General features: G+C 38.9%; 1 protein-coding gene across 10 annotated transcripts; it reads right to left on the bottom strand.

Annotated features, from left to right (window-relative positions):
* Positions 1–13,069: 13,069 nt before the first annotated feature.
* On the bottom strand, positions 13,070–69,554 carry ralgapb (Ral GTPase activating protein non-catalytic subunit beta). 10 transcript variants are annotated; one of them, XM_088937238.1, is made up of 33 exons: positions 69,410–69,552; positions 62,341–62,558; positions 60,523–60,725; positions 59,542–59,708; positions 58,936–59,122; positions 58,437–58,568; positions 55,888–56,066; positions 55,442–55,489; positions 53,992–54,039; positions 52,811–52,858; positions 51,009–51,160; positions 49,921–50,137; positions 43,824–44,025; positions 42,800–42,967; positions 41,562–41,676; positions 40,379–40,526; positions 40,112–40,176; positions 39,560–39,698; positions 30,530–30,663; positions 28,876–29,058; positions 26,733–26,884; positions 23,934–24,121; positions 23,143–23,246; positions 22,693–22,845; positions 21,365–21,574; positions 20,762–20,920; positions 20,290–20,455; positions 19,047–19,169; positions 18,482–18,618; positions 17,873–17,981; positions 17,454–17,532; positions 17,116–17,264; positions 13,070–16,312 (listed from the first exon to the last, which is right to left on the bottom strand). In XM_088937238.1, exons 2-33 carry the CDS (start codon positions 62,524–62,526, stop codon positions 16,119–16,121), a joined length of 4,644 nt encoding a protein of 1,547 aa, XP_088793364.1. In that variant the 5' UTR covers positions 62,527–62,558; positions 69,410–69,552; the 3' UTR covers positions 13,070–16,118. The 10 variants fall into 10 exon arrangements, with proteins under 10 accessions (XP_088793364.1, XP_088793355.1, XP_088793357.1 ...); XM_088937229.1 differs by lacking the exons at positions 52,811–52,858; positions 53,992–54,039 and adding an exon at positions 22,127–22,177 and having other exon boundaries at positions 23,143–23,249; XM_088937231.1 differs by lacking the exons at positions 52,811–52,858; positions 53,992–54,039 and adding an exon at positions 22,127–22,177.
* Positions 69,555–72,089: the final 2,535 nt, after the last annotated feature.

The raw sequence follows: 72,089 nt of genomic DNA, 5'->3' as shown, positions 1-72,089 counted from the left end.
GACAATTTCTGCACACTGGGGTTAAGGGCTGACTCAGTGTGCTCTTCTGAGCCAGGCAGTTACACTGCGATTCTAAGGGCTGAGAAAACGCGTTTATTTCGGGCTGAAAAACACGGTTTGAAAACTCTGTTGTTCCTGCCCTATAAGTTACATGGTGGTGACCAAAGTTGCCAAAACGTGTTTATTTCTGTTGAAAAACACGTTTTGACAATTTCTGCACACTGGGGTTAAGGGCTGACTCAGTGGGCTCTTCTGAGCCAGGAAGTTACAGTGCGATTTTAAAGGCATAGAAAACGCGTTTATTTCGGGCTGAAAAACACGTTTTGAAAACTGTGCTGTTCCTGCCCTACAAGTTACATGGTGGTGACCAAAGTTGCCAAAACGTGTTTATTTCTGCTGAAAAACACGTTTTGACAACTTCTGCACACTGGGGTTAAGGGCTGACTCAGTGTGTTCTTCTGAGCCAGGCAGTTACACTACGATTCCAAGGGCTGAGAAAACGCGTTTATTTCGGGCTGAAAAACACGTTTTGAAAACTGATCTGTTCCAGCCCTATAAGTTACATGGGGGTGACCAAAGTTGCCAAAACATGTTTATTTCTGCTGAAAAACACGTTTTGACAATTTCTGCACACTGGGGTTAAGGGCTGACTCAGTGGGCTCTTCTGAGCCAGGCAGTTACACTGCGATTCCAAGGGCTGAGAAAACGCGTTTATTTCGGGCTGAAAAACACGTTTTGAAAACTGTGCTGTTCCTGCCCTATAAGTTACATGGTGATGACCAAAGTTGCCAAAACGTGTTCATTTCTGCTGAAAAACACGTTTTGACAATTTCTGCACACTGGGGTTAAGGGCTGACTCAGTGGGCTCTTCTGAGCCAGGCAGTTACACTGCGATTCCAAGTGCTGAGAAAACGCGTTTATTTCGGGCTGAAAAACACGTTTTGAAAACTGTGCTGTTCCTGCCCTATAAGTTACATGGTGGTGACCAAAGTTGCCAAAACATGTTTATTTCTGCTGAAAAACACGTTTTGACCATTTCTGCACACTGGGGTTAACGGCTGACTCAGTGTTTTCTTCTGAGCCAAGCAGTTACACTGCGATTCTAAGGGCTGAGAAAACGCGTTTCTTTCGGGCTGAAAAACACGTTTTGAAAACTGTGCTGTTCCTGCCCTATAAGTTACATGGTGGTGACCAAAGTTGCCAAAACGTGTTTATTTCTGCTGAAAAACACGTTTTTACAATTGCTGCACACTGGGGTTAAGGGCTGACTCAGTGTGCTCTTCTGAGACAGGCAGTTACACTGCGATTCTAAGGCCTGTGAAAACGCGTTTATTTCGGGCTGAAAAACACGTTTTGAAAACTCTGCTGTTCCTGCCCTTCAAGTTACATGGTGGTGACCAAAGTTGCCAAAACGTGTTTATTTCTGCTGAAAAACACGTTTTGACAAATTCTGCACACTGGGGTTAAGGGCTGACTCAGTGTGCTCTTCTGAGCCAGGCAGTTACACTGCGATTCTAAGGGCTGAGAAAACGCGTTTATTTCGTGCTGAAAAACATGGTTTGAAAACTGTGCTGTTCCTGCCCTATAAGTTACATGGGGGTGACCAAAGTTGCCAAAACGTGTTTATTTCTGCTGAAAAACACGTTTTGACAATTTCTGCACACTGGGGTTAAGGGCTGACTCAGTGGGCTATTCTGAGCCAGGCAGTTACACTGCGATTCCAAGTGCTGAGAAAACGCGTTTATTACGGGCTGAAAAACACGTTTTGAAAACTGTGCTGTTCCTGCCGTAGAAGTTACATGGTGGTGACCAAAGTTGCCAAAACGTGTTTATTTCTGCTGAAAAACACGTTGTGACAATTTCTGATCACTGGGGTTAAGGGCTGACTCAGTGGGCTCTTCTGAGCCAGGCAGTTACACTGCGATTCCAAGGGCTGAGAAAACGCGTTTATTTCGGGCTGAAAAACACGTTTTGAAAACTGTGCTGTTCCTGCCGTATAAGTTACATGGTGGTGACCAAAGTTGCCAAAACGTGTTAATTTCTGCTGAAAAACACGTTTTTTCAATTTCTGCACACTGGGGTTAAGGGCTGACTCAGTGGGCTCTTCTGAGCCAGGCAGTTACACTGCGATTCTAAGGGCTGAGAAAACGCGTTTATTTCGGGCTGAAAAACAAGTTTTGAAAACTGTGCTGTTCCTGCCCTATAAGTTACATGGTGGTGACCAAAGTTGCCAAAACGTGTTTATTTCTGCTGAAAAATACGTTGTGACAATTTCTGCACACTGGGGTTAACGGCTGACTCAGTGTTTTCTTCTGAGCCAAGCAGTTACACTGCGATTCTAAGGGCTGAGAAAACGCGTTTCTTTCGGGCTGAAAAACACGTTTTGAAAACTGTGCTGTTCCTGCCCTATAAGTTACATGGTGGTGACCAAAGTTGCCAAAACGTGTTTGTTTCTGCTGAAAAACACGTTTTGACCATTTCTGCACACTGGGGTTAACGGCTGACTCAGTGTGCTCTTCTGAGACAGGCAGTTACACTGCGATTCTAAGGGCTGAGAAAACGCGTTTCTTTCGGGCTGAAAAACACGTTTTGAAAACTGTGCTGTTCCTGCCCTATAAGTTACATGGTGGTGACCAAAGTTGCCAAAACGTGTTTGTTTCTGCTGAAAAACACGTTTTTACAATTGCTGCACACTGGGGTTAAGGGCTGACTCAGTGTGCTCTTCTGAGACAGGCAGTTACACTGCGATTCTAAGGGCTGAGAAAACGCGTTTATTTCGGGCTGAAAAACACGTTTTGAAAACTCTGCTGTTCCTGCCCTACAAGTTACATGGTGGTGACCAAAGTTGCCAAAACGTGTTTATTTCTGCTGAAAAACACGTTTTGACAATTTCTGCACACTGGGGTTAAGGGCTGACTCAGTGTGCTCTTCTGAGCCAGGCAGTTACACTGCGATTCTAAGGCCTGTGAAAACGCGTTTATTTCGGGCTGAAAAACACGTTTTGAAAACTCTGCTGTTCCTGCCCTACAAGTTACATGGTGGTGACCAAAGTTGCCAAAACGTGTTTATTTCTGCTGAAAAACACGTTTTGACAATTTCTGCACACTGGGGTTAAGGGCTGACTCAGTGTGCTCTTCTGAGCCAGGCAGTTACACTGCGATTCTAAGGGCTGAGAAAACGCGTTTATTTCGTGCTGAAAAACATGGTTTGAAAACTGTGCTGTTCCTGCCCTATAAGTTACATGGGGGTGACCAAAGTTGCCAAAACGTGTTTATTTCTGCTGAAAAACACGTTTTGACAATTTCTGCACACTGGGGTTAAGGGCTGACTCAGTGGGCTATTCTGAGCCAGGCAGTTACACTGCGATTCCAAGTGCTGAGAAAACGCGTTTATTACGGGCTGAAAAACACGTTTTGAAAACTGTGCTGTTCCTGCCGTAGAAGTTACATGGTGGTGACCAAAGTTGCCAAAACGTGTTTATTTCTGCTGAAAAACACGTTGTGACAATTTCTGATCACTGGGGTTAAGGGCTGACTCAGTGGGCTCTTCTGAGCCAGGCAGTTACACTGCGATTCCAAGGGCTGAGAAAACGCGTTTATTTCGGGCTGAAAAACACGTTTTGAAAACTGTGCTGTTCCTGCCGTATAAGTTACATGGTGGTGACCAAAGTTGCCAAAACGTGTTAATTTCTGCTGAAAAACACGTTTTTTCAATTTCTGCACACTGGGGTTAAAGGCTGACTCAGTGGGCTCTTCTGAGCCAGGCAGTTACACTGCGATTCTAAGGGCTGAGAAAACGCGTTTATTTCGGGCTGAAAAACAAGTTTTGAAAACTGTGCTGTTCCTGCCCTATAAGTTACATGGTGGTGACCAAAGTTGCCAAAACGTGTTTATTTCTGCTGAAAAATACGTTGTGACAATTTCTGCACACTGGGGTTAACGGCTGACTCAGTGTTTTCTTCTGAGCCAAGCAGTTACACTGCGATTCTAAGGGCTGAGAAAACGCGTTTCTTTCGGGCTGAAAAACACGTTTTGAAAACTGTGCTGTTCCTGCCCTATAAGTTACATGGTGGTGACCAAAGTTGCCAAAACGTGTTTGTTTCTGCTGAAAAACACGTTTTTACAATTGCTGCACACTGGGGTTAAGGGCTGACTCAGTGTGCTCTTCTGAGACAGGCAGTTACACTGCGATTCTAAGGGCTGAGAAAACGCGTTTATTTCGGGCTGAAAAACACGTTTTGAAAACTGTGCTGTTCCTGCCCTATAAGTTACATGGTGGTGACCAAAGTTGCCAAAACATGTTTATTTCTGCTGAAAAACACGTTTTGACCATTTCTGCACACTGGGGTTAACGGCTGACTCAGTGTTTTCTTCTGAGCCAAGCAGTTACACTGCGATTCTAAGGGCTGAGAAAACGCGTTTCTTTCGGGCTGAAAAACACGTTTTGAAAACTGTGCTGTTCCTGCCCTATAAGTTACATGGTGGTGACCAAAGTTGCCAAAACGTGTTTGTTTCTGCTGAAAAACACGTTTTTACAATTGCTGCACACTGGGGTTAAGGGCTGACTCAGTGTGCTCTTCTGAGACAGGCAGTTACACTGCGATTCTAAGGGCTGAGAAAACGCGTTTATTTCGGGCTGAAAAACACGTTTTGAAAACTCTGCTGTTCCTGCCCTACAAGTTACATGGTGGTGACCAAAGTTGCCAAAACGTGTTTATTTCTGCTGAAAAACACGTTTTGACAATTTCTGCACACTGGGGTTAAGGGCTGACTCAGTGTGCTCTTCTGAGCCAGGCAGTTACACTGCGATTCTAAGGCCTGTGAAAACGCGTTTATTTCGGGCTGAAAAACACGTTTTGAAAACTCTGCTGTTCCTGCCCTACAAGTTACATGGTGGTGACCAAAGTTGCCAAAACGTGTTTATTTCTGCTGAAAAACACGTTTTTACAATTGCTGCACACTGGGGTTAAGGGCTGACTCAGTGTGCTCTTCTGAGACAGGCAGTTACACTGCGATTCTAAGGGCTGAGAAAACGCGTTTATTTCGGGCTGAAAAACACGTTTTGAAAACTCTGCTGTTCCTGCCCTACAAGTTACATGGTGGTGACCAAAGTTGCCAAAACGTGTTTATTTCTGCTGAAAAACACGTTTTGACAATTTCTGCACACTGGGGTTAAGGGCTGACTCAGTGTGCTCTTCTGAGCCAGGCAGTTACACTGCGATTCTAAGGCCTGTGAAAACGCGTTTATTTCGGGCTGAAAAACACGTTTTGAAAACTCTGCTGTTCCTGCCCTACAAGTTACATGGTGGTGACCAAAGTTTCCAAAACGTGTTTATTTCTGCTGAAAAACACGTTTTGACAATTTCTGCACACTGGGGTTAAGGGCTGACTCAGTGTGCTCTTCTGAGCCAGGCAGTTACACTGCGATTCTAAGGGCTGAGAAAACGCGTTTATTTCGGGCTGAAAAACACGGTTTGAAAACTCTGTTGTTCCTGCCCTATAAGTTACATGGTGGTGACCAAAGTTGCCAAAACGTGTTTATTTCTGTTGAAAAACACGTTTTGACAATTTCTGCACACTGGGGTTAAGGGCTGACTTAGTGTGTTCTTCTGAGCCAGGCAGTTACACTGCGATTCCAAGGGCTGAGAAAACGCGTTTTTTTCGGGCTGAAAAACACGTTTTGAAAACTGTGCTGTTCCTGCCCTATAAGTTACATGGGGGTGACCAAAGTTGCCAAAACGTGTTTATTTCTGCTGAAAAACACGTTTTGACAATTTCTGCACACTGGGGTTAAGGGCTGACTCAGTGGGCTATTCTGAGCCAGGCAGTTACACTGCGATTCCAAGTGCTGAGAAAACGCGTTTATTACAGGCTGAAAAACACGTTTTGAAAACTGTGCTGTTCCTGCCCTACAAGTTACATGGTGGTGACCAAAGTTGCCAAAACGTGTTTATTTCTGCTGAAAAACACGTTTGACAATTTCTGATCACTGGGGTTAAGGGCTGACTCAGTGGGCTCTTCTGAGCCAGGCAGTTACACTGCGATTCTAAGGGCTGAGAAAACGCGTTTATTTCGGGCTGAAAAACACGTTTTGAAAACTCTGCTGTTCCTGCCCTACAAGTTACATGGTGGTGACCAAAGTTGCCAAAACGTGTTTATTTCTGCTGAAAAACACGTTTTTTCAATTTCTGCACACTGGGGTTAAGGGCTGACTCAGTGGGCTCTTCTGAGCCAGGCAGTTACACTGCGATTCTAAGGGCTGAGAAAACGCGTTTATTTCGGGCTGAAAAACACGTTTTGAAAACTGTGCTGTTCCTGCCCTATAAGTTACATGGTGGTGACCAAAGTTGCCAAAACATGTTTATTTCTGCTGAAAAACGTTTTTACAATTTCTGCACACTGGGGTTAAGGGCTGACTCAGTGTGCTCTTCTGAGCCAGGTAGTTACACTGCGATTTTAAGGGCTGAGAAAACGCGTTTATTTCCGGCTGAAAAACACGTTTTGAAAACTCTGCTGTTCCTGCCCTACAAGTTACATGGTGGTGACCAAAGTTGCCAAAACGTGTTTATTTCTGCTGAAAAGCACGTTGTGACAATTTCTGATCACTGGGGTTAAGGTCTGACTCAGTGGGCTCTTCTGAGCCAGGCAGTTACACTGCGATTCCAAGGGCTGAGAAAACGCGTTTATTTCGGGCTTAAAAACACGTTTTGAAAACTGTGCTGTTCCTGCCCTATAAGTTACATGGTGGTGACCAAAGTTGCCAAAACGTGTTTATTTCTGCTGAAAAACACGTTTTGACAATTTCTGCACACTGGGGTTAAGGGCTGACTCAGTGTGCTCTTCTGAGCCAGGTAGTTACACTGCGATTCCAAGGGCTGAGAAAACGCATTTATTTCGGGCTGAAAAACACGTTTTGAAAACTGTGCTGTTCCTGCCCTATAAGTTACATGGGGGTGACCAAAGTTGCCAAAACGTGTTTATTTCTGCTTAAAAACACGTTTTGACAATTTCTGCACACTGGGGTTAAGGGCTGACTCAGTGTGCTCTTCTGAGCCAGGTAGTTACACTGCGATTTTAAGGGCTGAGAAAACGCGTTTATTTCTGCTGAAAAACACGTTGTGACAATTTCTGATCACTGGGGTTAAGGGCTGACTCAGTGGGCTCTTCTGAGCCAGGCAGTTACACTGCGATTCTAAAGGCATAGAAAACGCGTTTATTTCGGGCTGAAAAACACGTTTTGAAAACTGTGCTGTTCCTGCCCTATAACTTACATGGGGGTAACCAAAGTTGCCAAAACGTGTTTATTTCTGCTGAAAAACACATTATGACAACTTCTGCACACTGGGGTTAAGGGCTGACTCAGTGTGCTCTTCTGAGCCAGGTAGTTACACTGCGATTTTAAGGGCTGAGAAAACGCGTTTATTTCGGGCTGAAAAACACATTTTGAAAACTGTGCTGTTCCTGCCCTATAAGTTACATGGTGGTGACTAAAGTTGCCAAAACGTGTTTATTTCTGCTGAAAAACACGTTTTGACAATTTCTGCACACTGGGGTTAAGGGCTGACTCAGTGGGCTGAGCCATGCAGTTACACTGCGATTCCAAGGGCTGAGAAAACGCGTTTATTTCGGGCTGAAAAACACGTTTTGAAAACTGTGCTGTTCCTGCCCTATAAGTTACATGGGGGTGACCAAAGTTGCCAAAACGTGTTTATTTCTGCTGAAAAACACGTTGTGACAATTTCTGATCACTGGGGTTAAGGGCTGACTCAGTGGGCTCTTCTGAGCCAGGCAGTTACACTGCGATTCTAAAGGCATAGAAAACGCATTAATTTCGGGCTGAAAAACACGTTTTGAAAACTGTGCTGTTCCTGCCCTATAAGTTACATGGTGGTGACCAAAGTTGCCAAAACGTGTTTATTTCTGCTGAAAAACACGTTTTGACAATTTCTGCACACTGGGGTTAAGGGCTGACTCAGTGTGCTCTTCTGAGCCAGGCAGTTACACTGCGATTCCAAGGGCTGAGAAAACGCGTTTATTTCGGGCTGAATAACACGTTTTGAAAACTCTGCTGTTCCTGCCCTACAAGTTACATGGTGGTGACCAAAGTTGCCAAAACGTGTTTATTTCTGCTGAAAAACACGTTGTGACAATTTCTGATCACTGGGGTTAAGGGCTGACTCAGTGGGCTCTTCTGAGCCGGGCAGTTACACTGCGATTCCAAGGGCTGAGAAAACGCGTTTATTTCGGGCTGAAAAACACGTTTTGAAAACTGTGCTGTTCCTGCCCTATAAGTTACATGGTGGTGACCAAAGTTGCCAAAACGTGTTTATTTCTGCTGAAAAACACGTTTTGACAATTTCTGCACACTGGGGTTAAGGGCTGACTCAGTGTGCTCTTCTGAGCCAGGTAGTTACACTGCGATTCTAAGGGCTTAGAAAACGCGTTTATTTCGGGCTGAAAAACACGTTTTGAAAACTCTGCTGTTCCTGCCCTACAAGTTACATGGTGGTGACCAAAGTTGCCAAAACGTGTTTATTTCTGCTGAAAAACACGTTGTGACAATTTCTGATCACTGGGGTTAAGGGCTGACTCAGTGGGCTCTTCTGAGCCAGGCAGTTACACTGCGATTCTAAAGGCATAGAAAACGCGTTTATTTCGGGCTGAAAAACACGTTTTGAAAACTGTGCTGTTCCTGCCCTATAACTTACATGGGGGTAACCAAAGTTGCCAAAACGTGTTTATTTCTGCTGAAAAACACGTTTTGACAACTTCTGCACACTGGGGTTAAGGGCTGACTCAGTGGGCTCTACTGAGCCAGGCAGTTACACTGGGATTCCCAAGGCTGAAAAAACGCGTTTAATTCGGGCTGAAAAACACGTTTTGAAAAGTGTGCTGTTCCTGCCCCATAAGTTACATGGAGGTGACCAAATTTGCCAGAACTTGTTTATTTCTGCTGAAAAACACGTTTTGACAACTTCTGCACAGTGGGGTTAAGAGTTGACTCAAATGCACTTCTGTCCAAAGCTGTAACAGTGGGATGCCCAAATTTACCAAAACACGTTTGTTTGAGCTGAAAAATAACATTTTGAAAAAATCTCAACACTGCTGTTAAGAGCTGTATCAAATGCACTTCTGGCCACAGCAACTACAGTGGGATGCCAAAGGTTGCCAAAACGCTTTTTTTTTTAGCTGAAAACAACGTTTTGACATAATCTCAACACTGCTAGTTGCGGCACACACGATGTATACAGTAAAAAGCCTCAGGCACTGTGTTAGATGTGTTTTCGACGTTATATATGTTTATTAATGTCGTTGATTTTACGGTTGCAATTTGATGTTGATTATACGTCACGGGGACGGATATATACGTATAGCCGTATTTTCGCCATGATATATACGTATATTCGAAGAATCACTGCCCACTGGGACAGCTTTGCATACAATGGTTTTGCGGAGGGGGTCTTGCCACCTGCCTGAAAAAAAACAGTAAAATGTTTGAGTGCCTATAGATTTTCTATTTTTATTTTCTTGAGAAAAGTTGATACCATTTCCTGGACACCCCGTCCCCCATCAGTGCGCGGTGCCCGGGGAAAAATCTGTAGGGGGGGTGTCTGAAATTCTGAGGGGGGGTGATATTCGGTTGAAACGGAGCTGTACGGTGCAGCTACCCAAATGAAATCTCGCGGCTATGCCATTGATTAGTGCTTCATGATAGAAGATAACGACTAGCAATCTGGTATTAGCGATGAAGTTCAGTTTCACATTTTTCGTCACTCTTGCGGTTTGTATTGCCTGGCGCAAAAAGTACCACAAGCGTTCATTTTTGCAGCTACATCGACGGAGGTTCTGAATCGTTAAGAACAAATAGTTGTAAAACCAACAGAAAGCACAGACTGCTATAACTAGTCCTAGTTATATAACGATTTTAAGTATAAGGATAAACTACTGCAAGGAATCGGTCCACCTGAGCAAACAGGATCGTAATGTTGACACTCAATAACGACACTGATGTGTGCCGTTCCTGGACGGATAGCCCTCCTGCACATCAAACAGTCCGAGTGACTGTTAGTGTCAATTAGTGTTGTCTGACCATTGACAAAGTACAACTGTTTTTTTGGGCGCAAGTTAAGTAAATCCTTTTGCCCAAAACTGAAGGGGAGACACTCCTCCCTCCCCCCATGACGCCAGGCCTGTCCCCATCCTATTCCATAATGTCATTATATATAATACCATACAACAGTGACCGATCCTTACTAACTGCATGCGTTAAAATTGCAAATCAGCACATAGCAGGGGGCACATAGCCGCGATGTATTATCAATGTTAAATTTCAACCATAATATCGACAACATTAATAAACGCATACAGTATGTTGAGAAAATATCTAACCCAGCATATTTTCAGGTTATATACCACAATGCATTGCTAGTATTCATTGGTCACCATTTTGGCCACGTTTTTCAATCATAGAAGAAATCCGCAAATATCTCAGCAATTCTCTTTTGACGAGTAAGTATAAATAATAATAATACTATCTGAATACAAACAGATCTTACTTAATATTATTTTGATTACAATAGTATGTTAATAAGGAAAAAATGACACATAAAAATAGTGTGAAGGGGAAGATTACACAAATCGTTTTGTTGTTTCTCTAATTATTCTTATTCTATGTTGTACTTTCAAACTTTGGGTACTCTTTAATTAGGACAGACTTTATTGCTCAACTGCTATGATGCAAGCCAAATTGTATACGTTTATTTCAGCTTTGAGCTTATTAAACCTTAATGGTTCATTTTTGAGATTATACTAAATAAGATATTAATCATCATTTATTTGGGTAGTAATATATAATTTTCTCCTAGCTGCGGTGCTTTAGTCCAACCCTACATCGACAGAAAAAGAAATAAAGGAGCACGCAATACGTTACTTGAAGAATCCATATGCAAGGCAGGGGGCCAGGAGATCTGGACACTGAAAATAATAGGTTTCTGGTTTAACTGTTAGGACAATTAGACAGGGTTTGCAAATGGTGGACAAAAATCGTCTTAACTTCCATTGTAATATTTTTTTTCTTGGAAATATAGAAGTTGTACATTTTAAAATTTATATTTGAATCAAAATGTGGTTTTGATTTAGTGTGTTAATGTAATTAGTTTGTGTTTGTCATTACTATACTGTATATTGCCATGTTACCAGAATTTGTAGCTGAAGTTTAAAACTAGTTGTGTTTTTTATGATTATTGCCCATATGTTGATTGTTGATTGATTGTATACAATGTATAATTTGAAATACATATTTTTCAGGTGTGAATGTGTATTTTCAGAATAAATTTCTAAACCAAATCATTGGCTTGATTTACTAGTTTCTACACCTGTAAAACCAATCTTTGATGTATAATAGACCTCTAACCATATACGTATAATAGTCCTCTAAAGTTATCCAGAACTCCAACCATTTATGTATAATGAACATCTAATCATAGACGTATATTAGAATTTAATTCTAGACAAATTGCTGACTACATTTATACGTCTAAGGTATGCGTTTAATAGACGTATATTATACGTCTTTTGCACACTGGGGACGTTTTGTTTGAGCTGAAAATGACATTTTGACAAAATCTCAACACTGCTGATAAGAGCTGTCAAATGCACTTCTGGCCACAGCAGTAACAGTGGGATGCCAAAGGTTGCCAAAACGCGTTTGTTTGAGGTGAAAACAACGTTTTGACAAAATCTCAACACTGGTGCGAAAGTTTATTATAATATTTATTATATGTGTATGTGAGTGTGTGCGTGCACGCACGCTCATGTTGGTCATTGAGAATTTCTGGGGTTCCTATGAGAAAAGTACTTGCAGGTGGTACTTGGATGCTTTGGTTTGATCAGGGGCGGTACTTGGTCCAAAAAGTTTGAGATCCACTGTCCTAGATGGACCAATTTTTCAGTTTTTAGATCCTAACTAGTGCAGATTCTAACAGGCTGAACAAGCTCACCAGGAGAGCAAGCTCTGTCATTGGGTCTGGCCTGGACCCCCTGGAGGTAGTGGCTGAGAGGAGAATGGTGTCCAAACTAGAGGCCATCATGGACAACGTTTCCCATCCCCTCTATGACATACTTGTAGAAATGAAGAGTACGTTCAGCAATAGACTGATTCAGTCTATCCACGGTGCAACAGGGAGCGCTCCAGGAGGTCATTCTTGCCTTCTGCCATAAGACTGTACAACTCATCCACCTCGCGTCTGTGCAGAGGCAACATTGACAGTGACCTGTTTCTGGACTGAACAGTAAACTGATACATCTGTTCTTTTTCTTTTCCCGTTTAAAACCATTTTTGTGCAATATATGCCAAGGACCTGTGCAATACATTTATATTTATAGTCATATTGTGCAGTACGACTTTTTTGTGTACTGTTCCGGTTTGTTCTGTTCTTTGTGTGTTCTGGACAGTGAGTAACTCTTCTTAGTGCACTTCTCACTGTACTGATTGTATTGTATGTATTGTATTATTATTGTATCATTCGTTACACTGTGTCTGTGTTGTCTGTGTTAAGCTGCTGTTGCACTGCAATTTCCCTCACGGGATCAATAAAGTATCTATCTAGATTACTTTTTTCTAAAACCTTAGCTTGTCTTTCTATGTTGCAAATCCTACAATATAGAACTATATAATCATTTTTCCCCATTTGCATTGTAAACCCCCTAAAAAATTTTTTCTTTCATTATGCAATAAAGCTTTTACTGACTGTACTGCAAACTCGCAGGTACATAACAGGTAAATGGTCATGCAGAAAACTAAGAACACCCCTGCCACACCAGAGCTGTGCAGCCAACTGTGTAGTTTCCTGGGGAACACAGATCACAATTGGATGATAAAGCTCAAACTAGCGATGACTGGGTCACAAGCTGACTTGTACAATTTTGAGCTAATTTTAACTGAGACAAAAACAATAAAATCAGAAAAGTTATTAGTTCAGTAATAACCAAGAGTTCAAATACAATAAAAACATCAGAAATAGGGGTTTAGTGCTGGTGTAGAAAGACAAAATCCACAATGCCATTCTGTATGACAAGAAGTTCTTTAAAATTTTATTCAATACATGTGTTACATTCAATATCCAATGTGTTTCATTTGGGCACATATATAATTGGCATAAATACAAACAAGCTTTTTTGTGCCTTTCCTAATGAATAAAGAGATACAGACAAATGAAATATACTTCACATCTTTATATTTACAGATAGTCCTCCATTTCTATACATCTCAAGTTAAAGCCTGCAATATTTACAGAGAACATGTGAATTATTTTTATAGGAACATAACAGAAAAAACCTAAGTTTATGCAATATGCTGAGATTAAGATTGTACATGATATTTTCTGACACATATGACAACTTTAATATTATAGCTCTCAGTCTAAAGCCATATGTGCATGACCAAAGTGGAACACATTCCGTTTCAAATATACTTTTGTTTCTTCAGAAGATAATTCAACAGTCTAAAGTTTCACATTTTACTCTCACTAAGCATAGAAGACCTTACTGAATATAACTGCCTTTAACTAGATTTAGTGTTTGACTTATCCAGCAATTTGAAACCACCTTAAAACAGTATAAAAACCTCAACTGTATACTTCCAGTCAGATAAAGCTTTTGCATAATGGAAATACCAGCTCCACACCCTCACAATGGCCAAGAGCTCTGAAATTGTGAACAATAATTGCACCTCAATGTTCTAACTTCTCTTTTTAAGAACATTAGGTGGAAACTGGGTAGGAACACCAAGAACACTTTCTGCTTTCTAGGTATATTACAGCATATTTGGAACACACAAAAGAAAGACTTGACAATGTTGACATAAAATCCACTGGGGGGTCATACAGACATAACCAACAGAACAGGTTCAGGAGAGGGATTCCAGCATGGTAAAGGCAGTGCTACTGATGGTCATGTTGATGACAGCTCCACAAAATATATATCCAAATACGATTTAAGCCCTTGAATATTTTATAAATCCTTTGTAATTATAATTCTGGATTATAAATCCACATGAAAAAATTTAAATATTTTACTTCACTTGGGCCCTTCGTCTGAATAGCTCATGGAGTATGAAAAGCACAGGTTTTCTTCCTGACAATTTGCATGAATGGTTCTGTAAATATACACTACATCATTCATCATTTAACCTTGTAGGATGCTATAAGTGAACTGCTTTTGTCTTTTCTTTAAGTACATAAACAAGTTGAAGTGCTAGTGGTAACAGGATAAAAAGAAGTTTCTCAATACACTTGCAATAAAGCAGTTAAATTTAATCATTTAAAACTGAACAAAATGCAGTTCATAGATATATTAAAGTGATCACATTTTCGAAAGCACCAGCAACATCATTCATATATGTTCTGAATCAAAGTGAACAATGTCTGTAACACGTCTACAAATGTAACTGTTGTTAAAGCATATGCAACGTGCAGACCCTAAGTGAAAAGATTTAAAAGCTGTTTCAATCTTAACACATTAAAAACAACAACAGAACATTGTGGCTATGTTAACAAAAGATACGAGTGACAAACAGCATAATCAGGAAGGGATATTTCTGTGGTGAAATGGACTATTAGGATCATCTAAGCTCAAAACAGGGGGTTCCAAAGCTCATAGGTAAACAGTATTAAAGGAAAGATCAAATTGGTCAATGAAAAAAAATAAAAAAGCAACACATGGTCTTGATGGCCCAAAACAGGTACTGAGGGTTGATGCATTACCTGATTTTAACTGTTCCTAAACTATGGAAGGAGCTTTCCCACATTAAAAAAAATATTGCTACTCTTCTTACTCAGGATCTGAGCAGACATAAGAAGGAAGAAGGAAGACTTGGGTTTCTTGCATTGAAATGCTGTCCACTTTGTTAGTACTAATCGACAAACAACTGTCAACGAATGTGAATGATAAAAATGATACAGTGTCATAGCCTGACAGTTCCTGTTCTGCTCCTTGGTAAGCAATGTGATTATTGAATATCACTGGGTAAGATAGGAGATCCATAATTCCAGAAATAAATATTTTTTTTCGGTCAGAAAAGGTATTTTTTTTATCTTAACTGGGAAATCAGATCAAGACAAGGGAATACCTGGCCTATGCAGCTCTGTGCAATGAGTTCACACCTTCTGACTTATTTGGTGGTTGGTTTTTTCAGTACACATTTTTCAACTAAAATGGAATAGGATCCCTGAAAGGCAGGTTTCCTTTTTTAAAATGTGCACTGAATACCATATAAGGCTGGAAATTATTTCAGATAAACAACCTGAGAAAATCAACAGAGCTGAAGAAAAATTCCATCTGTCTGAAACCATTTTTAAAAATAGGATACATTAATGACTAGAAGGTTACATTGTGTTAAAAAAATAAAGTCCTAAAGATGACTTGGTGTGTCTCATCTAATGACCTTGTAAGAGGAAGAAAACATTAACACTGTACCATTAGATGTGTATTAGTAATTATGAATGGTCAAGGCCCTTTTTATATTTACAGGGACACTCTGAATGTGTTTACATGTTGTTCCATTTATGCTAGACAAACAAAAATGACAAAACAGACAAAATTACAGTAATCAAGAATGTCAAGCAAAGGACAGACCTATGCAGAAACTGCTCCATGAATAACAATAAGATAAGATGACCAACAGCAGGACTGAACTGGATTCTTTGGGAAAAGTGACAATGCTTGACTTCTGTACAAATGATTTGGTCCTAAAATGCCACTTGAAAGGATTGTGTGGAATTGCACTATTTGAGTAACAAAACCCTGCAACATTGTCCAATTTTTATTTTTACTATTGTTTGTTGATGTTTTCTGTGTTCAAATGAAGCTATCAAGCTGTTAATTCTCACCCTATCGAGTACTGTGACGATTACAGATTGAAGGTCCTCTGTGTAGGGATCTGGTTAGGATTAAGATCCCGGGACCAGGACAGTAGGCTGGCTGGCATGGCCGTGATGGTGTGGCTATTTTTCTATGGAACACATTGTTCATCTCTGCATTCAAAACGCACGACCACCAAGTAGTGATAAAATTAAGAGTTTAAAAATCTAGAAAGAAACTGAGCTGTCCATTTTGTCTGTGTCATGGATTCAGATTTTTTAACCCCACCTCCTGGAACAGTGAGGTGTAGAACTCAGGTTCAAGTTGCTTGTTGCGATATTTATTGACAATCTCAGCTATTTTCTGTTTTCTCCGTACATGGGGTGGATTGTAAGAATCGCTCTCCAGCCTCTTCCTTCGGCAAACATTAATCACGGTCTGTCGGACCAAAAATCCTGAAAAAAGCCAGAACAAATAAATTTATAGTAACAGGTTATTTTTTTCATGCTACTGTAAATTTTAATTAATATTAGCTTCAGTTTCCAGAGAAAAAGAAAACCTTTCGGGATTATAAGGAATTATTGGCAATAAGTGCTGATTTGAATGAGTGCAATTGAATTGAATTCAGCATGTTGACTCCCAAAATGGTTTTGCTGACAAATACTACTTATATATTAACTCAGCATACAGATCGTTTTTGAATATTTCTAGGGAGAAATGTCTGCTGCATAACCTGTACTTATTTGATCGTACATCACCACTTAATCTCATCAAGAAGATCATTTGTCAATGGGACCAACATCAGTGCCTGTGTTTATTACCCATCTCTCATGAAAACAGTTCCACTTTCTGCTGATTCTCTGTTTTGTGTGTGACCACTATGTTCTGAACAGAGAAATGCTCGACTGTGAGGCATCATTTAAAATGATCTATGCAAGTTCAAAAAGACAAAAAAGGATTAATGTTGTTATGAGACCATATTTCTCATTTGCTTACAGTGACTAGTTAGCAAAAAGGGACACTTTCATGTCACAATTCGCAAACTCTCACTCTCGCCTGGGCCTGTGGCAACATGGTGACCATACAGTACTTTCTCAAAATTCATGGTTTTACACTTCATTCACAATTTTGTGATACTTATTTTGTTATCGAGATATAACGGTCTGAAAATTGGGACTGCAATTCCCCTTTAAAAGAAGTCAGTAAGGTAATTTGTTCTGTATATTAGTCCAGCATTTCCAACTCCTGATGCTCTCACCCAAAGCTCTCCTGCTAATGACCATGCCATCCACCAGAGGAATAACCATGCTGAACTTTCCCACAGCTCCATGTAGCTTAATCCGAAACAGGCCAGTCTTCAAAGGGTGAATAAAAATAACAGGGACATCTTTTTCGGACATGGTTGGCCTACAAAGAAAGACAGAGAAGAGGGATGAAAAGAGTGTGTTAGCCATAAAAAGCCCTGCACTTCAACAGTGGTTCTCAATGGTAATGCACTGAGGCAATGAAACACCCTCATGTGTATACTATTGCAGTTCAGGGAACAGTAGACCCATTTGGTTCACTTTTTCCAAGTCTCCAAAGGGAATGGGATACCTGAGTGAAGTGCTGCTGTTCATTGTTGCCTCCACTCCAGTGCTTGTATCCGCCAAGAGGTCTGAAAGAGGGAAGTTTTCTGGGAAAAAAAAAACAGACTCTGCATGACAGGGTACAGAAAACTGATCACAATAACCAAAGCAGTGAATGAGTAACAATGTCTATGTTTTTTGCGTCATAACATATACAAAGAAATAGAAAATGAAATAAGTTACCTTTGCATGATTTGCAGAACAAACGTTTGACTTCCTAAAAGCATTCAGTTTCATTGTAAATATACAATGAAGGAAGCTATCAAATATTCCATATACTTAACATCTATTAAAGATTCTAGAGTATCTGAATATTTAGCCAAGCTTGTATTCACTCTGGATCTTAATCGACACATAAGAAATAAGTAAAAAAAATCTTCATTTTACCAATGTCATCGTAGCGCTCCACCCAGACAACAAACACTTTGGTTTCTGGGCCCAGTGGGGGCACTGTCCGTCCTAGAGGAATCTTCTTGGATTTCACTGTGGGACTCAGCTAATGCAAACATACAGGATTTTCAAAACAGCTTCTAACACCAATAAGACAACATCACTGCACTGGATTTTTCTTCTGCAGGGAGCAACATTTTTGGACTTCTTTGGGGAGTTAGATCAGATATTTTAAATTACATACTTTTCACTTTGCATACTTAAATACATTTTATAAAACCCTGCCTTAAGCATGAATTATGGGATTTCTGGTGATGCTAAGCAAAAGTATTTTTATAATCAATGAAAAGAATATAAACCCTATTAGCACTGACACAATTAAACTACATTTATTGTAAACGGACAAGCGATTACAGTGGTGACCACTCGATAAGTACATAAATCACTAAAACAACTGAAAAGTTCCTCTACAAATTTTCTTTGTATATTGTATGAAGGCAAGACTTTACTAAGCTTTTGAAAATAGGAAATATTTCCAAATTTATGAAGTGTCAGAAACCTGTATTGGCTCAAGACTACAGAGAAAATCCTTTTCAGAGCACTTACCCTCTGACTTGAGCTGAGGTTTTCCGAGTGGTTTGGGAAGAGCTCCAGTGTGAGACTGGACTGTTTCAGTAAACTTGGCAGTAGATCCATCTGGGAATCTGATTCCATTGAAGGGAAGCTGTTCTCTGACGAATCAGCTGAAAAGACAAGATCATCAATTTTGATTATTTTGAATGCTATTTTACTTGATCAGAGTGAAAACAGAGAACTCCATTAAAAGCTAAAATAGATCAATTAAATGTATACACATTAAAGCTTAAGCTGTTTTGTATCCAAAATACAAAAACAACAAAAAACAATGTTATCATTAAAATAAATATTGGCACTTTGTATATACATAATCTTTTACTTATTATGAATGGTACTGGTTCAGAATAAACATTTTATATGGAATTTTGAATTTATAGTTGCAATGGTTAAGAAATCATTATTTTGAAATAATAAACTGGATTATATGGATATTTTTTTTAAAAAGGGATGTTACAGTCAGAAATATGGACGTTCTTGAAACATTTTTAATACTAAATTGTAATGCACTAAAACAAATCCAACCCCGAATCCTCACCGGAAGAGTCCATTGATGATGGAACCACAAAGGCTATTTCAGTGAGAGCATCCGCATAGTAAAGCACCTTCTTCTCTCCATTGAAAACACCTCCAGCAGTATCCTCTAAAGTGACTTCCTCTTCTGTAGAGCAAAAAAGCATGTAAGGGCTGCCATAAACAGCACTACACTGTCAGAACCTTTGATTCTTTATACAAATTTAGAATCACCATCATTGTTCAAGTGGGAAGCGGCTTCAGCAACAAAAAAACAAGCCAAGGCTAATGCCATGTTGAAACATAGAACAAATGATGTTTCAGGTGTTAAGCTTTCTATGCATAAGGCCATTAACATCACAAACAATATCTTGTTGAATTAGTATACTTCGGAATAGCCAATTGTGTTTTTCATGTTTTACCTTATGGCTAAAAACCCTGTGAACACAAACAGGGGAGAATGAGGACAATGAATGCAGACCCCTCTGACCTGCTCACGTTCAAGTCACCAAATACAGATAAAGCAGCACCATACTGGAGTTTCAGCTACCAGATGGGGGGAAATGTGTCCCTCACCAACAGAAATGCAAGCAGAAATGCAAGTCTGCAGTGGTCAAGGAAATCTTAGAGCCCTGGTAAAATAACCTCACCCTAATCCCTATCCCACCAATTCTCATGGTGGTGCTCTACCAATTCTGCACTGCTGCTTGAGAAATCCCTGTCAACTGGCAAGTGACATGACCCAGGAGCTCAATGTCACTTCAAGCCTTTCAGGACATTTTGTCTGATAGATATTAAATGGCCACCTAATAATCCCCAACTATGACCTGGTTTCATTTTCCCCACACCACTGAGAACTGATGTATAGCTGCCACTAAATCATTCAGGTGGGGTGGTGGCAGAGGGGAGTGCCCATAACCTGTAAAACGCTTTGAGTGGAGTGTCCAGAAAAAGTGCTGTATAAGCACTTATACAGGTGGATGCTGCACACTGGTGGTGGTGGAGGGGAGTCCCCATTTCCTGTAAAGTGCTTTGAGTGGAGTCCAGAAAAGCACTATATAAGTGTAAGCAATTATTATTATAAGCATAAGGACTGATGATGATTATTATTATTATAATTAAAGAACAGAGGGTGGCTTTTAACTTCTTTGTATTATGGAGAAGAACAACCGACCAGTAAAATGAGGTTCAACCAAATTTAATGTGACCCACTTTATTTGAAACCATGGTTTTTAAGACTAAAAACTAGCAGTGTCTATGACTCTCACCTTGGTTCTGTCTTTCGCTGCCATTACCGGTGTTTAATGACCAGCTAGTGTACACATTACCAGTCCAGCCAGGGTGTTTCCCCACATCCACAGGCCAGCCCAGAGACAGTAAGAACTCCAGAAAGTGGCATTGGACATTTGCTGATGAGTCAACATTTCTCAGGATCTGAAGCACAGCCGAAAAGAATGGTTAATGTTTTAACAGAACAGACTGAGCTCATTTACAGCATGTCCCTAACCATGACATCTCAATACAACTACAACTTCCTTTTTTCTTTGTTGTTGACTTAACACAGCAGCAATATAATAAGATCATACAGAACACAGCACTTCAGTCACTGTCACTAATTAAACAAGTTTTATCTTAAAAATCGAAGGTGATTTTGAATTCCTTTTTGAATAGTAGGTATCTAACTTTCCATATGGAATGGAAAAATCTATACTGAGTTTTGTAACACAGGACCTTTCTCACCTCTTGGCTGCTCTTTTGTCCTGCCTTCATGTAAAATACAAAAACAGTGTCAAAGGGGCGGCAGGGCAGCAAGTCCAGGTACCCAATGTCGTCAAAGAATCCTGGCAGGGCAGAGTCCAGTGCAATAAGGTGTGGTGGTAATCGGCTGTTGCCAGGCTCCTGGAGAATGACAGGGGACATTTTCATTGTCCCTGTTTTAGCTAAGAATCATTTATATTTTGAAAACAACTGTACAATAAACATACCAAAACATGAGAACTAAGTAATTTGCACTATTATTAAATAATCTGAGACGGAGATATTTAACATTACAAATAAATATCTAAAATACTGTATCTAGTTTACTTTGAATGGACAATATCTACAAGCTCTGGCCACACAACAATTAAATTTTAGAACTAGGTGCTTTATCATTTATTTATGCACAGTAAAAATATAAACATGAAAAGTATGCAAACTTGCACATATTGTTGTAGCCTTTTCTGTTTCTCTACTTAAAACATGACATTTTGAGTCAGAAATGCTCATGTAGCTTCATGACAGCTACAAGATTTGAGACACTTTTCCATGAAAAGCCAGCACCTCCCCCCAAGTCTTCTGTACCTTCAGTGCTTCCAGCGAGAGGAAACCGAAATGTGACAAGAAGAGGCGGGCGGTTTGAAACTCCTGCGAGGGAGCAGGGGGTTTGCAGTCTATGAGGGGGTCAGGAAAGGTCTTATTTCTCCAGCGGTCTTCGCTTTGCCGCTCCACAGCCGTCTCGTACTCCATTTGTTTCACCATCACATTACGCAGTTTATCATGCTTCATTTCTAGCTGAAGGCAAAAAGATTATTTAAAATGAATTAAAAAATAGATTCCTCTTTTACCTAACATGGTAAGAGATGTGCGACTGCCACCAGAAGGAAAAATATCCTGCACACAAATCACCCAAACTCCCCAAAAAGGTGGAGACCCATGTCTTTGAATTGATTGCAACAACCCAACTTGATTATCATGCATTGAGATATGTTTATTTTATCGGGGACCATTTTCTTATTTAATTAAAATACAAAAAACTGCTCCTTCATAATGGTAAGGCCTGCAATGAACTTGAAGCGCAGTACTTCCAAGTTATTCCTGGCAAGGGCCTCTGCAACCAAGAGTGAATTTCGGATAAAGGACAGACAATGAAAAGAGCTCTGATGGACTAACAAACTTATTAAAAAGGGAAATGAAAGTAATTTGCACGCCATTTTGTTTTGCTTTGGGAAGTCACGATATGTACAAAATTAAAATGAAGCAAAAGTTGTGTTGCTTGAGAAGCAGCAGAAAACAGTCCTGTGAATCTTAACCCCTCATCCCACTGACAGATTATCCACAACTCACTTCAGGATCACTGTACTTCATTGTCGTCGTACTTGTCATGAATTGTTCAGCCTGTCAGCCAAAAGACAATCTGGTCTATATACACATATAGCAATATCTGTTTATTTACCTGAGAATTCTGTTAACTAATTTATGTTTTGACTATGCAAAGAGTCTGCACTAAAAGGTTCCTTTTAAATCTTAAGTGTTTTGTTCTACATTCAATCTATATAGTTAACAGCTTTACAGGACCTCCCAATTGAATTGGATTGAATTGAACCTCCGCAAATAAATCTAATCTGCAATGTTACATTAGCAGCATTACTGAGAAACATTGATATTTTTAGAAGAAAGTAATAACAACAGTAATAAGAACAGAAGTATCCTTTGAAAGCTCTAAATCAGCTGAAAAAATAATAGATAGGCTTGTATAGATCACTATGAACTATATATTTGCAATCCTATGTATTTATAATCCTCTACAATCTATCAGCTGTAACAGTAAGGTTTTGGACTGACATTCAAAAAGTACTCTGGTGAGTGAAATCCTAGGTTTATTGATGTGGAAAAGTGACTCTTCCTCTTACCTCCTTATTCACAATCTCATGCAGATCTGGAATGCTTAGGTCAGCTTTCACAAACGGAATCTTGTCTACCTCTTCGGGGAATGGTCTGTGTTTAACGTTAAACTTTACACCAACATCATTTTTGGGGGTTGGTCGACTCTCTGGAACAAACACCTACACAAAGAGAATCCATTGACTGGAAAGAATCCCATATTTGTTCTAGGGACATTCTTAAATAGAACTGCCAATAACCCACATATATATGAAGTCAAAAATAACTGTAGTGACATCTGTAGAAATCCTTGTACACATTTGAATTTATATGCAATTTATATGCAATACTATTCCTAAACACCCAGATGATGGTAATGTAAAACTACCCACTTTCAAAGTCTTTCCCTTCAACATTGAAGAACTGAGTTTAACCAGCATAGTGGCCCAATAACTGACAGTGCAGAGCCAATCACCTACCTTTTGGTTTGCCCTTCCTCCTCTGGGCTGGTGGTACAGCTGCATTGTCCAGGCGTGCCTCCCAGACATCCCTCGTATCAACACTGTCACTGATGGGCAGGGATCTGCTAAGGAGCATAGTGCAGCAATTGACTATGAAACCCTATGTTGCCAGTGAACTATAAATCAGGAACATCAAATGACTAAAAATAAAAGTTAACCCTATTAAATGAGATTTAATGTGCACTTACTAGTATTTCATCCCTTATGCACACAGCAACATCATTACCTAATGCTTTTTAAACACAAACAGGACTGTCTGTACTGGTAATACTGTGATTAGAATTTATGTAATTAAATTTTTTTCTCCAAAAATAAATGATATTCCTGCTATGACTAGCATGAGCTAGGTGATTACGTATGTTTTACTGCATATGTATGTTTAAGAGCATATGTCAAGGTAATCAATTGTTTTCAGGCTTATAAGAAAGTATGTGTTTACAGGTATAGGTCACAAGTACCACTGTTGCATGTCAAGAAGACAATAGCTTGTCCACCCCAAGCATTTTATTCAATTTTTTGTGCCACTAAACTGGGAATCCTTGTTTTAGTCGTATTGTGAATGGTAGAAGATTCACTGTCCAACTATAGGGATCAGATTACACTCCAGGTGAGCATCTTTGCTGGTAAGCCACTCCAAAATCCCTTTTTTGGTCCTTTTAATACAATGCTTCTCCCCTTTAATACAAATCCCCCTTTAAATGAGGAGTGCTCCAAGCCTAGCTGTTTTTTGCCCAAGCAGGCACACTCACTCTGTTCATTCCCAAGGGGTTGCTCCAGCATGGCTAATATGACCGAGTTATCCAGGACAAAATACCGGAAGTTATGTCTGGTTGTGGAGGACAGTCTGGAATACTTTATCAGTGTGTCTTCATTTAGTAAGCTGCACGGAGAGGATGGCCCACTGGGAGAAGGGAAGGCTCCAAGCACCTGCATGATGCTTTCACAGAACAGCAACACAACAACAAACAGAAAAATAAGCTTATAAAGACAGCAGGAAACAAAGTAATGGGGAGCCTTGTAGATGACAAAAATACACCTTAAAAACAGACATCTATAAGCAGGCAATAATTATGCAGGTACCTAAAGAAAAAGTAATGAAAATGGTTATTTCTAATCCAAATGATGAAATTACACATTCAACATCAATTTTATCTTTGTAATGCCTGTACAGTGCAGAGAACAAGTTTCTGGACCTCCTGTGTTGTCCCATATTCTCATATGTTTTAGATGTATAACAATTATACCTTAATAACAGATTAAGATAATATGATAAAACATATGATAGAAAGACATACAGTGGTGTGAAAAGGTGTTTGCCCCCTTCCTGATTTCTTATTTTTTTGCATGTTTGTCACACTGAAATGTTTCAGATCATCAAACAAATTGAAATATTAGACAAAGATAACACAAGTAAACACAAAATGCAGTTTTTAAATGAAGGTTTTTATTATTAAGGGAAAAAAAAATCCAAACCTACATGGCCCTGTGTGAAAAAGTGATTGCCCCCTAAACCTAATAACTGGTTGGGCCACCCTTAGCAGCAACAACTGCAATCAAGCGTTTGCGATAACTGGCAATGAGTCTTTTACAGCGCTGTGGAGGAATTTTGGCCCACTCATCTTTGCAGAATTGTTGTAATTCAGCCACATTGGAGGGTTTTCGAGTCTTAACCGCTTTTTTAAGGTCATGCTACAACATCTCAATCGGATTCAGGTCAGGACTTTGACTAGGCCACTCCAAAGTCTTCATTTTGTTTTTCTTAAGCCATTCAGAGGTGGACTTGCTGGTGTGTTTTGGATAATTGTCCTGCTGCAGAACCCAAGTGCGCTTCAGCTTGAGGTCACGAACAGATGGCCAGACATTCTCCTTCAGGATTTTTTGGTAGACAGCAGAATTCATGGTTCCATTTACCACAGCAAGTCTTCCAGGTCCTGAAGCAGCAAAACAGCCCCAGACCATCCCACTACCACCACCATATTTTACTGTTGGTATGATGTTCCTTTTCTGAAATGCTGTGTTACTTTTACGCCAGATGTAATGGGACACACACCTTCCAAAAAGTTCAACTTTTGTCTCATCAGTCCACAGAGTATTTTCCCAAAAGTCTTGGGGATCATCAAGATCTCATCAAGAACATCAAGGCAAAACTGAGACGAGCCTTTATGTTCTTTTAGCTCAGCGGTGGTTTTCGTCTTCAAACTCTGTCATGCAGGCCATTTTTGCCCAGTCTCTTTCTTATGGTGGAGTCATGAACACTGACCTTAACTGAGGCAAGTGAAGCCTGCAGTTCTTTGGATGTTGTTGTGGGGTTTTTTGTGACCTCTTGGATGAGTCGTCGCTGCGCTCTTGGGGTAATTTTGGTTGGCCGGCCACTCCTGGGAAGGTTCACCACTGTTCCATGTTTTTGCCATTTGTGGATAATGGCTCTCACTGTGGTTCGCTGGAGTCCCAAAGCTTTAGAAATGGCTTTATAACCTTTTCCAGACTGATCAATCTCAATTACTCTGTTTCTCATTTGTTCCTGAATTTCTTTGGATCGCAGCATGATGTCTAGCTTTTAAGGATCTTTTGGTCTACTTCACTTTGTCAGGCAGGTCCTATTTAAGTGATTTCTTGATTGAGAACGGGTCTGGCAGTAATCAGGCCTGGGTGTGGCTAGAGAAATTGAACTCAGCTTTCCAAAGATGTGATAAACCACAGTTGATTTATGTTTTAACAGGGGGGGCAATCACTTTTTCACACAGGGCCATGTAGTTTTGGATTTTTTTTTCCCTTAATAATAAAAACCTTCATTTAAAAACTGCATTTTGTGTTTACTTGTGTTATCTTTGTCTAATATTTCAATTTGTTTGATGATCTGAAACATTTCAGTGTGACAAACATGCAAAAAAAAAAGAAATCAGGAAGGGGGCAAACACTTTTTCTCACCACTGTATATTTTGAATTAAAAAAATCCAACAATAAATATCCTCGTAAATAAGTATGAATCCTTAAAATCAGTAATTGGTACAGCAACATTTCCTGTAACTGTTTAGCTGTCTCTTGGATCTGCTTTCAGGAATATTGGACCATGCTTTCTTACAAAGCTCTTAAGTCATGACATCTAAGAGTTTACTTGCATGAACTAAGGACCTCAGAAACCTCTTGAGATACCTTGTGGTGTGTTTACATGAACTAATATGGTAAAGATAAAACCAACAACTCACAGGGCTGCCTACAATTTAACCAAATTTAACCTTAACAAATTATTTAAACATCTGATTCTAATTATCCCTAATTGTTCAAAGGAAATATAGTATTCGATCATTCATGTATTTTTTCACATATACTAATTCTTATTCATTTTCAGCTTTACACAACATTGTCTCAAAATCACAGAATTGGTAAATATAAACCCTTTTAGTTATTTAAGAATAGACCAGTTTTGAGTAAAAAAGGGTTTTATGGTAGGAAATTAAAACTCCCATAATTATACTGGGGGTTCACAAACTTCTGCTTTGGCATTGTATATATATGAAACACAAAGTGACTTCCAGATGTTAGCTCACCATGAAAGGGTTGCTTCAGCTGCATCCTTTACCCTCATGGAGGCAGGATTGTGTTCTTTGTCTCCCTTGTACCTCACCTCCTGGTCATTGGTCTTTGACTTGCTTCCTGATATGCCCAGCTCTACAATCTCCAGCACTTCTATTAAACAATCCTGAGAACACAACAATGTTATAACATCTAACGCCTTCTGTTGTAAGCTATTAAAACACACCGTCACAAACACATAGATAACTCACTGAGACAACTAGACAAGCAAGAATGGCATAAAATAAAAAGGTGTGTATGTTGAAAATTCAAAATATATTTAGTCTTCAATACGGAGTAACTTACATTATTTTTCCAAATAAAGCCAAAAGGTAACTGAAATGCATTGTGTTCTTGGTTTACGTTAGCTATGAAAAGTATTAACTTAGACCTTTTCACATTTTACATGTTACAATACAGAATATAGGAAATAGGCTCAATGGGATTTTTTGCCATTGATCGGCATAAAAACACTCTATAATGTCAAAGTAAAAAAAATTCTATAGGTCCTCCTAAATTAATTATAAATATAAAACAGAAAATAAGTGATTGCATGAGCATTCATCCCCTTTACTATAACACACAAACAGGCTCTGGTGCAGCCAAATGTCTCTAGAAGTCACAAACTGTTGAATGGAGTCCACTTGTGTGCAATTATGGTGTTTCACATGAGTTGAGAATAAATATCTCTCTGGGTGTCTTGAAAAACTGAGTATCCAAGCGAGAAGTGTACTAGTCAGGGATTCCACCAAGAGGCCTGGGACAACTGTAAAGGAAAAGCAGACTTCCATGGCTGAGATGTGAGAAACTGTGTAAATGATAACTGACACTTGCTTAAGTACCTCACAAATTTGGGCTTTATGGAATAGTGACAAAAAACTTACATCAAAACTCCACTACTTTTCACTTCCACTTTTCCAGAAGATATGTGGGAGAATCTAAGACCAAATGGAAGAAGACTGTATGGTCTGACGAAACCAAAATTGACCCTTTTGGCTTCAACAGTAAGTGCTATGTTTGGCGCAAGAGTAACAGTGAACATCATCCTGAGAATACCATCCCTACTGTTAAGCATGGTTGTAGGGAAACTTTGGTGCATCAGCAGGGCCAACTTCATGGAGCTCACTCTGGTAGAAATGCAACTGTATGACCCATCTCTATTGCATTACATCTTGTGTAATGGTACTGTTATGCAATAGAGATGGGTCATACAGTTGCATTTCTAACAGAGTGAGCTCCATGAAGTTGGCCCTGCTGCATTGCATTGATTGTGACAAGGGAAATTTGCTGAGTCATGAAGGTAGCCATTTCAGGAAGGAAAGAGGCTGGGAAGCTACTTTTAATGGCACAAACACGAACAAATGAGACCAGTTAGGTTCTCCTGCATCGTTGTAGAGGGGCAGAGTGACGTAACACCCTGAAAAAGAAGGCACTATATCTCAGGAAGGAAAAAAGTACAAACACTACTTTCAATGGCAAAAACATGCACAAAAGCAGCAGTAACGAATAAGATTGGTTCAGTTCTCCGGCGCTGTTGCAGGGGGGCTGAGTGACGCCATGGCTCAGAAAAATAAGGTGCTATGCCTTGGTAACGAAAGCGGCATGAATGTTACTTTCAACGGCACAAAAGCAGCACTAACGAATGCAGTGTGTTTCATCATTAGTGCTATTTGTAGGGGAGACAACTTCACGGAGCTACCTCAATCCAATCAAGAATCTGTGGTAGTAGTTGAAAATTGCTGTTTGAGTAACTTAGTGAACAAGAAAGGCATCTAAATGTGCAAAGCTGGTAGAAACTTATTCAAGACTGTTTTTTCTGCCAAACGTGGATCTACCAAATATTTTCTCAAACTGAATAAATAAGATTGCAGTCAGTTATTTTCCATTTTATATTTATAATTAATTAGGATGATCTGCAGCATTTTGTTTTCACTTTGACATTAAAGAATGTTTTCTGTCAAACAATAGCAAAAACTCCCAAATACATACAATATTATGATTCCATATTGTAACACAATAAAATGCAAAAAAGTCTGGGGGGTGGTGAATACTTTTGATAGCCACTGTATATGACTTATATTAAAATGTACTTCTAAAAAGTCTGGAGTGTGCACATGCCTTCTCGTTCAGCATGTCGGGATGCTCAGTCAGCCAGACACACAGGCACTGGAATGCTGCCACAATCATGGAGTGGAGATCCCTGGAGTGCAGTGGGGCTGGGCGGCTGCACTGGTACACAATGTAGCTGCATACAGAGCTGACGGCACGCTTCTTGTCCGAGCTCTCTACACCAGCTTTCACCTGTGTCTCAGACAAAGACAGAGCCACATTAAAAAGAAAGTTTTTATTAAAATAAGATATCAATATTTTAAATTAACTGTGCTTCTTAAAGAACCAGGCAAGTTAATCAAGCTGGTTGTGAACATTCCTAAGTCATTTTTGCATGATGTTTTGAACTATCACTAGCTGTAATGCACATTACACTTGGAATATATCACTGTATATTACTGAATGACTGATAAACAGCTCAGTACAATGAAGGGACAACATTAAGTCTTTAAATTAGAAATTACTGTCAGCAGAGCCAAGGTTCTAGAAATTTAATTTTTGCATTTTTCAGAACTGACATGCAATAACGCTAAATATAAACAACACGGATTTCTATGTATTACAGAGACATTACAGGTACTGAAGAGTAACAGAACGACACTTGCTTTAAAACAGTATTTTCCATAAAGTAATACATGATAATTTGTTGCTAGGTATTCAAATTATTAAGAATTGATAAACCTTCCCCTAGTACAAGAAACATACAATGGGTGCCCTTAAAAGCTGGGGTTAAGGACCACAAAAGTGAGTATAGCAAAATATTATACTTATTCATATAATAGGGAATTTACAGTCAAATCTTGATATTTGCAAAGGTTGGGATGTAAATGGCAAATATGGGTCTTAAAATCATATGGGGAAAATTGGGAATGGTATTGCAAATCGTGAAACAAGCATTTCTGTAGTAATATTTTTTGTTATAACTGTTAAAACATTTCTGAAATAAGTTATGAAAATGAATATTTGAAAAGTAATATTCTTTTCCCCCTGTAATTCAAATTATTTGAAATTAATACAAATACATTAGTTCAATGTTATGATATAGATTAAGTTGTATTACATTTTTTCATTTTTAGTAGAACTCATTTTTATTTTTTTTTACATTTTGCTTTGATTACTATTATAAATGAAGCACTGCTGTACTGAAATAAAGTTTATTACAGCACAGTAATGAGTAAATTAAATATACCCACTCCCTTCACTCACTCTCCTGCAGTTTGTCTAATTCTCTTTCTTCTAATTTTGTCTTTTATAATTTTCCATGTGAAAACTGAGACTGTGACATGGACTATGACACAAAGGATTTTTTTAGTGATTCTTTTTTATTTCACAGCACAACACCCACATTACTTTGATAACAGGACTACAAACCATGCACATCTAATGCTTTCCTGAAGGAAAATGAATAACCTAAGCACAACCCATGATGCACTATTACATAAACTGTTAACCTTGTATCCTTTACTACAGAGACTGATGCATGTTCAGAATGAAGAAGATGAAGAAGTGGGTGCCTGCATTTTGCACGCCTGCTTTGCAGCCTGTGGATATGGTCTGCAGCAAAAAGTGGTCATGAAACATTTCATGCGAATAGGCAAAATCGCGAATATAGAACTAGCTAACCTTGAGGTTTTACTGTATTTTACCACTGTTTTCTTCTTACCTTAGCCAAACCAGCCAGGAGCTCAAGCGCTGCAAGTGAGATGCTCATATCGGGTCTCCATTGAGAGTTCAGCCTCTGCGTAACCAGGTGGATGCTACGGACCAGGAGCCCTGCGGCCGTATCTGTATGAAGAGCTATGATATAACCCCAATACCACACACCACAGAGAGGGAAAACTAAGTATTAGTAACTACAAGCAAAGCAATCCAACAAGCAACAGGCACGCTCAGCCAGTAAGCAAACAATTACAACACGACCACCTATGGCAAATACCACAGGTACTATCATGCAGGCTTTTCAGCGCCAGTCTTTTGAGAAGGACTTTCTGAAGAATGTCTCTTATTTCCTTTTACAATATAACCAGTACTGAACACATCTGTCCTCCTTAAACTCGTTAAGATGTGTACTCCAAAATATCTTGAAGGATTGTAATACAATTTATTATTAGGCTATATTTTTAAGAGATCACCACAGGTATCCATATACCATAGTACCATCTAACCTCATCAAATAAGAAGGTTATGGAGAAGCTGCCATATACTTTTTTTGAAATTCTAATTAGACTAAAATAGTAGATAATATATTAATATAAAATTTAAAGTTTGCGCAGCACAATAAGATAAGCTCACAAAGTATTGCAAATGAGGTCTTTGTATTGAATTTGTCTTGCAGGTGGTAGAGATTATATCTTTAGATAAAGATTATATAGAATACATTTTTAATATGGTATATTGTGATGAAAACTGCATATGGAAATATCTTAATAACCATAAATACAATGCAGGTGGTAAGAATGTTAATGTATAAAATCTAACCAATATTAGACATGTTAATTTTTAGGCCATCAGAAGAATAGTCCATATTACCTTAAAACTTTGGTAAAGTTGCAAATAGGGAAGGACACAGTGTATTATCATTGTTAAAGTACATGCAGTATTATTCCAACACACAACACAAATAATCAAACAGTTTGTACTGTTCATTTGCTATTAGTTTACATATGCAAAGAAAAGTTGTTTTAACAATGCGCTATGACAAGACCAGTGAATGCAGAAAAACCAAAAAGCTTAAAAAAGCAATTTAAAATCACAAATCAAAACATCTTATCTACAGCACAGAAAATGCTGAGATGCATGACTGAAATCCATCCATCTGTTTTCTAATCGTTCAACCAATTCAAGTCATGGGTGAGATGGAGCCTATCCTGGCAAGCAACAGATGCAGGACAGGATACATCCTGGATGGGACGTCAGTCCATTGCAGGGCAGACACAAACACAGTCACGCCTAGGCCTGATTTTTTGCATGTTTTTGGACTGTGGGAGAAATCTGGATGCAAAGACAGGAAGAACATACAAACTCAAAGCATATTGGAATTTGGAAACAGATTTGGAATTAAATGCAGGCCGTGAGGCAGCAATGCTAACCATTGTGCCATCATGTCACCCATGACTGAAAACAAACATAGTAAATTAAATGGAATTTTATTAACATGTTGTATCTTATACTGTACTGCATTCTGTTAAAGGTAAAAACTGCAATTTGTTAAAGGAAACTCCTATAGGAAGAAATGGTAAATTAGTGTTCATTCACAAGCAGAAATAAAATTACTCGTTACAAACTCCTGTCACAGAGCAAAATAAAAAAAAAATCCAAATAACTTTGTCCACAGACTGCTTTATAATGCTCATTTTACTAATAAGGTTGTTGAGTAGCTTACGCTGTATTTTTTGTACTACACAATACACTTTGCATTTAAACCAATATGCTTCAATTACAGATGCAGCCATTCAAAATGCATGGTAAAACCCTGCAATGCACAAAATTATCTACAGTTTAGTGCATTACACCGCAGTACGTGATTGGCTGGCCAAAATGACCGACACTTGTGGTGCATTAGTTGTTAGTGAAACGATTGCTTAATTTAATCTCTTTACTGCGCATGTTTAAATCCGCATAATATTGAATATTAATTTGGAATTTTACAACTAAAGGGAAATTTTAGTAGCTGAACATAAAAAGAACAGGAGCATAACGTGTCTTAAGGTCAATCGATATTATTTAGGAATATAAACATATTATGTAAACTGTATATGGCTGGTATTGGTAGTTTAAATAAAAAACGCACACCAGTATTCCACTTTCTTCATAAACATTTTAGGCATCAAAGTCTCATTCGGTTGCATACTGTGGTTATTTTGGAAAAGTTTTTACATGCTCCTTCTGACTATATTAAGTTTATATACTTCATAAAAAGTTAATGTTTTCTATGAATACTTGCGCTCGTTATTGCTGTAAAAAACGCATACTTTTTAGAATTTGATTAATAGGGAATATAATATGGAATCATGTATCTAAAGAACTTAATAACGATATAATTATATTCATATACAGATTCAACCATTCAAAATGCGCGGAGTACGCTGTGTTAAAATGATGTAGGCGTGGCGCATCATACCGCATTTCGAATTATGATAATATTATCCGGAAGTACCTTGTAAAACCGCCAGGTGGGAGCTATTAAAGCTTAACGTCTCATGTACAGCATTTGAGCTGTCACCAGAAAACACCCGGTTTCGATTCCCGGTCACTGCAGAGGGACAATCTTTTTCCAGTGAAGAATTTAAGTTGTATACTCTTTAGACATTTAATAATTGTAAACTGTGTATTATAGCATGTAAATCATTAAACACTAAAAAGTCGGTATATTTTATAAAAGCAAGATTGCTCCATTGGACAAAAATACACAACCTTCCACCTTCATTATAAATAAATTTAATTATTCATAAATATTTTACTCATTAAAGTCTTTAACTTGGTAACTTAGTGGGTTCTGGTTTTAACGTGCTTGTTCTAACATTATTAAGCTTATATTGTGTACTTCATAAAAAGTTATAACGTTTTATCCTTTTCTAAGAATACATAGAACACCACTTGCTGTTATTATAAAAAGATAAATGTTGTAGTGATTTAACATCACTTGATAGTTATATGAATATGGAATCGTGTAACTAAGCAGCTAAAGTATCACAAGTGGACGTTTTGGAAAATTTTTTAACATTCGTTTCTTTTTAAAAAACTGTTATTGTCCTTGTAGTGGTAATGGACAACGTACTGCACCCAATGGTTCAAAGCGCGATCAGAGTATTATTTTCGGTTTGTTTCTTATATAGTGAATACATAAAAATAGTTCACTATTATAGCTTGTTGTTGGCTCTGGCGTGAATTTGTGTATCTGGATAAATTAAGTGATGGTATTGTGATTAAGGATTTCTTCGCAAAATTCTTTAAGCTAAACAAATGAGGGAAGAAGCGTTACTTTTACAATTGGCACTCCGAGATTCAGACTTATTTAATTCCCGTCATTTAGCTGAAACTGATAAAGAAATCATGCAGTAGTTATATGTATTGGAAGGCGCTCTGTTTTATTAACAGACACTCTGCCTCAAACCTGTATCGTACAGTGATATAGACGTGGGTAATGTCATCCCCATTAAACAATGTGCTTATCGCGCAAATCCTGCTAAACAAAAAATTAGACACAAGAAGAGTATTATTGGACAATGGTGTGAGTCTCTGGTGAAATTTCTCTGTAAACTGAAGAGTTATAGAGGAGACACGTTGTGTATCACCTACTTTTACACTTGTAAGAACATTCCAATGTTAATGCAACACGGAATATATTATTAATAACCTTTTAAATCTGAAGCTGTTAACTCTACTTCACACCTGCATGTCATGATTGTTTCGCAAGGATGTGACATGACAATAAAAATAATTTAGTTTTTATTTATTTGTGGCTGCTGCAGTGGCTTGCAATGACTGGATAGTTAACACTTCCCAATTGCTTTGTCAGTCTGTCCATGGGGGGTGCTCTCCTTGACAGCTGACACTCCTCCATACGCCTAAGTGAAAAATTTAAAAAACGCCAATGTAAACATTATATTTACAACTTGTAAGTACAAGAATTCACCAAGTGAGCTGTGTAAGCATGCGTAGGGTGTGAAGAATACAGATCCCCAATTCAATTGCAGCCTAAACCTTTCCCCCTACACCCTACCCCCACTGCGATTGGAATATACACAAACAAAACACTGAAAGCTTTACAGTAGATGATCAGGTGTTTTGCAGACATAGGGATAGTACATAATTCTGGCTTTATGAACTCACACATGGGATTTGATTAATTCAAAATAATAATAAAAAAAACTGCACCAGGTACTAGACCTTGTTTATATTAAAGTTATATCACTGGGCTGTGGTGGATGGTGCGCTATTTTGACAGCAACCTTCTAATCTGCTTAACACCTGTAGAAAACATGTTTTAAACATTTTATTTCTGTACGGAATGCATGTTGCATTTACAAAATTAAAGTGTTTCAAATGTTTAAATAAGAAGTAAAAAGAACTTACAGCTTACACAAAGATTCAAAAACATGTGTTAAGAAAAAAACAGGACATTTGATTTCTGGTTCCATTGAAACCTTCCATTGAAAGACAGGTTCCTTTCGCCCAAGACTGGCAGGAAACAGTCGAAACTCACCACACCCAGACTGTTAACTCGATCAACCTTTTTTAATAGCCTTGCAAATGCTCTCGCACTGTAGGATATGCACTCGACGCACCACAGGTGTCACACGCCTAAGCCATTACACCACACACATAATCACAGATGAATGAGTTAAACTGATGCAGACATTTACAAAGAAATGGTACTACTGTGATAATTTGAGCTATATAATTATAATTATATTAATTTCTTTAGATACGCGATTCCATATTATATTCCCTATTAAATAAAATTTTAAAAAGTATGCGTTTTTTTTACTGTGATAACAAGCACAAATATTCATTGGAAATGTTACAACATTATAACTTTTTAATGAAGTATATACATTTATTATAGTCAGAAGGCGCACATAAAAACTTTTCCAAAATAACCACAGTATGTAACCGAATGAAAGACATCGATGCTTAAAATGTTTAGGAAGAAAGTGGAATACTGGTGTGTATTTTTTATTTAAACTACCAATACCAGCCATATACAGTTTACATAATATGTTTATGTTCCTAAATTAATATCCTGTATGACCTTCAGACACATTATGCTCCTCTTTTTTTATGCTCAGCTACTAAAATTTCCCTTTAGTTGTAAAATTCCATATAAATATTCAATATTAAGCGGATTAAAACATGCACAGTAAAGAGATTAAATGATTACATCATTTCACTAACAACCAATGCACCACGAGTGCCCGTCTGTCATTTTAGCCAGCCAATCACGTACTGCGGTACAACACGGTGAACTGTGGATAATTTTGTGCGGTACATGCATTTTGAATGGCTCCATCTTTAGCTCAAATTATCACAGAGGTACACTTTATTTGTAAACATCTGCATCAATTTGACTGATTCACCCGCGATTACTTGGAAACTTTTTGCCTGCCCTTTTCAGCTACAGCTTAAGTTGTTAAGTGGTGCACTGGTGTAATGGCTTAGGCGTGTGCCTTGCATGCTGGAGGTCGGGGGCTTGAACCCAGCTCTCGTCATGAGTTTTACTTTTAACAAATAAACACTTCTTTGAAAAACTAAAAAAGTAAATATATTCGACACTATACTGAATTTGTTGGTATTTCTAAATATCATAACGCATTCATAAAAGTGATTTATTAACAATAACTAATAATTTCAAAGTGCTTGTATTTTAAAATTGTATTTTGTTTGGTGTGATTTGTCACTGTTTTCACAAACAGTATTTAAACATCTATTTTTGAGACAGGGTGTTCCAGACCTCTGTTTAATTGCTGAAACGTCCTCTGCACTCCATGTTTTAACCTTTTCTATGAATACTTGCTTATAATTGCAGTAAAAAACCTCATACTTTTTAGAATCCGCTAAATAGGGAATATAATATGGAATTGCTTATCTAAAGAAATTAATAATGATATTAATTTAAGGATCTAAATATATGTATTTATATAGCTGGTAGTATTACTGTAATCCACTTTCTTTGTAAACATGTTTTATGTTTATTTTTAATTTTAATCAATAATTAGTATTAAAATTCGCACTGTGATAAATTCTTGTACTAATGTAAAAACATTAATTTGCAAGACTGTGTTCAAACATACGTTAAATCTGACTATAAAAAAAACAGGGTTCACTTTTTTTCTGTCTCTCCCTACTCTCTCTCACCCGCTGCGATTCGGACACAGAATGGTTAAAAATGGGAACAGGTCAGGCAGGCAGAGGGAAGGGGGAGGGGTGAAACTGCTACCTGTCCTGGATAAAGCGGTTAGAAAACAGGTGGATTTACACTTGTAAAAAACATTCCAATTTTAATACAATATGGAAGACATTATTAATAATAAATTATCCTGGACCGTCTGTTAACTGAAGATTTAGAGAAGACACGTTGTGTCTTATCTTTCCAGCTTAGAATTAACTTTTACCTACTAGTATATTTCATTGTGGCCACTTTATGTAATGCAGCTCTGTACTTCTTACAAAGGCTAGGAGTGTTAACACCCACTGTGTAATGTTATGTAGAATAGACAGTTCTGGGGGAGGGGAAGGAATTTTCAGTAGCATGCTCTGTTGTCATTGTTGCTGTTCAGAGCGCCCGACATTACAAACTGCAAGTTAAAAATAACTAATTTCCAGGGAGTAACCCTGTTACAAATGGGAACAGCGCATCGGTCCTTGAATATGGTTAAACAGTACATACGACGTCTGGTGGAGATTCAGCATTCACTTTTCTGTATCTGTACAGAACAGTGACGTCTCATCAATGTTTGGTACCAATAAACAGAGGGACTCACAGACTTCCTTCTTTGAACTCAGCTGCACTCCAGTAAATAATGTACAGTTTATCACCTTCTGCAATTCTTCCAATTTAGCAGGTTTTGCACAATAAGCACATTGTTTAATGGAGATGAAATTACCTACGTCTATATCACTGTACAACACAGGTTTAAGTCGGAGTGTCTGTTAATAAAATAGAGCGCCTTCCAATACATTTAACTACTGCATGACTTCTTTAATCTGTTTCCGCTAAATGAGGGGAATTAAATCAGTCTGAATCAATTGTAAAAATAACCCTTCTTCCCTCTGTTTAACTTAAAGAATTTTGCGAAGAAATCCTTAATCACAATACCATCACTTTATTTATCCAGATACACACCAGAGCCAACAACAAGCTATAACAGTGGGCTATTTTTATGCATTTGGCTATATAAGAAACAAACCAAAAGTAATGCTCCGATCGCACTTTAAACCGCATGGGTATAGCTCTCTACATTACAGTGCTCATTACCACTACAAGGTAAAAAAAAAGAAACGAATGTGAGAATGTTTCCAAAACGTCCACTTGTGATACTTTAGCTGCTTAGTTACACGATTCCATATTCATATAACTATCAAGTGATGTTAAATCACAACATTCATCTTTTTACAATAACAGCAAGTGGTGTTCTTACTACATTTTCTCAGAAAAGGATAAAACGTCGTAACTTTTTTTGAAGGACACAATATAAGCTTAATAATGTTAGAACAAGCACATTAAAACCAGAACCCATGTAAGTTACCGAGTTAAAGACTTTGATGCATGAAATTTTTATGATGGAGGTGGAAAGCTGTGTACTTTTGTCCAATGGAGCAGTCTTGCTTTTATAAAATATACCAACTTTTTAAATGTTTAATGATCTGGCGAAAGCTCAAATGCTGTACATGAAACATTGAGCTTTATTACCTCCTCTGGCGGTTTTATAAGGTCCTTCTGGATACTATTATCATATTTCAAATAACATGCGGTATGATGCGGTATATTGCGCCATGCCCACCGTGTTGTAACTCAGCGAACCTTGCGCATTTTGAATGGCTGGATCTGTATGTCTCATCAGACCACAAAATAAACGCCTGATTTTGGCAGTGTCCGTGTATTATGAAATGCCTTCCAAACCATTAAGAATTTAAGAACACTTAACTAAGGGATATAAATAAATAAAAACTAAAAATTTGAAAAGTTTTATACCCTTCTCCTGTTCATTTCAACGATTTTATCACTCAGCAGCTTCCAAAGCTACTTACTCTTCCTGGTTAAACCTATGCTTCATATTCTACCTGATCAAAGGATCTTACAAAGACATTACAGTAGAGTCTTGGATGGAAGAAGAGCAGAGCAGGATAAAACTAAGCCAAATGTTAAGCACAACTTTCAAATTAGCTGCACAATAGACTAGGATCGAGAAATGAATGTAGAGATGTAGGGACCCACTGGATGCAGAAGAGAGATTCAAGTTATTTATTTGAGCAGATTATTGTAAGTCAGTGATTACTGTTGTTTGTTTCAACTGATGAATGTTATTTTTTAACATAAAGCCAGTGCTTTAATTATCACATTAGGTAGGGCTGCTTATGTCTTTTAAGCATACCAGCTATATACTGCAATACGTTATATACTGTATATAGTATAGAGTTAGAGCTACTTACAGAATACTTTTTCTATCCGCGACAGCTTTCAGCACCAAACCATCGCAAATGTTGTGAATACTGTATACATTTTGAAATAATGTGAATAACTAATATAGCACAACTAATTGTGTGGCTCATTAAGTTCATGTTGTGCAAATTAATTTAGGTTTGCTACAAGAATATGGGTAATTATGACTTTTCCATTTTGCTTTCATAGTCAATTCACTCTTTTTTTGCCTTGAATATGTATATGGAGTAAATTGTATATAAAACACAATTTGAATAGATACTTCAAAGATTTAAATAAACACAATTGATTGGAGTGTCCAGAAAAGCACTATGTAAGTCTAACACATAATTTATTATTAGATTGCAATCAGTAAAATTAAAGACACTGGGGTTCAACTTACAAATAATCCAATTTTTTATCATAGCAAAAATGCTTTCAGAGGCTCCTTAAAAGATTGTCAAGATAACAAAGAACTGCCCTGTTTTTCAACAGAGTACAATGTTACAGGAATAAATATTTTTGAAGCAGCTGTATCTTTTATTTCCTTACCATAGTCCCTCAGAAGTGCTTGTGCGGGCCTCTCACTGTCTGGAGTGGTGGCTTCTGAGCTGCCCCCACTGGCTGTGCTGATTCCGCTGCTGTTTCGACTGTGGCTCTTTACAGCTGTCTGGCCACATTCGACACCAACCTGCAACACCACAGCAACGCAGTGAGATGACCATTACTGAACCCATTTATACAGCTGAGCTCAAAGGACTGCCAAGAAAAGCTAGACATCTTAGCCTGGATCTCCACTGTCAACACTCAATCTACAGAACTCATTACACACTACAAGATAAGACCTCTACTGGATGAGCAACTCTGGACCAACAATCGAGCCACTGTACACTGTTACAGAACATTAATACCTTGTTCTGTATGCATGTAACAAAAAGACTGAAAGATGACCTTTATACTTCAAAGAAAAAAGTCATTAAAGCCATGAAATAAAGTTTGTCACCAATAAGGATTTTCTAGTGCTATTATGACCTGATCCTGTCTTCCAGTGCTTGTGTTATGACAAAATAGGTATTAAACACAGAAAAGGTAAAATGCTCTTACCAATTCAGATTGAGTCCCTATTGATTCTAAAAGGGCTGAATCCTGAACAATATTTAGCATTGCACCTAAAAAAGCAGAATGTAAAAATTATGCTCAAATATGTCATCAGAGGCTACTTACAGCATATCAAAGTCACATATAAAACCCAAACAAACAAATCTAACAGTATAAACGGATGCATTATTTTTTTAAAAAGTTTTAATGTTAAGGTTATGTTCTAGAAAACAAATCACCTGCCTGACATCTAATTCATGTCATTTTACACACCTAGGATCATTTGTGTATTGTTCGGATCCGTCTCAGTCTGTAGAGCTCCTATTAAAATATTGACCAGCCTGAGCTTCAGCGAGAGAAATGTGACCGCCTTGTCCTGCATTGAGTTGTCATCATTGCTAAACTTCCCTTCCAAAAGAACCTGAAAAAACAAAAACCTGAAGCACTCCACTGAAATTACATTTCCTAAAAAAAAAGTACTTAATGTACTTCACAGTATGAACTACTATAACAGAGAAAATATGTTTTAAGTGGTAGCAGGGTTGACAAAACCAAAAGCTATTAAAATTAATCTGTTAAGGTTGCAGGACACAATTCCAATGAGTAACACATAGGTTAAGAGCCACCAATGGACAGGAAGGTCAGTAAGAGTTCCCAGGCACAAACAATTCTATACTGATCACAGTCCAGTTATCAAAAGAGGATAACTGTTGGGCACCCAAAGGCAAGTTTGATATCCAAAGAGGCTTGTGTATATATAAAGAACCTCTTACCTAATTCAAAATCTGATGGTGGATTTGTAATGGATATATATGGATTTATGGATATTATGAGGCTTTTTTGCTTCCACTGGTGCTGGGGCCCTTGTTAAGGTCATCTGCGTCATGAACGCTACCCTCTACCAAGTACCAAAAATCTCATTACCTCTTCCAGGAGGCTTAAACAAGGCCAAAAGTGGATCTTCCAGCAAGACAATGACCAAAAGCACAAATTAAAAACCCAAAGGAAATGTTAACCACAAAATCAACATTTTAAACCAGCCATCTCAGTGCCTGGACTTGAACCCCATTGAAAACCAGTAATTTGAATTGAAAGGGGCAGTCTACAAGCTCATAACGGAGGATATGAAGCATCTAGCAAGAGTGTGTGGAGGAATGGTTTAAGATCCCTCTCAATGTGTCCTCCAATTTCATAAAACATTATAGAAAAAAGCTCAGTGCTGTGATCCCTGAAAAGTGAAAGTGCAAGAAGTACTGAAAACAGGTGTGCCAATAATTACTGCACTTAATACCCGTGTTGTTCGTTTTATATAGCCTTTTTTCTCATCTTCATCAACAATGCCAATAATTTTGGAGATGACTGTAAGCCCCATATAGTTTCTTTATTAAAGAGTAGTGATTTATTAGAACTGTACAATTACTTTCTGTTATATTAAACTGAATGCAGAAAAATATACCTCCGATTTCACATTTCCAAAATGATGGGGGAGAGGAAGCATTGACAACAGAATGTTGATGGATGACCTCCTCAACTCAGTGGGGTTCACATAAGCTTTAAATTTAGACAGTTCCCTGCAAGACAGGCAACACATAGGGATGAAGCAGAATTGCACCTGTAAATGGGTAAACTGTTTCAGTTTAGATGGGTACAATAACTGAATCACTATAAGTTTAATAATAGAGTTAATAATTGTTTAGCTGAATGTTTAAACATGGCGCCTTGTTCAATTCTGGATAGTTCTAGCACAAGCAATAGACGGTTTACAGACAGTAAAAAATGTTAATAAGTTTACTTCAATTTTCTGAATGCATAAATGCAAAGGCAACTGCAAATATCACAAAGTCATATCATTTGCCAAACCGCTTTATACCATATGGTGTTGCAGGAAGCCGGAGCCTACCCGACAAGCAAGGAGCGCAAGGCAGGGTACACCCTGGACGGGGTGCCAGTCCATAGCAGGGCAAGTGCAAGCCAATCATACATGGGGACAATTTCAAGGCTGAGGGGGGAAATTTGGACACTGGGATAACTCCCTGAGAAATGCCCGGGGATCTTTAATGACTACTGAGAGTTAGGACCTTGGTTTAACGTCTCATCCGAAAGATGGCGCCCACTACGGTATAGTGTCCCCACCACTAAACCAGGGCATTAGGACCTACACAGACCACAGAGTGGGTGGGTAGCCAGTTGAGAGCTGCAGGGTGATATGGCTGCTGGCTGTATCACAAAGTACCAAATAAAAACCATTTTTATTAAAACCGTCAATGGAGAGGGGCATTTGGAGGTATTTGGAAAACTATACTTTTATAACAAATTCACAATTTGTAGTTACCATTGGTTAAGAACCATAACAAAGTTCAATATAATAATAAGAACAAGAATAGCAGTAGCAATAAGTCATTCAGCAGACACGTTTATATTTATTTATGTTATTTCCCAAGTCTCGAAAGTGAACTTTGCATCAACAACTACTGATTTAAAATAACCAAAACCAGGACACAGGGATTTTTTTAATGTCTCACACAAAGGATGGAGCACATGGCAGTTCAGTAACAGGCTATGTGTAACACACAATTAAACACTGAGTCAGAACTTGAACAATGAACATCCTAATAACAGCACTGAAAACGCCTAACCACCTAGCTTCTTAAGGTTACACTGTTCGTATGCCTAAGTATAATCTACAGCTCTTACCTATCTGGTAAAATGGTTTCCAGTGCAGAGATGAAGTAAGGAACAACAACATTGATTCCTTTCAGATCTGAGCAAAACAATGCAGAAGAGTTGAGGATAATGCTGGCAAGGACAGGACGACAGATAAATTCAGATATCTGCAGACCCTGGATCAGAACCATGTCAAACCTGAAGAGAAGAAAATTGAGAATCTTAGATGACAGAAATTAAAAATTCTTCAGACAAGTGTTGCATAAACAAAATGTGCAGTACTCACGATATGGAATGACCATAAAGGAAAAAAGATCATATTGAGAGATACATCAAAATAATATTAAAATATTTTATTTAATTTTCTGTAACAGAAGGTAAAGCAAAACAATCATAGAACAAAACAAATACAAATCAGCCATTATAACAATACAGACAGGATAGTATTCAGCTATACTGAGGTATAGAAAGAGAAATCCATACATTAAAAAACCCCAAACCTCCCAACTCCCATCCAAACCGTTCTACCCTCCCCCCCGAAGGTGCTCTAACTATTGTCTTAAAAACGTTGTATGTATAGTTCAACTGTATTATCTTTCAAGGTATGAAATTAAAGGGTCCCATAACTTCTAATACTCTTTGAACTTGTCTTACAGAATAAATCTGATCCTCTCTAAGTGCATTGTATAAGTCAGCTAAGTGAGCCAAAGCTTCACTGAGGCCACCTCCTTCTTTTTCCAGAATATAAGAATGAGTTTCTTTGCAGTGATTAGACCACAGGCTAATAAGCATTGGTGGGCTAATTGTAGCCTCCCCAGCCCCTCCCAGGACAATTACAGTAGCACCTCAGATAAAATTCTGAATATTCCCCATCCAATATTCCTGTAAGGTAGGGCAAAGGACATAACTATGAAGCAACGTGGCTTCCATGACGTTACATTTGTTATAAATGGTTGAGATCTCTGGAGATAGAAAAGAAAATAACCTATAGATTTGATAACCTTATGCTTAAGTGGTGTTAGATCTTTAACATGATAAAGATGGCATGATTTACCTAGATAGGTACACTGGCAGAATCTCTTCACCAGTCTTTTTACTACAGAATATTCTGCACAGTGTTCCACAGGCTTCTGCTCGCCCAGCCTCATAGTTATCCGGGAACTCATTGGCATCAAACATTGGATTGGAGACCATGGTGTCCGTTGACATCTGAGAACCCTTTCGACGGAGCTCCACACCAGCCTGAGTTGCTATCGCTGAGGACAAAGAAAAGAGAATGCCACCTGAATTGGACAACTCACAGTCTCAGGATGGCTCAAAGGGAGTTCTGACACAAAGATTTTGCAAAAAAGCTCTGAGTTTCAACTTAAGGCTTCATCCTGCCACTAGATAAGTGTTAGCAGATCATAAACAGTTGGAGGATGCACTCAAAAAATTTTAATTCAAGACTTCAAAAGCGTGAGCTCAACTAGGATTTTAAAAATAACTTTACTCCTATGAAAGTGCTAATTTTCAAATGTACCAAAGGACTTAAAACTAGCTTCATATTTCCACGTGGACATACATTAGTGTGATAGTAGCAAATTTCAGCAAAGAGCATATATTAAGCCATGTTTCAGACTGGCTTGACACGGATGTAATTTTTTTACTAAAGGTGTGGTTACAGTGACACTTTTCTTTAGTTTTTATACTACAGCTGTGAAGGTGAGTCATCACGTAGATTGTTACAGATGTTTTTAGAGTCACCACAATTTTAGTTAACTATCTGCTGAAACATTTTCCCATGGAGATACAAGTCTATAGGTTCTTGTACAGTACTTTGTGTCTGTATTAAAAACTAGTTTAACTTAAGTCACTTAAGGCTACAATTACAATATATGTCACTGTGATTTTCAAAATGAGAAAATCATATTTTATGCCACAGTTCCCAGTTTCAGATACAGGTCAGTCAGGTTGGCACAGAGTAGATTTTGTACTGCTGTTTGTCCTTTCCAGACTCACAGCAAAACTTGTGCTTCTTGCGTCCCCAATAAAGATAAGGGCCCACCATGACACAAAGGAAGACATCTTATCAATTGCCCCAAGAATTGTGTCAGTCATTCTAAACCAGGGAGCATTCTGAATGCCCACTGTTATATTTTCTTGACATTGTTACTTACTGTTTTCTTGTAATATGCATGCTACAGTAGAAATGCTTTAGATGTAGGTCAGCTATGCATTGTTTTTATTCTTTCAATGCCATTACTCTCTGCAGATTCAAGAATTCAAATGAAGAATGCAGCCAAATAAAATAAACATCAGCAAAGTCTCTTTGTCAGTTCCCATGAGTCTTTAAAAACAGAACATAACTAGCACTTTCTGGACAGACACTCATTTCATGCATTTAGGCACATACAAAAACCAAACAATTAAGGAAGAAAATCAGACAAAAAAAAACTTTAAACTCAACAACATAGGATAATTTTTGAGAAACAAAAATGGTTAGTGCAAAACCTGGGGGAAATGAAGTGATCACAGACTAGTAGAACATGGTGGGTCAGATTAATGAGAACAGAAGGGTCTCTGGCCAGCAATCTTTCCCACTCAGAGACAGAGGGAGGAAGGAAGTGGATAGCTCTCTTTCCCCAAGAAATCAGTGCAACAGCAACAAGGACCAGATGACAAAAATGTAAAAATTATAGGAGGGAAAATGGTGGCGATGAAAAAATACAAAAAAGAAAAACTGACTGCAATTTAATAGAAGCTACCGTTCCTACTTACAAGATTTATAAGAAAGAAGAATTTGGATAAAAGATGCTGCAAGATAATAGAAATAAAAATGGAAACAAATCAAAGGACAGCAGTAATATAAATATCTTTAAAGATGATGAAATCAGGTTTTTAATGTAAAAAGCAGCCTCCTTTCATTTATTTTTTTTGTACTGGAAAATCTTTGCATGGAAGCAAACTAACTACATATAAGAGTGGCAGTCAGGTTATAACAGCCAGGACTTGGACAATCAACATGCAAAAATATATAGATAAAAAAATCAGATAAAACAAGAAAAAGGTTAAGAAAGACAGCAGAACATTCAAGATAAGTTTAAAACGGATTATTCCCTTTATTAACCCGTTCAGCTCAGAAAACATGTCTTTAGATAGGAAATATATATTTTTTGCATCAAGAGGGTTTAGATTTATATAATTTTAAGTTTTGTCAACAAATTGCCTCCCTTGTGCTCAGTATGAATGAAACTGAACTGATAAAACATATGTATGCTATGTTTTACATATATGATGACTACCATAACTTTGCCAGAAACCTGCAAATTACCAAAAAGAATGTCACTGAAGTCAAAATGGGCTATTCGTCTAAAATTCTACGGAGTCGTGCCTCTTTCTGACACTATCCAAGTCAGCTTTGAATTGTCTGACATTTTTACCTATTTATAATGGTAGGAAGTGCAGGGAAATTCGTAGAATTCAAGGCAACCTGCGTTTTTTTAACAAGGATACCACCTAATTGTTTTACATTCCAACTGACTTAACTATCAGCCTGGAAAAGAGCAAAGGGTTCAAAGATCCATCTGTCAAACTACACCGTCCTCAGTGGAACAACACCCCATCCCTTTGATATCCTTTTCATGCCTCAGACCTAAGTTTTATGACTCACTCACAGTTTCCCAGGCTCAGTGATCCATATTCTAGTTCCTACCTCTCACAAGCTTGTCAGGCTTGTCATGTGCCCGTGCTCGTGACCCATTACTTACGGACTCAAACCATCAGGGCACAAACATCCATCTCACATACTGGTCCCTCACATGTTGTAACAGCGTAAAATCATCTACTGGTCACTCCCGTTTGGCCAGAACTGCTACTGTCTTCTTTACCTTACAAGCGGTCTGACAAAGCATCAACTGCGTCTGGTAGCATTTCAGCTCCTCACAGCATCACTAACTTGGAGCACTCGGCTCCTCTGTGTATTTATACAATAGAATGATGTCCTGGACCACCTAGCTCCTCAATGTAAAACTAACACATTAGCAGCTACTGGCTCACCTGGTGTTTCTCCAAGCTGCCCTTCAACTTCATATATGCGTACAGCCAGGCTGCCTCTTACATACATCAACATTACTAATCACATGAACACGACTGGTTCCTCTCAGCTGGAAGTGTACCTCCAGTACCCCATCAGTCTGCAATATCAGAATCAACATAAAACACTCAAAGCTTTGCTGTAACACTCAAATTGGAGCAAGAGGCACATTTCCAGTTCCATCAGTCTATGCTCGGCACACATTACCCAATAAGATGCAACACCCCTCTCAAAAACTGCCAGAAGCCAGCAAAAAGTAATATCCTTCCTTACTTTCCATGTAGAATGAGCCCTTTCCTGGCAACATTCCTGCTTTTTGGACTTACTAATTCACTTTTTTTGTATAATCTTTTACTCACTCTACAAAATTCACATAAGACTGGTTAACTTACACGTAGACTATTTTCTCACATTGTAAACTTTCATTCATAAGGGCATGACAACTCAGCAGCCTTGTAACTTCCACAGCTGCACACCTCCAGAATAGGTTGTTTTTAAAGCCTTGCTGATGGATCCCCACAACTGCCACACACCTTCTGCTGTATAAGTTGCTGCTACACATATCAGGTCTGCTCACTCACAACACTTACGCAGATAAAAGAATACTGGCACTACCATAGCTTCGGGCCAGCTGCTCATTCTGCACCTCCAAATATGTTGAGCTCATAGAAATAAAAATGGAAACAAATCAAAGGATCTCAAGATATACCACTCAGGAGAAATGCTCTCTTGCTTCCTTTCTCTGTCCTACCAGCTCTGTGTCTTAAGGGAAGCAGGTGGCTTTTAGAAGTAATGCCGCTATAAAGCCTCCAACAGCTGTCACTCTCACTGACTACCTACTAGCTATGGTTGGGTTGACTCAAACCCACGGGTCGGGCTGGCTCGGGTTAAAAACAAAAAGATTTTAGATCGGGTTAGGCGGGTGCGGGTTCGTTTCGCACAACTGCGGGCAGGTGGGGGTAAAAAAAAAAGCTGACCCATGCATCACTATTGTTTGGTTTAATTTCTAATGGATTGGGTTCAGGTCAGTACTTTTATCATTTTAAATGGGGTCGGGCGGTGTGGGTTTGTTCCTCACAACTGTTGGCGGGTACGGGTAAAATAAAAAAGCCGACCTGCAGTAGGTAAGCCTGCCTCAATAGGCTCTTAAAGACTTCTTCTCAAAAAGAGGCTCCATCCCTCTGGCATCCTATCTATGTATTTTCAATTTCAATTTATGTATTTTTTCCACCACTACAAAGCGACAAAAACACTTATTCCACCAATACTGTTCAAACCTTAGAAACCATTTGTTAATTTCCTTCAATATCCTTTAATTCAGTAATATATTGGCATGACAATTTTGCATCCTGCAATAAAGTTCTGTGCAACCCAGTGTGTCTTCCAGCAAGAAAGGCATTTAACTGCACTGGAACAAGTAATAGGTTTATTCCATGCTGAAAAACAGAAGAAAGAAAACACAATGTTTCAGCCGTGGAGCCTTCTTTGGGTGTGAAGAAGGCTCACACCTCACACCTGAAGAAGGCTCCACGGCTGAAACGTTGTGTTTTCTTTCTTCTGTTTTTCAGCATGGAATAAACCTATCACTTGTTCCTTTGCAGCCTATGCATGCCAACGCAGCTACCCACCTGAACTACATTTAACTGCACTGTCAGGCAAAACACAGCAAATTATTTTTGGGTGCTTGCAGTATACAGGACACTTGACTAACTGAAGAGAAAGGAGGATATCAATCATCATTACATGTAGCATTGACAACATGAAGATAAGCAAAGGAACAAGTAATAGGTTTATTCCATGCTCAAAAAGAGAAGAAAGAAAATGCAATGTTTCGGCCGTGGAGCCTTCTTCAGGTGTCACACCTATTACTTGTTTCTTTGCATCCTACGCATGCTGACACAGCTACCCACCTGAACATGAAGGTGTGCTCTGTTAGACTCATTAGCCAGTTATTAACCAGAATACTAAAGTAATTAAATGAAATACAGATTATGTAACAACCCGGCATTTCTAAATTTGTTCATCCAATATATACCAGGAGGCTAACCATAACTGAAAAAAAGATTTGGTCTCCATAAAATGCTCCTAAAGCTTCAGTCTTCAAACATTCCTGAGAAGGAGCACATCAACAAAGCTGATACTTAAATAACTAAATACATAACTGTCTAGCAGTTTTATCCAAGGACATATTTTTCTCTTCTTTTGTGAAAACAAGTGAAACAAAAAGGAATTTGACTAAAGAAACAGTGCCTGCTGGACAGTTGTCAGCACACAATGGGGACAGGACAGTGTACAGCAATAAGCCACAGGAGGAACCGGCTACTGCAGCTTCTGTGAGTGTTCCCAGAGGTGTTATGGAATGCAGAACAATTAACAATCACCAAAAAAAATCCTTGATAGATGATGGCTTTGAACAATTTACTCCTCCCATCTGAATAAATAAAGCAGCTATGTTATACAAAGTAGAAGGCACATGAGACAAAAAAGCTTTAATGCTACGCCAGGACAATTCAAAATTAGATATCTAAAACTAGACAAAAAATATTTTCTGCTCGAGTCGATTTCTCCACACATCTGAAGTTTTTCAGCTCAAAGTTTGAAACTGGTAACAACACACTATATTTCAATATTTACAAAGTATGGACAAACACATTTTCACCATATTAATCAAGCCAAAAGTTGCTGATTTTCCTTTTTGAAAACATTGTCAGACATTTATTATATTTACAAATCTTGTGAATGGCACTAAAAGGTTGGAGAATTTACTGTAAGCTTATGGTATTAAGATATACAAGGCATTGATTTAGATTGTCTTTTGTTCTTCCTATTACTACTTAGGATCCAGCAGAGTATAAAAAGCTGTTGCAGATTCTGAGCTGAATGGGGTTACCCTGATGCCCTACCTTGGCAAAACTAGAGAAGCTACTAATAAGCACTTGCATTTTCAGATGTAAAGCAGATGGAGCTGTTAATCTTGCAGGTAGGAAATTTGGAAACAATAGGAAAAGGGAAAAAAAGAAAAGAAAAAATAAGATAAAAAAACACCTAACTTTGTGGTCTTAAACCACTTTCTTACCAGTCATGCTGTTGTCCCTGTTCATTCCATTATGTAGTTTACAGTGAACCAGGGCCGCATCAAACAGCCATTGGCCAAAGAGGTTCAGTACGCTGTTGACCTTTGGTCTGGTAGGTGCTGGCAGTGGCCGAGGTTCAGAGCTTGTCTGGTTGGGACTGGACAGAGGAGAAGTTGTTGATGTTTGATGCTGCACTTTGGAAGGGTGGGCTGTACTTCCCTAGGAGAGGAAATTAATATATTACCAGATGAAGAGGTTTTGGAAATGTGAGCATCCAACTCCAACACATTTGTATAGTCTTGCTAAGGCAAGATTTTTTGTATAAAGGATGGCCCAAATTAGTCAAATTAAGACACATAAAGCTCTTAATTATTTTTTTTTCTTCAAATCAATGAATTGCAGCATTAAACAAAGTATTTTCAAATTAATAGGATTAAAAATTATATATTTTTAGCATGTGTTGAGTTCATGAGCTTCATATCCTAGCTGCAAATTGAGTTTAATACTTTTGAATGCAGACTCTGTGTGAATGTGAAAAACATAAAAATGGCAATGGAATGGAAAAATTTGAAAATAAGAGTTCCCCTAACAGCATTCTAATCAGGTAAAAAATTAAAATAAACATTAAAAAAAAGAGACCATCAATCCATCCATCCATTTTCTAACTGCTGTATCCAACAAATGGTTACAGGGGAACCAGAGCCCATCCCGGAACCAACCATTACCTTTAAAGGCACACACAGTAATGCACACACCTACACCATGGAAAATTTTCCCAGAAGCCTACAAGCATGTCTTGGGGCTGTGGGAGGAAACTAAAGCACCCTGCGGAAACCTACATAAAAATAGGGAGAACATGCAAACTCCACTCGGCTACATCCTACAAATTGAACCCGGAACCCTAGCACTGAGGGGCAGCAGTGCTAACCACTGTATCACCATGCCACCCCATAAAGAGATTATATCATTTCTATTTAAAAAACATTCAAATCAATAATCTATTGTATATAAATATCTTTATGATGGAAGGATAACTGGAATACATTATCAGCAACCATCCAGCTTGTAGCCAGGCTGGAGCTGTACTTACTGTAGTGGTTTTGATGGTGTTTTTGTTGACAGTGACGGCGCGATGCCTTCGGCTGTGCGGTGGGGTGGTGTTGGTTGTGGTAGGAGCTGGAGGCATGCTCAGCCGGTTGACTGGAGTAGGTGGGGCACTATCTGATCTGGGGCGAGAGATACCTAGGAAGAGTTGGCAGTAAAAAGAAAGGACACAACCTTGATATGTTGATCACATGTGCCTCCCAGTGTCAGAAAACGTCCCTCTCCCAGAGTGTTGATCTGAATGGCAAAATTAATATGATTACAATGTTGCCTCTTTCCAGAAGTGCAGTTTCATGCATGCTTAGCCCTCTTTGCATAACCATCTAAGGTGAAAAATGCTTAAAATGTCACTAAGCAACAAACTATATGCAGAAAGAAACGAATGACACCTTTTGTGATAAGATACTCATCTTAGGAGTTAATAGCATTAAAGTATTAAAAACAGTAACATTTTGAAAGCTAAATTACAAAACCAAGATTTAAGTTAACATTCAGAAATATTTTGGCATACATTCAAGCTTCCTAATGTTCAGTTTTAATGGTTTTCGGTGATACTATTTACCGTGTCTTTTCCAAACAAGGTTTCTGAAAAAATGGTGCTACATTAGACGGTAGCCATAAGGGTCTAAAGCATCCAAACTGCTAGTTTTCAGATATGAGGCTTTGGACAAACAGCAATCACTGCTGAAGGATTGGTGGTTTTGTAAGGAAATCAAGAAAAACACTGTGCAACTCTTCAATTGAAGGTATGTTTGAAAAGATATAGTTTTCAATTTACCTGGTGAATAAAGTACATGCTTGGCAAACACACTTAAAACATTTTCATGCAACATGGCTATTGATTAGGTAAGAGACATACTGCCTTAAATAAATCAATAATGGATTGCAAATTCTTTGTGTATACGATCTGGCAAATGCCAGGTGCCAAATGTGAACATTTCTGTATAAAAGGCTTGGCTTACAACAAATCCAAGTTACCAAAATATATTCTTCTCGCATTCACCACACCTCATAATGCTACATTACTGCCAAAACATTTAACTGTCTCACTACTAATAGAATGTGTAAGTACAGTAATTTGTCTATGTAAGAGACATGTCTAGGAGTGACATAGAATCAAAATATTGCCTTTTCTTCATTTCATTGATGACTTAAAGTATGTAGCCCCATCTAAAATGAGTCAGAACCACAGATAGGAATCATTTTGCTGTTGCTAGGCTAATAAATGTTGTTTTTAACTTTTTTAATCTGGAATAAAAAGTAAAGTAGTTCTTCTAAATCCACGCATGAAGATTAATTATTCTACAAACAGGACAGAAAGCCCTTCAAATAGAAATGTTCTGCAATTTCATCTATAAACTTCCAAAACCAGATGGAGTTTCAATCTGTAAATGATGATAATAACAACAAAGTAGTTATGGATGCATTCCAAAGCAAAAGCTTCCCATTAACCTAAACACTTACTTACAGATTTAAAATATGCACACAATTAGAAACTGTAAATCTTATGTACATTGAAACCTTTGGCTAAGACATTCCTTTTTATTGAGAAGAATTTGGAGTGGCCATCTTTGAATAATACAGGAAGGTAGGAACTGAAAAACACAACCTTTAGGTTTTTTTTCAATTGGAAATGTCAGTTATTATTCACGGTGAAACCAACACCAAGCACATCTGTTCATATTTTGCCTTTTCAAGAATTAGATTTTTTTTGCAAACCCCTACAAACCCTTTAACCCAGATTGCAAAACCTTCCTTTTGATTATTTGGGTGCACTAATATATATACCATAAGAAGGAAGCTTTTCCCGAAAATTGGTCTTAGACACTGCGACACCTGTGGAAGAAAGACATTATAGTGGACTTTTTACATATTAGAAAAAATATAAAAATAAGCATAATGAATCACATAAAAATAGAGATTGAAAACAATTTAAGATACGTTCAATGTTTCATCCCAAGCAGCAAGACATTAAAAATATATTTAAAGCTTTATGGATTTTATTCATTTCCATTCTCATAGAAGTTATTTTGGAAATTTTCAGTGATAATGGAAAGGAATAAATATTCCACATCTATTGTTTTGTTCTCATTGTGCTGTTTTTTCTGGACAATCCCAGGTGCCCTATGGTTCCCCCAGATAAGACAATTCAAACTGACACAACAAATTGACCACACCAGGCAATATAAAATGTGTCACATTTACTTTAAATTCAGTATTGTGATAAGTTTTTTCTGTGATCTATACCAATTTATTAACTATTACTGGATACTAGAATTTGAAAACAAATTAGTTGAGACTGTTTGACTTATAAAATCTCTTTAGATTACGGTTTGGTTTTATTTTCAAAAACATCCATATTTAAACCTGATGCCAACAACTCCAGATTGAACCGTTGGGGATTTTATTCTAAAGGCCAAAGGCTTAAATAATTTGTTTTCTAGTAAAATGTTATATGGCATACAGAGACTACATGGTGACCTTCAGCAACAACAGCTTATCTAGAGTCACTTGCTTGAGATCTGAGTTTTGAGCTATTTGTGCTCTATTTGTTAAGTTATTTCAACCATGAACCTCCAAGAAGTAAGGTCAACCGTCAGACCATATACAGTATTCTCCAAACTGAATATCTAGCTACAGATTACATTAAATGCCTCGCTGCCAGTGAACAGTTAAAAAGACTGGTAATTTGTAAGGTACATGAAGCATAATAAAACTGAGCAACTTCAAGACTAATTAATTTTAACTACACATACGGTATTTTTATATCTATTTTATATCTATACATATACATATATCTATTCTTACTAAAGTCTTTTACCAAGATCTTTTCTTGTCAATCTCTACTGTGATTGCCTTGCTCGTTACATCAGCCACAACCAGTAGGAATCACATGTACATTTAACCCATCACACCCAAACACTATTATTACTATCTGATGATTGGTATTTAGTCCAGATTCGGTGTACCATAAGAATAGAGTCTGTCACGCATATTGCTTCTAGAGACTGCTACTCCTATGAAAAAAAAGAAATAACTGTTTAACATAGCATTTTAAGCATACAGTACACAATACATACAATCACAGCAGTAGTTAAAAGTGACCAATTTTACACCCCTAATTACATCCTCACTTCAACATCCCTTTGTACTTATTCAGTTCATGCTAATAGCAGTACTTATGATCTTATGATAGGAGTACTCTTTCATGAGCTTCATTTCCCAACATACACTGTGCCTTCAGGACAAGCACCAATACTTTCCAATGTATTGCCTTTTCTATTAGAGACAACTGTACTCTAATAGAATAACAATAGGAAACTCTAGGAAACTGTACTGTACATATCACATTTCTGACTCTTCCTATGCCATCAGTTTTGCCACCAAACAACTTCGGTATTCGTAGAGATCTACTTGAATAAGCTCCTATGGACACTCAATATTTTACTACTTTTCTTCTCTACCCAAGGAGTCACCTTGAATTTGAACCTTTTACTTTCTTGCCGGATATAATAGTTTATTTACAAAGGCATACATTAAGAAGCAAACTCATATATATATATACACATATACATAAAAGGCATACTAGTATGTTTGGCCAATCAATTGCAGTAATGTCTGTGTCTGTAAGATATACAGCCATTGGCACAGATAAATATCAACCCTCTGAAAGGGAAAGCAGAGTGAAGGGTTTTCTCTCTTCACAAAGGTCAGCAGGTGGCAAAAACGTAACATTCTTTTTGTCTTTCTCATGAAAGTAACAATGCAAAGTATGACATTTTTAAAATGACACTTTATAGGTGCAGACAGTCCCCGGTATAAGTTGCCCCACTATTTCGCACTTACATTGTAACTCAATGTAAAAATTCCAAGCACTTACATTGTTTTTTAAGGCACCAAAAACAGCAATGTAGGTTTAATAGGTAGGTTCATGGAACATTTTGCTCAGGAAATGAAAAATAATTGTGAAAGCAAAAACTAACATTAAAGATTCTTCTTGTAGAAAATGCTGTTGCACATTTTGCTGTAAGTTATATTATTTAGGAACGTAACCTGGACTTGAAAAGAGACCCTATGCACTGTATTTGGGGAGCTATAAGTGAAACAAACTCATGGGCAGTGGCATGGGCAGTTTATTCTCTTCATGGTCCAGAGCCCTGCATGTTTACATTTTACTTACGGGGAAAAATAATATCTTGTTTCGCAATACATTACAACTTTCCTTCATAACTGGTAAAATCTGGTAACAAGGCTAAAGCAATGTATTTTGCTTTCAGTCTGCGCATTTACTTCACAACACCTTCCCAACCTACAACACATAACCACAATTACTATTAACAGAAATCAACCTTCTTCATTCAGACACTCTCCTACCCACATTAATTTAGTTCTTTCTCTATGATTATGACAAATATATACCATAGGAGGACAGTCTTTCACGCATTTCTCTCCTAGAGACTGCAACTCCTAAGAAAGAAAGAGAACATGTTTTTTAAACATTAAAAAAGTGTCTTGGAAAAACACTGAACCAACCAGCTCCTAAACATAAATAAAGGACATAGTACAGTACATAAGGATTTTATTTAAAGAAATAAACAGAAAAGAATTGCTGACACTGTCAGAAGTACTGCTTCAGGAGCAAGATTATCGGCTCAGGATGTACAGGTCATGTTAGCATCTTACTGTGTAACAATACATGTAGCTAAAAAGGTCTGTTGGCAAGTTAAGGACTTCAACAGAAATAAAAATCTATAGCTTTGCATACAGGGTATTTATTCAATCAATGCAATAATTGGATATTTACGTTTGCTCCGATCTATGGATCCCAGAGAAGATAAGTTGCTTCCTAGTTTCTGTTACCCTACCTAGGAAAGCATCAACCAGGCAGCTGATCCCACGCATGGCACGGAAGAATATCTGAGGCAGCTGTTTGAGGCAGGGGTGCTGAATGACTTCCTGTGGGACACCACTGACATTGAGCAGCTGCTCCTGGAATTTTGGCGTGGTGCTGACAATAGCAGGATTACTCAAGTCCACAGGGTTACTGCAACACAGTAAACACAACAGTGTTCAAGTCCATGGCAGGTAACAGTGTAAGACTACAGGCTATAACAGATTGAATCAAATGAAACACAATGGCATTTTTTTGACCTAATGAATGCTAATGTGACTGCTGTTAAGATCTTACAGTTCAATATGTTTAAGAGAAAATCTCTTAAACTATATATTCTCTAAATTTTCTTACCTCTGTATTGCCCCCCTACAAACGGGACAAATTCTAGTGTTTAGACAACACTAGGACACTTCTTGAAAAGTACTGCTTATGTCCATTATAATGTTTAAAATATAAACCTATTCAGAACCTTTCAGCTACAGTGCCCTCCAGAATTATTGGCACCCTTGGCAAAAAAGGCTATGAATTAATGTCTTTGTTGTTTATCAGATTGATCTTACACTGTAACTATGAGAGAAATCTAACCTTTCAGTGAGGTAAAATAAAAATAAAAAAAATCCTTATAAAAAATAAACATTTCTCTCAAAATCGCATGTGTCACAATTATTGGCCCCCCTGCATTTAGTACTTTGTGCACCCCCCTTTGCCAAGATAACAGCACTGAGTCTTCACTTATAATACTGGACGAGGTGGGAGAACACGTATAAAGGGATCTGAGAACATTTCTCCATACAAAATCTCTCCAGATCCTTCAGAGTCCTTGGTCCTCACTTGTGAATTCGCCTCTTCAGCTCACCCCATAGGCTTTCAATGGGGTTTAGGTCAGGGGACTGGGATGGCCACTGCAAAAGCTTGATTCTGTGGTCAGTGAACCATTTATGTGTGGATCTGGAGGTATGCTTTGAATCACTGTCCTGCTGGAACATCCAACCACGACCCAGTCTTAGCCTCCTGGCGGAGGAAGCTAGATTTTGATCTAAAATCTCATGGTAGTCGATGATGCCATGTATCCTAACGAGATTCCCAGGGCCTTTGGAAGAAAAACAGCCCCACAACATCACAGATCCACAACCATACTTCACAGTGGGGATTAGGTTTTTTCTGCATGATCTTGACTCTTTTTATGCCAAAAACCCACCTCTGGTGTTTGGTGCCAAACAGCTCTATTTTTGTCTCATCTGACCATAGAACCCGGTTCCAATCAAAGTCCCAGTGATGTTTAGCAAACTGCTGGCGCTTCCGTTTGTGGTTTGACGACAGCAGAAGCTATCTTCTGGCAAGCCTTCCAAATAGTTTGTCGGCATGGAGGTTGCATCTAATTATAGTTTTGGAGACTTGGTGACCCCAGGATGCAACCAACTCCTGCAATTGTCCAACTGTGATCCTTGGAGAAAGTTTTGCATCTTGAACCATCCTCCTCACTGTACATGGGGGCAAAATACACTTACATCCTCTTCCAGGCAGGTTCATCACAGCTAGAGTTGTTTGAAACTTCTGTGCCCTAATAGTGTAGATCGGTATTCTCAGGTGTGAAGCTATTTTTTATAGCCATTGTCTGATTTATGAAGGTCAACAACCGTTTGTCTCATTTCATTTGTGTATTCTCTGATCTTCCCCACATTGATGGATTACTAAGGGTGTTTGTCCTGCGTGTCACCTCATCTTTATACCCCAGTGAAACAGGAAGTCATGGATGACCACCTAAGAGTTCCTAAAGAGTCAGGTGTGCTTAAAAAAGGTAAAATATGAATGGGAATATATGTCAATTAGATTTTGTTCATAGGAATTTCTAGGTGGGTAGGTCCCTTTTTATGACCATGGAGAATGGGGGTTAGGGCTACCATTTTTCTTAACCTATTACACCTGGAACTCATTTGGAAAGCAGGCTGAATAGACCTAGGAGCCATCTGGAAGGAATTAGAGCAAGCTCCATCGCTTGCCTCTACCTGAAACTGAACCCAGGACCTTCCAGTCAGGAGCTAGACGCCCTTGCCGTCTGAGCTACCACGGCTCCAATAGGAATTTCTAGGTGTGCCAATAATTGCGACGTGTTTTTGAGAAAAATGTTTATTTTTTATAAGGTTTTTTTTTCTTTGAATAATTTTACCACACTGAAAAGTTAGATTTCTCTCATATTTTCAGTGTAAGATCAAGCTGATAAACAACAAAGACATTTTTTCATAGCCTTTTTTGCTCATCTTTACCAAGGGTGCCAAAAATTCTGGAGGGAATTGTATATTAGACACAATTGTACTAAATCATTCAATCACAGCAGTTTTAACCTTTTAAGTATGGTTGTAAAACTCCCCAAACCAATGCACGTGTGGTAGAATGGGTCGTAATAAAAGAAAAACTTGAAACCTGAAACTGATATTCTGCAGAAACCAATATCACAATTCACTAATTTTAAATCAAAGACTTCCTTTACTTTAAAATACTTTAAAGTAAAAAGTACTTTACCTCAGCATGTGCAAAAATCGAAACCATGTCTGTGCAACACAGTCATTGTCCATTTCAGCAGGAATAAGGTTTGCATCTTCATCTGGAACTTTAAATGGGGGAAACGAGGGACCATATGTAAATCGCAACAACCTAAAAAAAAAATAATTTCATTTTCCTTTTTCAATATAAAAAATATGGTGAGCTTTAAATGTAAAATCTTCAAATGCTTCCACTTCTACGTATCCAGCTCATAAAAATCTACACAGACTTACCACATAACATAAAACACATTTCACAGCTTTTTAAAATGAGAAAAGTTGAAGACAGTTGTTAAAATTCTTGATCTTACTGCTTCAAAACAATCTATCTAGCCTATTTGGGAGTTAGCTAATAGATCTCAGGATCTCATCTGTTTCTTGCAAGAATCTAGGTCACTGGCTTCAGCAACATGAGTGGACAGATTGCACATGCAAAGTTTGCAAGTTTTCTCCCTTAAACATTAACTTCTTTTCTATACCTGGAGGTGAGAGCACAGATGACCTTACTCCACTGCTCCACCACAGGTGGGTGATGTCTCCAATTGGCCAGCATTTCCCTGGCTGTTTTCCAGTAGGGAGGGGTGGGAAAGCAGCGGGTGCAAGCCAGGAACCACACTTCAAAAAGCACGCTTATCAGCTTCTCAGCCAACTTCTCCGCTATTCCTCCTTTAAAAAAAATATAACACTGAGCAAAAACTGTAATGGGTCCTAGCTGTGACTCACCACAATGTTATCCTTTTCTTGACAGCATGATGTTCACACACCTCATTAATGTTGTTTGCATGTTCTTGGATAAACAGGAAAAAGCTCTTATGAAATAATTCAAACACCATTCCACTACAAAGCACTGTGCAAATTAATCAAGAAGAAACATGAATTTTCATTTTCAGTTTTAAAGGCCACTTCCTCTGCACTTGTTTTTGCTAGCTTATATTGTTCAAATTTTTCAAAGTTTTTATTCTGCCACAAAATGAAACTTTCAACTACAAAACATACAGGCTTTCCAAATTGTTTCCTCCAAGAGATATCGCAGATTTCAATGTGACCTCTGTATGGAGTGAGGCCATGTGCAGGTTGGAACTGACCTCCCACTGTTGGTGGTGCTAACAGGGTGTCATTGATCCTCAGCAGGAACAACAGGAGCACCTCCCAGGTCTCTCTAGCCATGTTGCCTGACTCTCTAGCCAGCTTCTGTACTGCTGTTAGCACCTGCTGGCACAGTCGGAAGTGATTGGGGCTGTAATGTTCTGGCCTTTAATAGACAGAAGGAAAAAAAATATTACATTTTACAGCAAAATTCCAAGAAAATGCTGGTTCTCTGGCATTAGTGCAGGCAGCTGAAAACCAAAGGAAAAACCTGTGAAAAAATAAAGGAATCCCATAGTAATTATAATTTTTCCCTTTCCATCAATCTAGATTTTCTTTGAATGTCACTGTAGCTGAAAATGACTGATTTACAAAAACTTAGTTATAACTAAAGTTGGGAAGGACCTAACTGAAGGAAGTCTTTTGAGACAGCACAAATATAAACTGCAGCACAAAGCACATATAACACTGTACACACGGAGTTAAAACTTCTGGTTTAAGGAAGATGTGTTAGCAATGTGGAATATCTACGTAACTGGTATACAAGCCATAAGACAAGGACACCAATCAACCACACAAAAGCTCAATGCACCCCCTCTGATTGAGTTGACCCAAAGAGCTTTTTTATTTTATAACTTTCATTTTATTTATTTAAAAACTACTGGATGCACTATAAACAGTTGCTGTTGTTAGGGTATTCAGTTCTGCTTTGTTTACTAATTCAGTGATACAGGTTGAGTGGTTAGCTCAGGAGAATAAATGCAGATGTCTTTATGCACTGTTATTATTATTATATGCATTTACATTCAGCTTTACTTTGTGTGAAAATTACCCATGTGATGTAGGACTAAGGTATAAACAATGCACACAAAAAAAGGAAGAGGTCACAGATGCCAGAGTGAGTAATTTCCTTTATCTACTTATTTTTCTCTTTCTTCCCCCAACTTGGACTCTGCTGCCTGTCAATGTTCTTGAGGTACCTGGGCAAAAAGAGGTTATGGAGGTGTTTGAGAATAGTCTGCACATAGAGGTTTGGTTCTTTGATGATGGGCTGAGGAATAGTGTCCCGTGGAGCCACCAGTGCCATAATCCAGTCAGTGTATACATCCACACACAGCTTTACAGTGTCTCCATCAAGAGGTAGCGTCAGCCCGTAACACAGAACTTCCATCGTCCACTTCACCTGCAAAGGGCCAACCAAAAAAAATTATATGGGATGTGCAATCACAAAAATCCAACAAAATATCTACACCCTAAAATTATATTATTGATAAAGCATCATAGGATTAAGTTGTGGAGAAGTTGTGTATTTTTTGGGAAGCAGTGACTTTCCCTGTTGCCTAGCACTTCTGAGTTGACCAACACAAGCCGATTCCTATCCAGGCTTGGCTAAGATCATACTCCCAGACTGATCCAAGTCTTGTCTTCTTCTAATCACTGGATATGTAGCCGAGGGCACACTCATGCCTTTAGGTCATGCCTAAATATGCAACAGATGGGTTAAATGACTGCCACATTACAAACATGTTTTGTCTAATAACTGCAACGTAGTTTTTTAACCTTAATAAGGGTGAAAGAATGATCAGTGAAACCTGCTGGTTAAAACTGCTCAAAAGGATACACAGGAAATATTTTCACTGCTTAAAACGTATATAGAACACTGAAAAAATAGAAGTTTCTGCAAAAGCACACAAATTATGCGGCAACATTTATTAAAGGAAAGGGTAAACTGGAGCATTTAGAAAAACTATATGTATGTACAACGGAATTTTTGGAATACAGTAAAAGTCTTTCACATAGTTTGCATTGTGAATGATATGGAGATCCTTAGAAACTAAATACCGCAGATCTGAAATACAATTTATTTCTGAAAACAGTTTAATTCAAAAGCCTGATCACTTGGCAAAATCTATAAAAGCAGCCCCTATTTTTGGGCTAGAAACTGCAAAAAGCAGCCAAGCATCTCCTAAGTCAGACTACATTTATTCCTTATTTCTGATAATTATCACCAATCATCCCTTCTGAAAAAATGAATAGAACTGAAAGAATTGTCTGTCACATGCAGGGTCAGTCAAAGCGTTACATGGTGTGCATGGCCAGTTCCAAATAGTGGGGAACTGAAACCATTGTGAGACAGTTCACCTGAAAAATGATCATAGTGAGATTATTGGGACTTCCACTGATGTCATGGTGCAAAGCCCTTTTCTTCTGAAAGGCTGGCATCATGTCACGTCAATTAGACAAGTCAGAACATAATGCTCAGAACAGGTAAACATAGTTCAGTGATCCTATGCTTATTTGCTCTGAAGTTATAGCTTGATCTATGAGCAGCACGGAGAGAAAACAAAAACACTTAACAGGAAATCTAAACATTCATGGTTAAATTAAGGCAAGACATGCATCTTTGAAGTGTACCATACTGTGAGAGCTACTGTTATTGGATAAAACATTTTCTCTTGGCACCACACAGGCGTTTAAAAATATGTACTTACGATCCTCAGACTTGCCTTTCTATTTGTTAATTTGGATGATTTTCTTGTTACTGCTTTTTGTGTTCTGCCCTTTCATGTTAGCAGTGAAAGTATTTCCTGTGTAGTCCAGACAGGCTAGTTAAAGGTGTGATACTAAGTGACAGAAGGTACTGCATCATTACAGAAGTTCATTGCAGGATCCAGTTTCTTCTTTAATAATGTGAGAGTCTCTACTTCTGTAGCATAATTTTTTACAAAGTGTTGCAAAATGCTCCAACCCTACTGTGAAGAAGTTCCTTCTTCCTGCAGCTGGGAGAAAACACTTACCTCTTTGTCTGTTTTGAGGACACTCTCAGCCCCAGCAGAGGAAGGCGCGTTAAGGACCAGTCCCAGCGGCCGTACCACTGCATTGGCCACATCGCGCCCTACAGCATTTGGGTAGCTGTGGAGAACACTCAGGTGTCCCTGGTCACTCTGGACCACCAGGTGCAATGACCGCCATTCCGAATACATGGTGCTTCTGTTCTACTCAATCCAATAACTACCTGCAACATAGCACAAATCTGCTCTCAGAAATTAGGATTCAGATTAACCTTAGAACAGCCCCCTGACTTTTGGGGTGAAGACATGTTTATCTGCACCCCAAAATAGTTATTTGTAAATAAAAAATTAATGCTCTGACTTTTTTAGTTGTACACAAAATGCAATAACTAAAAATCCTGTGGTGTACAATAAAAAAAGACACCACCTGGATAAAGGCTCCAGCTAATAATCTTCATTCAAATAACAACACTGTTGTATCAACTAAACAAAAACCTGCCCACAACGGCTGCCCCTTTAACAATGTAATAATGCAACATATACAGTTGGTCACTACTGTGAACACTTCTACAGCAGAAGCAATGCAGTGGTAAACAACTTAACTCATTTTATTCAAGTTATATTCAATACAAGTAGGATCGTTTTAATTCATCTCATGGTGTATATGTCTATGTTACATTATATTTTTTGTATCAATTGACAAAAAACTGCATTTTTCAGGGTAAATCCAGACCATTCTTCTGCTATAATGTTAGAAGCAACACTTGCTAATGGCACATTTCAAATGAGATTCAGTTTTATCTGGCAACAGTCATAATCTTTTAAATCACATAATCATCAGTGCTGTAGATATGTTTATGACTTGCTTGTCCAAAGCACAAATGATCCTCAAAGGTGCAAGTTGGTTAGTGTACAAATTATCAACAATACTACTATTAAAAGCAATAATGTCTTTGCACTCCAATTGTCACCAAAAAATAAACAAGATTAGCATAAGTTAATCTACAAAACCACTTTTAGTTAGTAAGAGTTCACATGCTTAATGCACAATTACAGCATTGGAACTCTAAGCAAAAAAGCAACAACCAGTTGAAAACCAGACTGAAACCAGATTGAAAGAGGCAGCAGTGTGGAGCAAATGTTAGCGCTCTGGACTCAGACTGGATGGATGTGGGTTCAAATCTCAGGCAAGCTGCTGTTGTATAGATGGCCAAGGTATACATCACTGTGCTAGTTTCAGTAAGTGCTAATTAAATGGGTGCTCTGCAATTCTCTGAAAATCGTTTTCTCAACTGACTTATCAAGTTAAATAAAGAAATGTTTGCCACTAAGCTTAATCAGACGTTTTCTGTGCTATCAAGTCACTGAGCAATTTACATGTTATCTAACTTACAGGTTCACAGATGTACTATAACAATGCTAAAGCCTGACAGGCAACATGAAAATATGAACAATGAAAAGGTATATGTTAATCAATTTTAACATGGGAACATTTTTGTTAAATGACTTTTAAAGTAAGAGTCCCCACTATGTTGTGTCATCAACAGGAAGCCTTTTAGCACTCAAGAGAGATATTGGAGTGAAAATCCAAGTACTGTTGAACTTGGCAAGGCTGTAATCTGTTAACTGTGCAATACTGGAGCTATTATTACATAAACCAAACTACATTTTCTTTTGATACAGTGCAGGTATCTAAATTATTTTAATGACTTTAGGGTCAGTTTTAATCTCTCTACCACCTTTGTTTCTGCGGAAAAAGAGAACAGTTAAACAGCAGAGCAGAGCAAGTTTTCTCATTTGATCAATGTCTACAATATTGGTTACATCTGAGTGCAGCAATGTTTCGTGCTACATTGTGCAGACTGAAAACAGCCACTGTGCACAAACATGGATTTCCCAATTGTTTACTATATATTTAATACCTTGGCATTTATGGTTAACAGAAAGTCATTATTGTACAGCTCAAGACCAAAATCTTTGAGAGGTTGGTAATGACACACAGGTTCACAGACAAACTTGATCCATTTCAGTTGACAGACATAATGACATACAAACCTGATGGGTCCACATAATAGCTGCTTTGGCAGTGATAGTAATACAGTATAGGTGTTTATAATTTCAAGATTATAGACACCTATACTGTATTACTATCCATAGATTATAGCTCAACTTTTAATACCATAATACCATCCAAATTAGTCACCAAGGTCTTGGACATGGCTTTAATACTTCTCTTTGTAACTGGATTCTGGACTTACTGACAGACAAACCTCAATCTGTGAGAATATGCAACAACATCTCCTCCACTCTGATCCTCAACACAGGAGCCCCCTGTTCTACTCCCTGTTCACCCACGATTGTGTGACAGCTCAAAATCCATCTTAAAGTTCGTTGACAACATCACCACTGTAGGTTTGATCATTAATAATGATGAACCACAGTACAGAAAAGAGGTTAAGGACCTGGTGGTATAGTGCCAGAACAACAACCGCTCCTCAATGTCAGCAAAACTAAGGAGCTAGTTGTTGACTTCAGGAAGCATGGAGGAGGCCACAACCCTGTCTACATCAACGGGGCTGCTGTGGAGATGGTCAGCAGCTTCAGGACCCTGGGCATTTACATCACCAACAATTTGACCTGGTCTCATTGCATAGACGAAGTAATCACAAGACCAACACCAGTGCTTCTACTTCCTCAGGAGATTTGGTATGTCTCACAAAAACACTTACAAATTTCTACAGATGCACTATAGAAAGTATTTTTACCGGATGCATTACATTTTGGTATGGCAATTACTCAGTTCATGAACATAAAAAAAACTAGGTGGTGGAGACAGCTGAGGCCATCACTGGTACAGAACTCCCTTCAATCCAGTCTATCTTCACCACACACTGCCTAAGACTGGCAAATAATATAATCAAAAACCAGTAACACCCTGAGAATGCACTGTGAGAATGCACAAGTTCTTCCTCCTTCTGGCAGAAGTTTTAGGAGTATAGCCCGGACCTCTAGGTTCAAAGAACATTTCTACCCCACAGCCATAAGACTCTTAAATGCTGCCCCACTTACAACCCTCTGTTTTTGTGCTGAACTCAAAATACTACTATGCTGACTTTTGCACACAGCTGTTATCTAAATGCTCATTATAATTATAGCTGCTACCCTGTTCCTATCTCCAAAAACTGTAATGTCATTTGTTATGTCATTTTCTATGTTAATGTTATGTCATTTGCCAAGTGACAAAACACAGAAGTATTGCACTATACTCATGTACATATGACAATAAACTTGAACTTGATCTAGTGCACTACTTTGAAAACTATCCTTCCTGTGTGTGTTGGGAAGGGAATCTTCTTTTAGTGCTGCAATGGGAGATCTACACCACATTGACCCTCCCTTTGTTTTATAGAGTTTAAAACATGGTGACAAATTAAAATGCTAAATTTGTTTACTGATATAGACTCAGGGTTTCCCACAATTGTATACAGGCCAAGCTGGCTGCCTAACCAAAAATCGGCAATGTCTGGCCAAACAAATGCATGAACACCAAAAAAACATACGCAAGAATTCATACTGAATTACTTTCTTCTTTCATAGTGATACACAGCAAGATCATTTGCCAGCCAGCAGCCATGATGGTACATAATCTCATGAATTTTATCTCATTCCATGGTCTGAAAATCTCATGCATTTACATCAAGTGTAGGTTGATTTAAAAAATGTATTAATGAATGTGAAATTTAAAACAGTTATAGAGTATCTCACACATTAGGGTTCTGGACCCTTGAGTGCTATGTTAGCAAGACTTAGGAGGAACAAAATGCAAAACTATTAAATTGGATCACACATACTGTACAAACTGTCAGTTCTTCACTTGCCACTTAATTTTTAAAGTAGAACACTAATTACCTATATGAGCACAAAATAATAAACAGCACCTCAACAGCACAAAGAACACAATGATGGCTTGATGCGTACAGAAAACAGAAAACAGCAAGGCATTTCAAGCACAAAGCTCTTCCTCGGGCAGCATCATGGGTAGCCTACATCTTTCAATTATAGTAACTCAAGTAGCGTCTTATTTGGGATATTAATATTAATACAATAATAAGACAGCTAGTTAGTTTGCAAGCTAGTATAGTAATTTAACTGTTAGATAACTAGATGGGTAGATGAAGTCTACTACCTCGCCTAAACTTTTCCTGCAGGAAGCCCTGAGATTGATGCGAGTACAAATTGTACAGCATTTGATTTTCAGTGAAAAGGGGTCTATTGTAGAGATACTGTGAGACTTAGGACCAAACACTGGTGTGACAAATTGAAAATAGTGTCCCAGTGATCACCAACTGGATTTCAAAATTGACTGCAGTAAACCTTTGCTACCTGCGGATTCGTAATGACAATTTTGAATAATCATGATGTGTCACAGCATTCCGCACTTTCCCTGTGCAACACACTTTGTACAATGTACAGCATTAATGGATCTCCTGTGTGATACATTAAACAGAGAAAACAATAAGGAATAATACAGAAACTACAGTCCGGTGAAAAACTTTTAGTTAAGCTAATATTATCATCAATCGTTTATTTCATTATTACATTGTTTCTTGTACTGAAAGTGCTTTTTGTGCCAGTAGCAAATCATTTTTGTAATAGTGCGCTCTACCAATAACAGACTATCTGGGGACTTCAGACAACCTCTGCACTGTGGATGACAAGTCTCTTGCACTACATTGCGTCGTTAAAGACATGACAATAGTGATGACTTTATACTTTCTGTCCTGAAAAAGCAGAGGTTGTTTTACAGTACGCTCCTGGTCTGTGAGGTCCATCTTCCAGACCAACAATACTACCTTTAAGATGAAATGCAGCAGGTATTGTGTTTTATATTTTTTAGTTATTTAAAGTACAAAATATACTTTTCAAGCTACTCTGTAGGCTTTAGCTGTATTAATAATATAAATTGACAGAAAGTTCAACATTGCTGAAGGTCTGTTGATGTACCATATACTGACAAATTCCTTGGAGTCAACTGTAGAATACAGGAAGAAGCTTAGAAAAACATGTTAATTTATTAGGTGTGTCTGACTGTGCTAAAAAGTGGTGCGAGACAGTTATGTGGCACATCCAGATAAAAATGACAGAAAGTCACAATAGTCATGGTCAGTCTTAATATTACTATTAACAACACTTTACAGTTTCTGACATTACAGTTTATGACACACCTGAAGAAGGCTCCACAACCGAAATGATGCATTTCTTTTCTTCTCTTTTCAGCATGGAATAAACCTTTACTTGTTCCTTTACATTTTATGGCTGTCAGGAAATAGCAACTAGGTGAATATTACAACAGCTTAAGTTTTATAGTCCTGTCTAGTTTCAGTAAAGCACATCAGATGAAGTGAGGCTAAAGCATTTTTCACTGAGTCTCATGCTATAACAAAACTAAATGTGCTATCTGCTCTTCTAGAATCTGCACAAACCAAAAAGAGTTTTCTGCCAGGTCAAACCCAAGTCACACAACACAAATTAAATAAACTTTGCCGTAATTTTAAAATATATTTTAAAATAAATATTCCTCCACTACCATTACACCTTCTTACAAAAACAAAAATAAGAAAATAACATGAAAAAGGTTACATACTAGATGGGCTCATTTGCTTCCTCTGGTTTGTTTGGTTCCTACTTGACCCTAACTGACCTCATCCAGACATTTTTTAAGGCTTCGAGCACCTAGGCACTTTAAAAAGAGTATAGGGAAGGTTTCAGTGAGGACAAAAATAACAGGGCTAGTTAAGAATTTAAGGAGCAACTGCTAATGCACTGGACAGAGCCAAAAAATATTTGTCACTCCCTCTGTGACCAAGCCCGGATGGATGTGAACCAATATATTGTCTGCTGTACTGTTTCATTAAAGCTGAAGTTGATATTTTGGAATGGGATTCAAACATTGAGCGACAGCTTTATAAAAATCTGCTCACAATGATGCAAAAGGATCAAATTCACCAATGGCATGAACGTCATCCAAATGGACTTATTTACCTATCTACTGTTGTGCAACTCCCATTATTCAGAAATAAGCACTCTTTTAGCTTCTGGGGGAAAGACCAGAACAAAAGCGCACTCTATAAGCAAGCATTAAGCCCGTGGACAGTCGCAGAGGACTTTTAGAGAAAAGCAACAAAACCACAATGTGTTTTTCATGAGTCTCTAAGACTGGAACTGATTGGGGATCGCATGTCAGGGAGAACGTACTCCTGCCTCAAGTACTGAAGAAGGAGTTTCTGGGGCTACGACGGCTACCCGTAAAGGTTGGGGGTCAATCCGTGCCACGGGAACGCAGTTTAGGGTTGCTGGTTTTCTGATAGTACAGGAAAAAAAAACAGTAGAAGACCAGATTCAAGATCCTTGCTAGCTCACAGAAAAGCTGGATTCCTCGTTACAGGAGAAGCGCTGAAGGGCGGAAGGGCTGGGTTTCTTTTCACCGTAGTTAAGATAAAAAACGCAGTAAAGCGCGGATCACACAAATGGTGGTTTCCGAATATGAAGGCGACACATAATGAGAGGAAGTCGGACAAACCTCGGTACCTCTGTCCGTGGCAGAGATCATTCACTCCTTCGGTACAAATAACAGTTACAAGCATACGATCACAACACCCCGGACATAAGGAGAAAAAAACCTATACAAACATTTTGCATCAACATAACGCGTTGAAACATCATAGTCGTTTAAGGTTTTAGGTAATTAATCGTTCGGTTACAGCTAGCTAATTTCCTGACACAAAATCTGAAAACAGATCGCAGTTCCAAAATTGTCTTTACGGGTAGACTAGGTATCTAAATTGGTGATTCCGACTACACTAAGATAATAAACATGGCCTATAAACGGTAACATTCTCAAGCTAAAATATCATACAATATCACCGACACAGCAAAAAAAAGGCAACCCTAGCCAGGCACAAGAAGACGGCCACAAGATAAACTTGAGTCCCCTGCTGCGCTGTTGATGTAGGCCGCAATGCAGGACAAATAAATCGTGAAACCCTGGCCCAGGTATTAGAGATTACTAAAATACCTGTGCAAGGGAAAGGTTGACAAATCATCCCGCTTCGTCTCCGCTACAGCTTCGGCTTCACAGTCCAGGATCACTCAACATCATCTTTGTTGATAAGTCCACCGATACGAACAGCCCCTTCCGCCCTGTCTCCGTCCGGCGGAGTCGGCACCGACACTGCGGGGATTCGGGAAGCGCCGAGAAAAACCGAAAGCAGCGCCCCCTCCCCGTGACAATCGGGAAAGCCTGTACTCTCAAATAGAGCAGAGGACGTCGCTACTATCTCAGACAACTTCATAAACATAGCATTTAGCCTTAGAAAAATATTCCTTATTGATATTAATTATTATTTAATATTATTTAATCTTAGTGATTACATTCTCTGATTATTATATCTGAGTTTTAATTTAGTATCACAATGTCATCATACAACTCAAAATAAATTATTGCATTGAAGACGATATTATTTGGACCTGCTTGTCAGTGTTGATTATTCCACATCGATTCATGAGTAGGCCTTCAAGAAACTTCAGGTCACTTCGTAGACGTCAGGTCTATGTTGGCTTCCAGTATCTTCTGCTGCATTCTTAACCCTTGTTTTTATCCTTTACTCCTTGCAAACTTTTTTCCCCTTCTTACAGTAATGTGCTTTGATTAGCTACTTTTAAAGAACTATTACTTGTTCCTTTGCAGCCTACGCATGCTGACGCAGCTACCCACCTGAACTACTACTTTTAAAGATGCTATATAAAAACAAATTAATTTTTATTAGCAAGGATAATTTTATTTCAAAAGATTCAATGTATTAAGAGCAATTATTTGACATCACTGGACCGTTGTGTAAGAGTATATTGTAACGCATTCGCCCGGCGCTGTGGCTGAAGAGCGCCCAGCTGGGGTGCACGGAGAGGGGCAGGATGAGAGTGGTAGTGGTCAGGGCAGGGACTAGGAGGGCCGCTGACCAATGCAGCTGACCCACTGCAAAATGGGCGTACAGTCTGGTGAGATCGCCCAGATTCGTGTAAATAGTTCCCTGGTTTCGCACCCCTGTTTTACTTGTACCCAATTGACACCCCATACCTGTAACTACCCGAATAGACCCCTGTGTGTTGCTCTCTCTCTTTTCTCTCTCTCTGGCGCTCCCACGCTCTCTTTCTCTCTCGGCTGGGCGCGTGGGAGTGCTGGCTGGCTGGTTGTGCCAAAATAAATAAAGCGCCGTTGTTTTTTACTCCACGAAGTCTGAGTCACTGTGTCCATCCTTGCTGAACCCGAAATCGCTACATTGGTGTGAGAAACGGGAGGATGGACAGTGAAAAGCCTTTGATGTCGGACTCTGAGCGACCCAGTAAAGTGCCTTTTGGGGGCGAGCAGCAGCCGCCAGGGGCCGGGACGGCCCCTCAGCACCACTAGTGAACACAGCCCTTATCAGGGCTACCCAACAGCGGCCTGCTTGGCAGAGGAGGGACCCTTTCCCATGTTGCCTCAGGCCATGTGGCGGGAAGGAGACGCCAGACCAGAAGGGTCCAGCCCACCACCCCTGCACCAGCCAGCACCGGTGCGACCGAGCCGATATAATGGGGAGGTTCCATGGCAACTTTTCCTGATTCCTGAAACAGTTCCTGATTGCGGCCTGGGAAAATGGCTGGTCTCAGGTGGAGATTGCAGGCCACTTGGCCGCGGTCCTTGAGGGGAAGGTCTGCCAGGCGCTGCTGGATGTACCCGGGGACCAGCGATACAACTACGCGGCGTTGGCCCTCCGGAGGCGTTTCGACGGGAGAGGGGAGGCGCAGCAATTGTTGCGGGCGAGGTTGGCCCAATGCCGCCTAGCGGGAGAGCGGTCTCCTTGGAGCAGGCCCTGGCTCTGGTGGAGCAGGCTGATGCCGTGTTCAAGGTGACTGGCGGGCACCACCGGAGAGGCAGCCGGGGAATCAGACAGGGAGGAGGAAGCGGTCAGCGCGGCGACGCCGGGAGAGCAACGACGGCGGGTCATCTGCACCGCTGTGGGGAAAGGGGGCACTTCGCCCAGGAGTGCTGGGCGCCGGAGCCCCGGGGACTCTGGAGGCCATCGGGAAATGGGAGTGGGGCGGCCTAAAGAGGGGAAGGCCACCCTTGAACGATGCTACCCCCGCTCTGGAGAGCCAGAAAGAGCGTCTCACCCTGTCTGTTGCCACAACCGGGAAGGGTTGGCCACAACCGGGGTTTATTTCTTCCCTGCCTCATCGAGGGCAGACCCTGCCAGGCCCTGGTCGACACTGGCTCGAACATCACCCTGCTGCAGCCTGGTGTCCTGCTGGGCACCGAGGCAGCCGGACTCCCAGGATGGGAAACCACCAGCCTGCGCCTGAGGACGGTGACGGGGCAGTGCGCAGAGGTCCTCAGCAAGCGGGCGCTCACCGTGCAGTTTGGGGCTGCGAGGGTAAAACACCCCTTCGACCTTGCCCCAGTACGCGAGGACTGTATCCTGGGGTTGGACTGGTTGCAGCAGGTGGGTGGTTGCCTTGACTTGGGCCGGCGAGAGTTGGTGGGGCAGGGGGAACAAATCCGTCCTGCGGCGGGCGGAGTGGGAGGTGTCCAGAGTGCACTGGCTGACCGGACCAGGAAGAGGAGGCGGCAGCGGTGGGCAGAGCTGACTCCCGGGCCGCCCGGCAGGGCGGTTAACAGTGCGGCCGCTGGGGGAATAAGGGGAGCCGAGCGCAACGAT

The sequence above is a fragment of the Atractosteus spatula genome, chromosome 19 (assembly GCF_055471065.1).
Source record: "Atractosteus spatula isolate fAtrSpa1 chromosome 19, fAtrSpa1.hap1, whole genome shotgun sequence".
NCBI classification, from domain to species: Eukaryota; Metazoa; Chordata; class Actinopteri; order Semionotiformes; family Lepisosteidae; genus Atractosteus; species Atractosteus spatula.
This window is presented reverse-complemented; position numbering and strand designations above follow the sequence as displayed.

Coding starts and splice junctions, on each gene's coding strand:
- ralgapb (XM_088937238.1), bottom strand. CDS start 62,526: ATGTATTCGGAATGGCGGTCATTGCACCTGGTGGTCCAGAGTGACCAG. Junction 17,982..18,481: donor ACCTCAGCTCAAGTCAGAGG/GTAAGTGCTCTG, acceptor TGTTTGCATTAG/CTGAGTCCCACAGTGAAATC. Junction 17,265..17,453: donor AACAGCAGCACTTCACTCAG/GTATCCCATTCC, acceptor CTTTCTTTGTAG/GCCAACCATGTCCGAAAAAG.